We start from the raw sequence: 72,089 nt of genomic DNA, 5'->3' as shown, positions 1-72,089 counted from the left end.
CATTGTATACTTATATTTTGTTTCAGTATAATTTTTATTGTTTAAAGATTATTGTATGGTATTATTATATATGTATACATTTTTATTTTATAATAATTAACTAATTTAATTAACAATACAGGATTATATATATAATTATATTCTCAAATATTAGAGTTTAGATAAAAAAATTGTTAGAAATTTCTATTTATATATATATATATATATATAAACAGAAATTTTAAAAAAAAATGAGGGACAAAAGGCTACGCTTATATAGAGTAGCTATAGGTATACTATTTGCTACTTTTATAAAGTGATGCAGTAGCTCTGAAAAGTGTAGCCTATTCTTTAGAATTATGGTAACCATTAGTGCTGAAAAGCGTAGCCTTAGGTCCTGAACAGCATCACTTAAAAAGCGTACCCTATTCTCAAAGGCGAGAAGCGTAGCCTTTGCTACAGAAAAGCGTAGCCTTTGAGAATAGGCAACACTAGTATAGGCATCGCCTACAAAAGTGTCTCCGAAGCCTAAAAAGCGTAGCCTTTTCCTAAGGCATCATTTTTTTTTGGTTTTGGCTACACTTTTCAAGTGTACTTGAATGGGTGTTTTTCTTGTAGTGCGCGGAGGTGTCGTGGTGGTGGTTGTGGCTTGGAGGAGGAGAGGGGGGAGGGAAGGGGGTTCAGGGAGGGGTGGCGCGATAATAGGGTTCGCGTGATCTGAGGGGGTTTAAATTGGAATCCACGCGGCTGCGTGGTGCACGCGGTCGCGTGATGGGGGTGAAAACGGAGGTGACGCGATCGCGTGGGTCGCGCGATCGCATGAAGGGGGTAGAAGAGGGGATGACGCGATCGCGTGGGTCGCGCGATCGCGTCACTGGAATTTGTGCTAGACGCACAACTCCAGCGTCATTTCAGCGCAACTCTCTGTCTCCTCCTAGGGTGTTGTGTAATCCATGCGACGCGATCGCGTCGCTCACGCGGTCGCGTGGGATTGGTTTTGTGTATGTGACGCGATCGCATGGGGCATGCGATCGCGTGGGCCAATTTGTGCAAAATGCACAAGGGCCGCACGATTCCATCCTAACTTTCTGGACGTTGGATCTTGACGCCGATCTCCAGGGCACGCGGCCGCGTGAGTGACGCGGTCGCGTGGATAGTGTTTTCGCAATATGACGCGATCGCATGGGGCATGCGGTCGCGTCGTGCATCCCCTTTTTTATTTTTTTTATATGTAAGATAAATGCAGAATACAATGATTAATATGAATGCTATGCATGATTCCAGGTTCAATAAAGTAAAATGAAAAGAAAATAAAAATGAAAGCAATTAACGAGAATTAAATTGAAAAAGAAGCGACCATACCGTGGTGGGTTGTCTCCCACCTAGCACTTTTAGTTAGACTCCTTAAGTTGGACATTGGAGGAGTTTCCTGCTATGGCGGCTTATGTTTAAATTCGTCCAAAAATCTCCACCAGTGCTTGGAATGCCAGTAGCCTCCGGGGTCCCATACTAGGCATGTAAAGCTTCTGAGCAGCTTCAGACAAATTTTCAGGCTCCCGGGGTGACGAATGTCAGAATAGATTCCAGGATCCCAAGCTTTGCTATTAAATCCGCCTCCGTCTTGATCTATATGTTTCCATCCGGGTGGTTTAAAATGTAGAATCTCACCATGGTGACCAAACGTTCTCTGTGATCCATGCAATTGAGCATGATACCAATCCATGTACTTCGAGGTGAAGCGTGGAACCTTATTGAACCTTGTGCACCAACTCTGAGTACGAGCCATTTCCCTCTTACTCTTAAAGCCGCAAAGAGCTCTAAGCTGGCCATCTGTTTCAAGCAAACCATATTCAAGTGAATAAGTAAAGTTATAGGTTAAGGATTGTACCCACTTGAAGCTTGTATTAGGTGGTAATGCCCTTGGGATAGGTGTTTCCGGTGGTTCCGTAAGTTCTACTCCCTTGTGCTCTTCTGTGAATTCCTCCACTTCCTTGTAAGGCTCTACAATTGTATCTATGTCCTGGTCAAAGTCTTCTATGTCTTCCTCATCACTTGAGTCATAGATTGGAGGTTGAGAGAAATCTACCTCCGCATCGTCTTCATATTCACTTGGGGAAGATTCTTCGACCTCAGAGAATTCACTTGCGGATGCCAGTTCATTACTAAGATAATTTGACTTGTGACTATCATCATCAAGGGAATTTGTGTCCTGGGTTATCCCGTCTGATTCTTCATAAATAACTTGCCTTGGAGATTGTACAATATCCTCCTTAGCATCAACTGTAGCGTCCTTGATGGAGTTCTCCTCAGTTCTGGATTCCCATGGAGGTTCAGTGTCTCCTAGATCTTCAACCAACTCTTCTTCTTGAACAATGACAGCTTCTTCTACTTGTTCTAGTACGAATTCATTCTCTGTCTTGTCCACTGGAGTTTCTGGTATCTCCTTCATGCTACGCTCTTTGTTAGACTGTTCACATGGGGCTGTGGCTGATCCTTGTGTATTTGAGCACCTAGAAACCCATTGAATTACTGCTTGCTCCAGTTGTCGAATAGTTGTTTGAAGTTTATTTACTGTTTCCTTTAGGCGAACCTCTGCTTCTCGGGTTGCCGGACTTGGACATGATACATAGGAAAGTGGCGGTGATTGGGAGTGATTGGATTGGTACTGGGGTAAGGAATGATCATATGGTGGCGAATGGTGAAGAGAAGCTTGTGAGTGTGGTGGTTCGAGGTTATGTTGAAAGGATGGTTTGTATACACGGGGTGGGGCTTGTTGGTAGTTACAAGGTTGTCCACCATATCTTTCAGCTGGGTATGCACGGTAGAATAGTCTTTGTCCAGGATATTTCGGAGGGTGTTGCTGCCTAAAGGGTTGATTAGATCATCTTGGCTCCATCCATCCTTGATTGGTCTGACCTTGATGCATATTCCTGCTGTAACTTCTATTTCCTTCAACAAAGTTAGAACCAAACTCAAAGCGAAAGGGGTGAGAATTCATGGTAGCAAATGAAAAATAAAAAGAAAAAACAGAAATAAATAAACAAGTAAAAGAAAAATATTTACAATAACCAATAATAAGGCACACGTTAGCAGTTCCCTGGCAACGGCGCCATTTTTGATGAGAGAACTTTTGCGTGGTCTAGAAATTTGCGGAAAAATCCTCGTTGCAAGTATAGTTTCTAAACCTTCAAAAGTCCTTTCATACAAACGTTTTGGTTGTCACAAGTAACAAACCCCTTAAAAATTGTTAACCGAGTATTCAAATCTCGGGTCGTCTTCTCAAGGAACTGCAAGGAAGTATGTTCTTATTATTGGCTATAAAGGTTGTAATCGGGGTTTAGAAGGTGAGAAGCAAGTGATTTGAATGACAAGTAAAGTAAATGGCAATTAAAATAAATAAATACTGTAAAGCAACTTTTGGCAAGGTAAGAGAAATTAAAAGTCCAACTTAGTTATCTCTCTCAACAATAATGAAAGTTGAATCTAAATTCCACTTAGTTAACCTTTACTAAAATAAAGGAAAGTCAAGGGACTAATTAGTTTGACCTTCGAATCCTATTTATTTCCTAAGAAAAAGTTGGGATTATTGAAGTTCAGTTCAATTAGCAAGATAACGATTATCAATTATGTTGAGTTTAATAATGTTGAGTTACTGATTTCTTAACCAAGACCAAAAAGGGAAAAAGTAAAATTGCTGGAATAAAAATGTCCTTAGATGGGAAGCAATAATAACTTAAATTAAAGAGAACAATAATAAACTGAAATACCTCAATAATCACTAACTCAAATAATAATCTGTAACATGGAATAATTCATAAGCCAATTGGGCAACATCTGTAGATACGAATAAAAGCATTAAAGTAAAAGTAGCATAGAAACATAAATTAAAGTAAATACTAAACTTGGATCGAGTGTTACTCTTAAAAACTAAGAGGAGTCCTAAATCCTAATCCTAAGAGAGAGAGAGGAGAGAACCTCTCTCAAACTAAATCTAAATCATGGAAAGTGAAAATTGGCGAGCTCTCCCTTGAATGGATGCATTCCCCCACTTTATAGCCTCTAGTCTGTGTGTTCTATACTTGGATCTGGGCCAAAAGGGCAGAAATTGCTGGGGGCGTATTCTATAAATTCTGATACGTGGCCTCTGTCACGCGTCCGCGTGGGTCATGCGGTCGCGTCATCTGGAGTTTTCCTTGTGGCGCGGTCGTGTCGGTCACGCGTCCGCATCGAATGCGCTATGCTCAAGTCGCGCGGCCGCGTCAGTCATGCGGCTGCGTCGCTGCTTCTTCGCTCCTGGCACACGATCGCGTCGTCCATGCGATCGCGTGGATGCCAGTTTCTTCAAAACTCCGTTTCGCACTTTCCTTCCATTTTTGTACGTTTCCTTTTCCATCCTTTAAGTCATTCTGCCTTAGAAAATCTGAAACTACTCAACACACTAATCACGGCATCGAATGGAAATAAAGGTAATTAAAATAATTAATTTTAAAGCTTAGGAAACATATTTTTCACATACATCACATAATAAGGAAGGGAAAGTAAAACCATGCAATTAATATGAATAAGTGGGTGAAGGATTGAATAAATCATTCAAACTAAGCACAAAATAACTCATGAAATATGGGTTTATCACATATATGATTCCTTGAGAATGTGAATTAATTTGACTACATGTAAGTTTTATATACAAGTGAATAAAAATTAGAATTGCATGATTCATTTAGGTAGTTGCATTTAGAATAGATTGCATTGCATGAGATTCCACCACTTCAACCTTACCTTACTCTTTATCTTGGATTTAGCATGAGGACATGCTATTGTTTAAGTGTGGGAAGGTTGATAAACTCATATTTTATGATATATTTTGTGCCTAATTTAAGTGATTTATTCAATCCTTCACTCACTTATTCATGTTAATTGCATGGTTTTACTTTCCCTTCCTTATTATGTGATGTATGGGAAAAACATGTTTCCTATGCCTTAAAATTAATTATTTTAATTACCCTTTACTTCCATTCGATGCCGTGATTCGTGTGGTGAGTAGTTTCAGATCTTCTAAGGCAAGAATGACTTAAAGGATGGAAAGGGAACATACAACAATGGAAGGAAAGCACAAAACGGAGTTTTTGAAGAAATGGGCAGTGACGTGATCGCATGGACGACGCGACCGCATGCCAGCGCGAAATGGTAGTGACGCGATTGCGTGATTGACGCGATCGCGCTCCTTGAGCACAACGCATATGACGCGGACGCATGATTGAGGTGACCGCGTGGCAAGGAAAACTCCAATTGACGCGACCGTGTGACCCACACGGACGCGTGACAGAGGCCACGCACCAGAAATTACAGAAAACGCTCCCAGCGATTTCTGAAGCCCTTTTTGGCCCAAATACAAGTCTAGAAGGCACAGATCAAAGGTTATGAAGTGGGGGAAATGCATCTATTCAGAGAGTCTCCAATTAGTTATTTTTCATGAATTAGATGTAGTTTTGAGGGAGAGGTTCTCTCCTCTCTCTTTTAGGATTTAGAATTAGGATTTCTTTTGCTTTCAGAATTATCTCTTTTTATCAGGTTCAATAGTCCTTTTTATTTATCTTTTCAATTTAGTTTATGAATTCTTCTATGTTACAGATTATTCTTTGAATTAATGTTATTTGAGGTATTTCAGTTTATTATTGCTCTCTTTTATTTATGTTACTGTTGCTTCCAATCTGAAGAAATTTTTATTCCAGTAGATTTACTTTTTCCCTTTTTGGACTTGGTTAAGAAATCAGTAACTCAGGAGTTATCAAACTCAACATGATTGATAATTGTTATCTTTGCTAATTGAATTGAACTTCAATAATCCCAATCTTTCCTTAGGGATTAACTAGGATTTGAAGATCAAACTAATTAGCCACTTGACCTTCCCTTGCTCAAGTAAAGGCTAACTAAGTGGAAATAAGATTCAATTTTCATCATCATTGATAAGGATAACTAGGATAGGACTTCCAATTTCTCATACCTTGCCAAAAGTGTGTTTTACAGTTATTTATTTATTTTATAGTCTTTTACTTATTTTAATTGCAATTTAATTTACTTGTTCCTCATCTTCAAAATCCCAATTTACAATCTTCATAACCAATAATAAGAACATACTTCCCTGCAGTTCCTTGAGAAGACGACCCGAGGTTTGAATACTTCGGTTATCAATTTTTAAGGGGTTTGTTACTTGTGACAACCAAAACGTTTGTACGAAAGAATTTCTGTTGGTTTAGAAACTATATCTACAACGCGACTATTTTTATAAAATTCTTTACTGGCAAAAATCCTAACGTCAGGTACCTGCAAGAGACTCCAATGCTTAAGTTAACACGTGCTTTAGGCAGGTTTTTATGTAGAATCAGAATGTGTGTTATACCTGAGTTTTCCAGTGTATTTATAGGAGTGTAAAGTGACCTCCCTTGAGATAAGTTTTTTATCTTATCTTATCTTTGGGTGAGGCCACCTATCTTTTAGGCTAGCCGCCTTTAGAGTGGGCTGTATGCTTCTGTTTGGGCCTGCTTGGGCCTCTATAGAGATGTTGGCCGAGCTCTTTAAGGAGAGGTCCGTGACGACCAACTTAGCAAGAGGTCGGTCGCTTTGTCTCCGTCCGACCCAAACCGTATAGCTCGGTCCAAGGTATGAACAGTTCCCCTGCTTGAGCTTCGATCTTCCTTTGAGGTCGTGTTTCTTCAACTTCGACGTTTTTGAGGAAGTCGTGCTCGAGCATCTTGACTTCGGTCGATCTTGAGTAGTTTCTCCTTATGCGAGTCTAGTATCGCCTTTTTTAATGCGAGGCATTTTTTCAGCTTCTTTTTATTGCGGTGTGCCTTTGGTGTGCATTTTAATTTTCCTTGGGAACGCACAATTGTTTTTAAAGCTCTTTGATTAGGATTTTAACCCTTTTACCGTTTTGTTTTCTCTCTTTGCTTCAAAAAGAGAAGAATTTGAACTTAGCCCTTTTCTCCTACTCCCTTCTGTTCCGCTTTGTTCTTCGCCCTTGCCTCCAAACTGGCTTTTTTCGTGCATTTCTTTTGCTCAGCGAAGAGGAGCTTTTCTTCCTCAAGGTTGCTCCTTTCTTGGATTTTTGAAGCTTTGTTAGTGAAGATTGCTCGGGGCTTATTGCTTGTTTTATCTTCTTCCTTACGTTGGTATTTTACTTCATACCTTTTCTTCTTTTTACATGCTTTATTTGTCATCGTTCTCATCGCTTTTACCCTTGCATGCTTTCCCTTCGTACAAAGTTTTGATCTTTGTTGAACTTCTCTTGAAAAAGGTTGAAACTTTCTTGGTGATTCTTGTGTGCTCTTTGGTGCACGAAATTGTGATCGTCAACAATGGCGCCAAAGCCTTGGAGCTCTCAAACGTGAATCACACTTTGTCACAATTCCACACAACTAACCAGCAAGTGCACTGGGTCGTCCAAGTAATAAACCTTACGTGAGTAAGGGTCGATCCCATGGAGATTGTCGGCTTGAAGCAAGCTATGGTCATCTTGTAAATCTCAGTCAGGCAGATTCAGATGGTGATGAAGAATTGATAATTAAAAGATAAATAAAACATAAAATAAAGATAGAGATACTTATGTAATTCTTTGGTGGATTTCAGATAAGCGTATGAAGATGCTTTGTTCCCCTTGAACCTCTGCTTTCCTATTGCCTTCTTCCAATCATTCATACTCCTTTCCATGGCAAGCTGTAATTTGGGCATCACCGTTGTCAATGGCTACAATCCCGTCCTCTCAGTGAAAATGTTCAACGCACTCTATCACATCACGGCTAATCATCTGTCGGTTCTCGATCATGTCGGAATAGAATCCAGTGATTCTTTTACGTCTGTCACTAACGCCCAACACTCGCGAGTTTGAAGCTCGTCACAGTCATTCAATCCTTGAATCCTACTCGGAATACCACAGACAAGGTTTAGACTTTCCGGATTCTAAAGAATGGCCGCCAATGGATTCTAGCTTATACCACGAAGATTCTGATTAAGGAATCCAAGAGATACACACTCAATCGAAGGTAGAACGGAGGTGGTTGTCAGACACATGTTCATAGGTGAGAATGATGATGAGTGTCACGGATCATCACATTCATCAAGTTGAAGAACAAGTGATATCTTAGAGAAGAAGTAGGCGTGAATTGAATAGAAAAACAGTAGTAATTGCATTAATTCATGAGGAACAGCAGAGCTCCACACCTTAATCTATGGTGTGTAGAAACTCCACCATTGAGAATACATAAGAACAAGGTCCAGGCATGGCCATGAGGCCAGCCCTCAAACGTGAAAAGAACTATGAAAGTATATGAAAGGTCTGTCAAGTGTAATAGCAAAAGGTCCTATTTATAGAGAACTAGTAGCCTAGGGTTTACAGAAATCAGTAATTAATGCAGAAATCTTCTTCCGGGCCCACTTGGTGTGTGCTTGGGCTGAGCATTGAAGGTTCCATGTGTAGAGACTTTTCTTGGAGTTAAACGCCAGCTTTTGTGCCAGTTTGGGCGTTTAACTCCAGCTTTTGTGCCAGTTTTGAAGTTAAACGCTAGAATTCTTGAGCTGACTTGGAACGCCGGTTTGAGCCATCAAATCTCGAGCAAATTATGAACTATTATACATTGCTGGAAAGCCCAGGATGTCTAACTTCCAACTCAATTGAGAGCACGCCAATTGGGCTTCTGTAGCTCCAGAAAATCCACTTTGAGTGCAGGGAGGTCAGAATCCAACAGCATCTGCAGTCCTTTTTCAGCCTCTGAATCAGATTTTTGCTCAGGTCCCTCAATTTCAGCCAGAAAATACCTGAAATCACAGAAAAACACACAAACTCATAGTAAAGTCCATAAGAGTGATTTTTAAATAAAAACTAATAAAAACATAATAAAAACTAACTAAAATATACTAAAAACATACTAAAAACAATGCCAAAAAGCGTATAAATTATCTGCTCATCACAACACCAAACTTAAATTGTTGCTTGTCCCCAAGCAACTGAAAATCAAATAGGATAAAAAGAAGATAATATACAATGAATTCCAAAAACATCTATGAAGATCAGTATTAATTAGATGAGCGGGGCTTTTAGCTTTTTGCTTCTGAACAGTTTTGGCATCTTACTTTATTCCTTGAAGTTCAGAATGATTGGCATCTATAGGAACTCAGAATCCAGATAGTGTTATTGATTCTCCTAGTTAAGTATGTTGATTCTTGAACACAGCTACTTTATGAGTCTTGGCCGTTGCCCTAAGCACTTTGTTTTCCAGTATTACCGCTGGATACATAAATGCCACAGACACATAACTGGGTGAACCTTTTCAGATTGTGACTCAGCTTTGCTAGAGTCCCCAATTAGAGGTGTCCAGGGTTCTTAAGCACACTCTTCTTTTTGCTTTGGACCTCGACTTTAACCGCTCAGTCTCAAGTTTTCACTTGACACCTTCACGCCACAAGCACATGGTTAGGGACAGCTTGGTTTAGCCGCTTAGGCCAGGAATTTATTCCTGTGGGCCCTCCTATCCACTGATGCTCAAAGCCTTGGATCCTTTTTATCACCCTCGCCTTTGGTTTAAAGGGGTATTGGCTTTTTCTGCTTGCTCTTCTCTTTTTTTTTTCTGCAAGCTTTTCACTGCTTTTTCTTGCTTCAAGAATCAATTTTATGATTTTTCAGATCATCAGATAACATTTCTCCTTTTCCTTTCATTCTTTCAAGAGCCAACAATTTTAACATTCATAAACAATCAAATTCAAAAAATATGCACTGTTCAAGCATTCATTCAGAAAAACAATAGTATTGCCACCACATCAAAATAATTAAACTGTTTTAAAATGCAAAATTCATGTACTTCTTTTTCTTTTTCAATTAAAAACATTTTTCATTTAAGAAAGGTGATGGATTTATTTTCATAGCTTTAAGGCATAGACACTTAGACACTAATGATCATGTAATAAAGACACAAACATAGATAAACATAGAGCACAATTTTTGAAAAACAGAAAATAAAGAACAAGGAAATTAAAGAACGGGTCCACCTTGGTGATGGCGGCTTGTTCTTCCTCTTGAAGATCTTATGGAGTGCTTGAGCTCCTCAATGTCTCTTCCTTGCCTTTGTTGCTCCTCTCTCATGGTTCTTTGATCTTCTCTAATTTCATGGAGGAGGATGGAATGCTCTTGGTGCTCCACCCTTAGTTGTCCCATGTTGGAACTTAATTCTCCTAAGGAGGTGTTGATTTGCTCCCAATAGTTTTGTGGAGGAAGATGCATCCCTTGAGGCATCTCAGAGATTTTATGATGAGGAATTTCCTCACGCTCTTGATGAAGTTCTTTTGTTTTCTCCATCCTTTTCTTAGTGATGGGCTTGTCCTCATCAATGAGGATGTCTTCCTCTATGTCAATTCCAGCCGAATTGCAGAGGTGACAAATGAGATAAGGGAAGGCTAACATTGCCATAGTGGAGGACATGTCCGCCACCTTGTAGAGTTCTTGGGATATAACCTCATGAACTTCCACTTCCTCTCCAATCATGATGCTATGTATCATGATAGCCCAGTCTATAGTAGCTTCGGACCGGTTGCTAGTGGGAATGATTGAGCGTTGGATGAACTCCAACCATCCCCTAGCCACGGGCTTGAGGTCATTCCTTCTTAGTTGAATCGGCTTCCCTCTTGAATCTCTCTTCCATTGAGCGCCCTCTTCACATATGTCCATAAGGACTTGGTCCAACCTTTGATCAAAGTTGACCCTTCTAGTGTAGGGGTGTGCATCTCCTTGCATCATAGGCAAGTTGAATGCCAACCTTACATTTTCCGGACTAAAATCCAAGTATTTCCCTCGGACCATTGTAAGCCAATTCTTAGGGTCCGGGTTCACACTTTGGTCATGGTTCTTGGTGATCCATGCATTGGCATAGAACTCTTGAACCATTAAGATTCCGACTTGTTGAATGGGGTTGGTGAGAAATTCCCAACCTCTTCTTCGGATCTCATGTCGGATCTCCGGATACTCATTCTTTTTGAGTTTGAAAGGGACCTCGGGGATCACTTTCTTCTTGGCCACAACTTCATAGAAGTGGTCTTGATGCACCCATGAGAGAAATCTCTCCATCTCCCATGACTCGGAGGTGGAAGCTTTTGCCTTCCCTTTTCTCTTTCTAGAGGTTTCTCCGGCCTTTGGTGCCATAAATGGTTATGGAAAAACAAAAAGCTTTAGCTTTTACCACACCAAACTTAGAAGGTTGCTCGTCTTCGAGCAAAAGAAGAAAGAAGAGAGTAGAAGAAGAAGAAATAGAGGAGATGGAGTGGGCTTTGTGTTTCGGCCAAGGGGGAGAAGTGGTGTTTAGGTTGTGTGAAAATGAAGGAGTGAAGATGGGTTTATATAGGGGTGAGAGGGGTGTGTATGGTTCGGCTATAGAGGGTGAGTTTGGGAGGGAAAGTGGTTTGAATTTGAATGGTAAGGTAGGTGGGGTTTTATGAAGGATGGATGTGAGTGGTGAAGAGAATGGTGGGATTTGATAGGTGAGGGGTTTTTGGGGAAGAGGTATTGAGGTGATTGGTGAATGGATGAAGCAGAGAGAGAGTGGTGGGGTAAGTGGAGATCCTGTGGGGTCCACAGATCCTGAGGTGTCAAGGATATCTCATCCCTGCACCAAGTGGCGTGCAAAATGCCCCTTTCTGCCAATCCTGGCGTTAAACGCCAGGCTGCTGCCCATTTCTGGCGTTTAACACCAGCTTCTTGCCCATTCCTGGCGTTAAACGCCAGTCTGGTGCCCTTTTCTGGCGTTAAACGCCCAGAATGGTGCTAGACTGGGCGTTTAACGCTCATTCTGCTACCTTTACTGGCGTTTAAACGCCAGTAACTGTCTCCTCCAGGGTGCTCTATTTTTCATTCTATTTTTCACTTTGTTTTTTATTTTTCAATTGTTTTTCTGACTTCACAGGATCATCAACCTACAGAAAACATAAAATAACAATAGAAATTTAAAGTAAAAATTGGGTTGCCTCCCAACAAGCGCTTCTTTAATGTCAATAGCTTGACAGTGGCTCTCATGGAGCCTCACAGATGTTCAGAGCAATGTTGGAACCTCCCAACACCAAACTTAGAGTTTGAATGTTGGGGTTCAACACCAAACTTAAAGTTTGGTTGTGGCCTCCCAACACCAAACTTAGAGTTTGACTGTGGGGGCTCTGTTTGGCTCTGTATTGAAAGAAGCTCTTCGTGCTTCTTCTCCATGGTGACAGAGGGATATCCTTGAGTTTTAAACACAATGGAGTCTCCATTCACTTGAATGATCAATTCTCCTCTATCAACATCAATCACAGCTTTTGCTGTGGCTAGGAAGGGTCTGCCCAGGATGATAGATTCATCCTTACACTTCCCGGTCTCTAGGACTATGAAATCAGCAGGGATGTAATGGTCTTCAACCTTTATCAAGACATCCTCTACAAGTCCATAATCCTATTTCTTTGAATTGTCTGCCATCTCTAGTGAGATTCTTGTAGCTTATACCTCAATGATCCCTAGCTTCTCCATTACAGAGAGAGGCATAAGGTTTATGCTTGACCCTAGGTCACACAGAGCCTTCTCAAAGGTCATGGTGCCTATGGTACAAGGGATTGAGAACTTTCCAGGGTCCTGTCTCTTTTGAGGTAATCTCTGCCTAGTCAAGTCATCCAGTTCTTGGATGAGCAATGGAGGTTCATTCTCCCAAGTCTCATTACCAAATAACTTGGCATTTAGCTTCATGATTGCTCCAAGGTACTTAGTAACTTGCTCTTCAGTGACATCTTCATCCTCTTCAGAGGAAGAATACTCATCAGAGCTCATGAATGGCAGAAGTAGATTTAATGAATCTCTATGGTCTCAGTGTGAGCCTCAGATTCCCATGGTTCCTCATCAGGGAACTCCATAGAGGTCAGTGGGCGTCCATTGAGGTCTTCCTCAGTGGGAATCACTGCCTCTTCCTCCTCTACATGTTCGGCCATGTGAGATATGGTTATGGCCTTGCACTCTCTTTTTGGATTCTCTTCTGTATTGCTTGGGAGAGTGCTAGGAGGGAGTTCAGTAATTTTCTTACTCAGCTGACCCAATTGTGCCTCCAAATTTCTAATGGAGGACCTTGTTTCAGTTATGAAACTTTGAGTGATTTTGATTAGATCAGAGACAATGGTTGCTAAGTCAGACGGGTTCTGCTTAGAATTCTCTATCTGCTGCTGAGAAGATGATGGAAAAGGCTTACTATTGCTAAACCTGTTTCTTCCACCATTATTGTTGTTGAAACCTTGTTGAGGTCTCTGTTGATCCTTCCATGAGAGATTTGGATGATTTCTCCATGAAGGATTATAGGTGTTTACATAGGATTCTCCCATGTAATTTACCTCTTCCAATGCTGGGTTCTCAAGATCATAAGCTTCTTCTTCAGAGGAAGCTTCCTTAGTACTGCTTGTTGCTGCTTGCATTCCAGACAGACTCTGAGAAATCATATTGACTTGTTGGGTCAATATTTTATTCTGAGCCAATATGGCATTCAGAGTATCAATCTTAAGAACTCCTTTCTTCTGAGTTGACCCATTATCCACAAGATTCCTTTCAGAAGTGTACATGAATTGGTTATTTGCAACCATTTCAATGAGTTCTTGAGCTTCTGCAGGCATCTTCTTCAGATGAAGAGATCCTCCAGCAGAGTTATCCAATGACATCTTGGATAGTTCAGACAGACCATCATAGAAAATACCTATGATGCTCCATTCTGAAAGCATGTCAGAAGGGCACCTTCTGATCAATTGCTTGTATCTCTCCCAAGCTTCATAGAGGGACTCACCATCCTTCTGTCTAAAGGTTTGGACTTCCACTCTAAGCTTACTCAATTTTTGAGGTGGAAAGAACTTTGCCAAGAAGGCATTGACTAGCTTTTCCCAAGAGTTCAAGCTTTCCTTAGGTTGTGAATCCAACCATATTCTAGCTCTGTCTCTTACAGCAAAAGGAAAGAGCATAAGTCTGTAGACTTCAGGGTCAACCCCATTGGTCTTAACAGTGTCACAGATTTGCAAGAATTCAGCTAAGAACTGATGAGGATCTTCCAATGGAAGTCCATGAAACATATAATTCTGTTGCATTAGAGAAACTAATTGAGGCTTAAGCTCAAAGTTGTTTGCTCCAATGGCAGGGATTGAGATGCTTCTCCCATAGAAATCAGGAGTAGGTGCAGTAAAGTCACCAAGCACCTTCCTTGCATTGTTGGCATTGTTGTTGTTTTCGACTGCCATGGTTTCTTCTTCTTTGAAGAGTTCTGTTAGGCCCTCTAAAAAAAATTGTTCTTTAGCTTCTCTTAGCTTTCTCTTCAAGGTCCTTTCAGGTTCAGGATCAGCTTGAACAAGTATGCCTTTATCTTTGTTCCTGCTCATATGAAAGAGAAGAGAACAAGAAAGTAGGGAATCCTCTATGTCACAGTATAGAGATTCCTTGAAGTGTCAGAGGAAAAGAAGAATAGAAGGAGGAGGTGGAGAAGAGGGAATTCGAACTTATCAAGAGGGACAGAGTTCGAATTGCACCTTGATGAGGAGTCTTGGTCCTTTTAAATAGAAGGATATAAAAAGAGGGGAAGAATTTTTGAAAATAATTAAAAGATTTTAAAAAGAAATTTGAAAATTTGATTGAGATTTTCGAAAACTAAGATTGGGAAAGAAATAAAGTGATTTTTGAAAAAGATTTTGAAATTAGAATAAGATATGATTGAAAAAATTAATTTTGAAAAAGATGTGATTGAAAAGATATGTTTGAAAAGATATGATTGAAAATTAATTTAGAAAAAGAAAATTTTTAAAATTAAAGTTGATTACTTGACTATCAAGAAATTAAAAGATATGATTTTAAAATTTAAAGTTTGATCCTTTCTTAATAGGCAAGTAACAACTTGAAAGTTTTGAAGTAAATCTTTAATTGAAGCAAGGATTTTTGAAAATGGTAAAAATAAATATAAAATGGAAAGAAATTGATTTTGAAAGAGATATGATTTGAAAAAGATTTGATTTTAAAAAATTATGAAAACTTTAAAAAATGTGAATTAAAAACAAAATCTTCCCTCTAGTGTCATCCTGGCGTTAAACGCCCAGAATGGTGCCCATTCTGGCGTTTAACGTCCAAAACTCTACCTTTTTGGGCGTTAAACGCCCAGCCAGGTACACTGGCTGGCGTTTAAACGCCAGTTTTCCTTCTTCACTGGGCGTTTTGAACGCCCAGCTTTTTCTGTTTAATTCCTCTACTGAATGTTCTGAATCTTCAATTCTCTGTAATATTGACTTGAAAAGACACAATTTTGAAAATATTTTTGAATTTTTAATGATGAGAAATAACAAAAATGCAACTTAAGATCAAATAAACAATGCATGCAAGACACCAAACTTAAAAGTTTGTACACTAAGGACTATAACAATGTAAAAATGCATGTAAGAAACAACAAAACATACAAAATAAGAGGATTTGAAGATCAAAGCAATGAAATCATCAAGAACAACTTGAAGATCAATGAAGAACAATATGTATAAATTTTCAAAAATTAGAAGGATAAAGACATGCAATTGACACCAAACTTAAAAATTGATACTAGACTCAAACAAGAAACATAAAATATTTTTGATTCTTATGGTTTTATAAATTTTTTTTGTGATTTTCGAAAATTATATGGAAAAGAAAATAAAGAGAATCAAAACTTTTAATAAGAATTCCAGGAATCATGCAATGTTAGTCTAGAGCTTCAGTCTAAAAAGATTAGCCATGTTTGGCCAAGTTTCAGCAGGACATTACATTCAATAGCTAAATTGATGGGAATCAATCAGCTTTTGTGATGGTAAGAACATCATCTTGAAACTCTAGAATTCATTCTTAAAAATTCTGAAAAGTACCTAATCTAAGCAACAAGATGAACCGTCAGTTGTCCAAACTCGAACAATCCCCAGCAACAGCGCCAAAAACTTGGTGCACGAAATTGTGATCATCAACAATGGCGCCAAAGACTTGGAGCTCTAAAACGTGAATCACACTTTGTCACAATTCCGCACACCTAACCAGCAAGTGCACTAGGTCGTCCAAGTAATAAACCTTACGTGAGTAAGGGTCGATCCCACGGAGATTGTCGGCTTGAAGCAAGCTATGGTCATCTTGTAAATCTCAGTCAGGCGGATTCAGATGGTGATGAAGAATTGATAATTAAAAGATAAATAAAACATAAAATAAAGATAGAGATACTTATGTAATTCTTTGGTGGATTTCAGATAAGCGTATGAAGATGCTTTGTTCCCCTTGAACCTCTGCTTTCCTATTGCCTTCTTTCAATCATTCATACTCCTTTCCATGGCAAGCTATATGTTGGGCATCACCGTTGTCAATGGCTACAATCCCATTCTCTCAGTGAAAATGTTCAACGCACTCTGTCAAAGCACGGCTAATCATCTGTCGGTTCTCGATCATGTCGGAATAGAATCCAGTGATTCTTTTGCGTCTGTCACTAACGCCCAACACTCGCGAGTTTGAAGCTCGTCACAGTCATTCAATCCTTGAATCCTACTCGGAATACCACAGACAAGGTTTAGACTTTCCAGATTCTAAAGAATGGCCGCCAATGGATTCTAGCTTATACCACGAAGATTCTAATTAAGGAATCCAAGAGATACACACTCAATCGAAGGTAGAACGGAGGTGGTTGTCAGGCACACGTGCATAAGTGAGAATGATGATGAGTGTCACGGATCATCACATTCATCAAGTTGAAGAACAAGTGATATCTTAGAGAAGAAGTAGGCGTGAATTGAATAGAAAAACAGTAGTAATTGCATTAATTCATGAGGAACAGCAGAGCTCCACACCTTAATCTATGGTGTATAGAAACTCCACCGTTGAGAATACATAAGAACAAGGTCCAGGCTTGGCCGTGAGGCCAGCCCTCAAACGTGAAAAGAACTATGAAAGTATATGAAAGGTCTGTCATGTGTAATAGCAAAAGGTCTTATTTATAGAGAACTAGTAGCCTAGGGTTTACAGAAATCAGTAATTAATGCGGAAATCTTCTTCCGGGCCCACTTGGTGTGTGCTTGGGCTGAGCATTGAAGCTTCCATGTGTAGAGACTTTTCTTGGAGTTAAACGCCAGCTTTTGTGCCAGTTTGGGCGTTTAACTCCAGCTTTTGTGCCAGTTTTGGAGTTAAACGCCAGAATTCTTGAGCTGACTTAGAACGCCAGTTTGGGCCATCAAATATCGCGCAAAGTATAGACTATTATACATTGCTGGAAAGCCCAGGATGTCTACTTTCCAAAGCAATTGAGAGCGCGCCAAGTGGGCTTCTGTAGCTCCAGAAAATCCACTTTGAGTGCAGGGAGGTCAGAATCCAACAGCATCTGCAGTCCTTTTTCAGCCTCTGAATCAGATTTTTGCTCAGGTCCCTCAATTTCAGCCAGAAAATACCTGAAATCACAGAAAAACACACAAACTCATAGTAAAGTCCAGAAGAGTGATTTTTAAATAAAAACTAATAAAAACATAATAAAAACTAACTAAAATATACTAAGAACATACTAAAAACAATGCCAAAAAGCGTATAAATTATCCGCTCATCACTCCTGTTTTTTGATAGTTACAGTCTTTCTATCTTCGCTGTTTGTATGAAAAAGTGCTGTTGTATTTTCTTTTGTTTGAGAGGGTTAGGGCTCTGATTTTTTGCGTCGTTTCCTTTTCTGGGTTCTGCTCTGTTGTTGCCTCCAAAGGGTGCCCCTGGGCTTTTGGTGTTGATCCTCTGTTCTTTGTGAGTCCTGGGGTTCCCTTTTGCTACCATATCTGATACTCATTGATTATTTATTTGTCATTCTCTTACTGTCCGAGTTGTTTGGTAGTGACCTCTTTTCTTTTTTCTTACTATAGGTGTAGTTGCTATATGTCTACCTGTAGGAATATTGTCGAGATGTCCACCAGAATCCTTGCTGGCATGGCCGACTGGCTGGACTCTATAGTTCTGATGTGCATTACTGTGGCCGATCCGGAGTACTGTGAGAGGCTTAGGAGGTTCCATAGGATCTGTAGCAATAGGGACGATGAAAAGAATTATGAACTGTTATTGTCTGACCCTGAGGAGAGGGTTAGTTTCCCTTCATTAACTCAGGAAGAACGCCCCTTCTTCTATGCTTATGACTATTTCTTTAGTCAGTTGACTATCGCCATCCCTTTTACTGCTTTTGAGACCGACCTCTTATGGACTTGCAATATGGCCTCTTCCTAGCTTCATCCGAACTATTGGTGGCAAAAAGATATAGTAGCTCCCAAGTATTCTTGGGAGAGTTTAGATGAGGTAGAACAAACCTTTGTGGGTGTTCTAGAGGAGCACTAGGGGAAACCTCCTCATCTGGCCACAAAGAGATTTCTGGGGGATCCTTCTCTCCTTCGTGCCGAGCTAGGTAGTGTCTGACTTCTTTCTTTGCAGAAGTGGTTTTCTCTTGCAATTCATGATATTTTCCCTTTTCCCTACTGTGTAACTGTTTTTCTGGCTTCTTTTCAGAGATGGTGAAATCTTCAGATTCTATGAAGTCTTTTCGGAAGGTCAAGAAAGCGATGGCCTCCGAAAATCTGTCAAGTAAAAGATGTGATTGAAATTTATTTTGAAAAAGATTTGAAAAAGAATTTTAAAAAGATTTTATTTTTGAAAATTAAAGTTGATTACTTGACTAACAAGAAACAAAAATATTTGATTTTAAAATTTAAAGATTGAACCTTTCTTAAGAGGCAAGTAACAAACTTAAAATTTTTGAATTAATTGTTAGCATTAATTTCGAAAATATGATTTAGAAATAAGAAAAAGATTTTGAAAATCAATCATAAAGTTTTCAAAAATATGAAGGAAAAATTGAAAAAGATTTGATTTTTGAAAATGATTTGAAAAAGATAGAATTTTTAAATTGAAAATTTGATTTGACTCATAAGAAACAACTAAATTTTAAAAACTTTTGAAAAAGTCAACTTAAATCTTCGAAAATTTATGAGAGAAAAAGGGAAAGATATTTTTTTTATTTTTGAATTTTTAATGTAGAAAGAGAAACACATCAAAAAGACTCAATGTATGAAAATTTTGAATCAAAACACATGATGCATGCAAGAACACTATGAATGTCAAGATGAACACCAAGAACACTTTGAATGTCAAGATGAACACCAAGAACTTATTTTTGAAAAATTTTCAAGAAAAGAAAACATGCAAGCACCAAACTTAAAAATTTTTATTCTTTAGACACTAACAAATAAAAAATGCATATGAAAAACAAGAAAAGATACAAAACAAGAAATTTTTAAAGATCAAACAAGAAGACTTACCAAGAACAACTTGAAGATCATGAAGAATGCAATGCATGAATTTTCGAAAATGCAAGAAAAATAACAACATGCAATTTGACACCAAACTTAAAAATTGACACTAGACTCAAACAAGAAACATAAAATTTTTGGTTTTTATGATTTTATTAATTTTTTTTTTGGATTTTTCGAAAATTATTTTGAAAAAGAAAAATAAGGATTTCAAAATTTTTAATAGGAATTCCAGGAATCTTGCACTGTTAGTCTAAAGCTCTAGTACAGGAATTAGACATGGCTAGTAAGCCAGCCAAGCTTTCAGTGAAAGCTCCGGTCCAAAACACTAGACATGGCCAATGGCCAGCTAAGCTTCAGTAGATACAAATTAGACATACAACAGCTGATACTTCATCCAACTTCATATGCTGATAAGTGGAAGCCTCGGTCCAAATGAATTAGACATGGCTTTACAGCCAGCTAGGCTTCAACGTGCTTCATGAAACTCTAGAATTCATTCTTAAAAATTCTGAAGAAAAATGTGTTTTTGAAAATATATATTTTTTTTATTTTTTTTTTCGAAATTAAGAATAAAAAAACCTTAAAATTAAAATAAATTTACCTAATCTGAGCAACAAGATGAACCGTCAGTTGTCCAAACTCGAACAATCCCCGGCAACGGCGCCAAAAACTTGGTGTGCGAAATCGTGATCATTCCTTCCTTGGTAACGGCGCTAAAAACTCAATACGCACGTTCATGTTCTTAATTCTATTTCACAACTTCGTACAACAAGCCAGCAAGTGCACTGGGTCGTCCAAGTAATAAACCTTATGTGAGTAAGGGTTGATCCCACGGAGATTGTCGGCTTGAAGCAAGCTATGGTCACCTTGTAAATCTCAGTCAGGCGGATTCAACGGATTTTATGAATTGATAAGTAAAAGATAAATAAAATATAAAATAGGATAGTGGTACTTATGTAATTCATTGGTGAGAATTTCAGATAAGCGTATAGAGATGCTTTCGTCCCTCTGAATCTCTGCTTTCCTGCTGTCTTCATCCAATCCTTCCTACTCCTTTCCATGGCAAGCTGTATGTTAGGCATCACCGTTGTCAATGGCCACCTGTCCTCTCAGTGAAAATGGTCCAATGCACTGTCACTATATGGCTAATCATCTATCGATTCTCGATCATACTGGAATAGGATCCATTGATCCTTTTGCGTCTGTCACTACGCCCAGCACTCGCGAGTTTGATGCTCGTCACAGTCATTCAATCCCTGAATCCTACTCGGAATACCACAGACAAGGTTTAGACTTTCAGGATTCTCAAGAATGGCCGTCCATGAGTTCTAACTTATACCACGAAGATACTAATAACTCGGACTCGGTCCCCTGTATTAGATATCCAAGAGATATCCATTCAATATAAGGTAGAACAGAAGTGGTTGTCAGGCACGCGTTCATAAGTTGAGAATGATGACGACTGTCATGATCATCACATCCATCATATTGAAGTGCGAATGAATATCTTAGAAGCGGAATAAGTTGAATTGAATAGAAAAACAGTAGTACTTTGCATTAATCTTTGAGGAACAGCAGAGCTCCAGACCTTAATCTATGGTGTGTAGAAACTCTACCGTTGAAAATACACAAGTGATAAATGTTCAGGCATGGCCGAATGGCCAGCCCTCACAAAAGTCTAAGATCGCATAAAACTAATCAAAGATGATCCAAATATAGTAAAAAGTCCTATTTATACTAAACTAGTTACTAGGGTTTACAAGAATGAGTAAATGATGCAGAAATCTACTCCCGGGGCCCACTTGGTGTGTGCTTGGGCTGAGCATTGAGCTTTACACGTGTAGAGGTCTTTCTTGGAGTTGAATGTCAATTTGTAACCTGTTTCTAGCGTTTAACTCCACTTTGCAACCTGTTTCTGGCGTTTGACTCCAGAATGCAGCATAGAACTGGCGTTCAATGCCAGTTTACGTCGTCTATCCTTAATCAAAGTATAAACTATTTTATATTGTTGGAAAGCCCTGGATGTCTACTTTCCAACGCAATTGAGTGTGCACCATTTGGAGTTCTGTAGCTCCAGAAAATTCACTTTGAGTGCAGGGAGGTCAGAATCCAACAGCATCTGCAGTCCTTCTTCAACCTCTGAATCTGATTTTTGCTCAAGTCCCTCAATTTCAGCCAGAAAATACCTAAAATCACAGAAAAACATACAAACTCATAGTAAAGTCCAGAAATGTATTTTTTAATTAAAAAATAATAAAAATATAATGAAAATTGATTAAATCATACTAAAAACATACTAAAACAATGCCAAAAAGCATATAAATTATCCGCTCATGACAACACCAAACTTAAATTGTTGCTTGTCCCCAATCAACTCAAAATCCAATAGGATAAAAAGAAGAGAATATACTATAAATTCCAAAATATCAATGAAACTTAGCTCCAATCAGATGAGCGGGACTTGTAGCGTTTTGCCTCTTGAATAGTTTTGGCATCTCACTTTATCCATTGAAGTTCAGAATGATTGGCATCTATAGGAACTTAGAATTCAGATAGTGTTATTGATTATCCTAGTTCAATATGTTGATTCTTGAACACAGCTACTTTATGAGTCTTGGCCGTGGCCCTAAGCACTTTGTTTTCCAGTATTACCACCGGATACATAAATTCCACAGACACATAACTGGGTGAACCTTTTCAGATTGTGACTCAGCTTTGCTAAAGTCCCCAATTAGAGGTGTCCAGGGTTCTTAAGCACACTCTGTTTTTTGGCTTTGGACCTTGACTTTAACCGCTCAGTCTCAAGTTTTCACTTGACACTTTCACGCCACAAGCAAATGGTTAGGGACAGCTTGGTTTAGTCGCTTAGACTAGGATTTTATTCCTTTAGGCCCTCCTATCCACTGATGCTCAAAGCCTTGGATCCTTTTTTATTACCCTTGCCTTTTGGTTTTAAGGGCTACTGGCTTTTTGCTCTTGCCTTTTGGTTTTAAGAGCTTTTGGCTTTTTGTGCTTGCTTTTTCTTTTTTTTTTCTTTTTTTTCGCCATTTTTTTTGCAAGCTTTTATATTCACTGCTTTTTCTTGCTTCAAGAATCATTTTTATGATTTTTTAGATTATCAAATAACATTTCTCCTTTTTCCTTATTCTTCAAGAGCCAACATATTTATCATTCAGTAAACATCAACTTCAAAAGACATATGCACTGTTCAAGCATTCATTCAGAAAACAAAAAGTATTGTCACCACATCAAAATAATTAAACTAGTTTCAAGGATGAATTCGAAACCATGTACTTCTTGTTCTTTTGTAATTAAAACAGTTTTCATTTAAGAGAGGTGATGGATTCATATTCATAACTTTAAGGCATAGACACTTAGACACTAGTGATCATATAGTAAAGACACAAACATAAATAAAACATAAAGCTCAAAAATCGAAAAACAGGAAAATAAATAAACAAGGAGATTAAGGAATGAGTCCACCTTAGTGAAGGTGGCGTCTTCCTCTTCTTGAGGAACCAATGGTGCTTTTGAGCTCCTCTATGACTCTTCCTCACCTTTGTTGCTCCTCCCTCATAGCTCTTTGATCTTCTCTAATCTCATGAAGGATGATGGAGTGCTCTTGGTGTTCCAACCTTAGTTGTCCCATGTTGGAACTTAATTCTCCTAGGGAAGTGTTGATTTTCTCCCAATAGTTTTGTGGAGGAAGGTGCATCCCTTGAGGCATCTCAGGGATTTCATGGTGGGGAATTTCCTCATGCTTTTGTTGAGGTCCATGATCTCTTGTTTGCTCCATCTTTTTCTTAGTGATAGGCTTGTCCTCTTCAATGAGGATGTTTCTGGCCTTAGGTGCCATAAATGGTTATAGAAAAATAAAAAGCACTGCTTTTACCACACCAAACTTAGAAGGTTTGCTCATTCCCGAGCAAAGGAAGAAAGGAAGTAGTAGAAGAAGAAGAAAATGGAGAAGATGGAGGTGTGTGAATGGTTCAGCCACAGGGGGTTTAAGGTGGTTATGATGTGTGAAAAGGGAGGAGTGATGGTTTGAATTTTAGTGGGTGGGTGTAGGTGGGTGTATGATGGTTTTGGAGGGGAATTGGAGGTGATTGGTGAAGGGTATTTGGGGAAGAGGGTTATGAAAAGGTGTGAAAAGGAGAGACAAAGGTAGGTGGGGATCTTGTGGGGTCCACAGATCCTGTGGGATCCTGTGTGGTCCACAGATCCTGAGGGGATACTGTGGGATCCATAGATCAAGTGGGGTCAAGGACTTAACATCCCTGCCCCAATTAGGCGTGTAAAATGCCCTTGCTGTGCAATCCTGGCGTTTAACGCCAGACTGCTACCTATTTCTGGAGTTAAACGCCCAAATGTAGCTTGTTTCTGGCGTTTAACGCCAGGTAGATGCTTGTTTCTGGCGTTAAACGCCAGCTTGGTGCCTGTTTTTTGCGTTAAACGCCAGACAGATTCTTGTTTCTGGCATTTAAACGCCAGACTGCTCTCCTCCAGGGTGTGCTATTTTTAATGCTGGTTTTTTGTTTTGTTTTTAATTTTTCAGTAGTTTTTGTGAGTCCACATGATCATCAACCTAATAAAACACGAAATAACAAAAAGAAAATAAAATAGGTATGATTAAATAACATTGGGTTGCCTCCCAACAAGCGCTTCTTTAATGTCAATAGCTTGACAGTGAGCTTTCATGGAGCCTCACAGATAATCAGAGCAAGGTTGGAACCTCCCAACACCAAACTTAGAGTTTGAATGTGGGGGTTCAACACCAAACTTAGAGTTTGGTTGTGGCCTCCCAACACCAAACTTAGAGTTTGACTGTGGGGGCTTTAGTTAACTCTGCAGTGAGAGAAGCTTTTCATGCTTCCTCTCCATGGTTACAGAAGGAGATCCTTGAGTTTTAAACACAAGATTGTCCTCATTCAGTTGAAGGATCAATTCTCCTCTGTCCACATCAATCACAGCTCTTGCTGTGGCTAGGAAGGGTCTTCCAAGGATGATGGATTCATCCTCATCCTTCCCAGTGTCTAGGATTATGAAATCAGCAGGGATGTAAAGGCCTTCAACCTTTACTAACATGTCCTCTACTAGTCCATAAGCCTGTTTTCTTGAGTTGTCTGCCATCTCTAATGAGATTCTAGCAGCTTGCACCTCAAAGATCCCAAGTTTCTCCATTACAGAGAGTGGCATTAAGTTTATTCCTAACCCTAGGTCACACAGAGCTTTCTCAAAGTTCATGGTGCCTATGTTACAGGGAATTAGGAATTTACCAGGTTCCTGTTTCTTTTGAGGTAATTTCTGCCTATCCAATGCATTCAGTTCATTGGTGAGCAAGGGAGGTTCATCTTCCCAAGTCTCATTACCAAATAATTTGGCATTCAGCTTCATGATTACACCAATATACTTGGCAACTTGCTCTTCAGTAATGTCTTCATTCTCTTCAGAAGAAGAGTACTCATCAAAGCTCATGAAGGGCAGAAGAAGGTTTAAGGGAATCTCTATGGTCTCTAGGTGAGCCTCAGATTCCTTTAGGTCCTCATTGAGGAACTCCTTATTGATCACTGAGCGTCCCAGGAGGTCTTCCTCACTGGGATTCACGTCCTCTCCCTCCCTTGTAGGTTCGGCCATGATGGTTAAATCTATGGCCTTGCACTCTCTCTTTGGATTCTCTTCTGTCTTGCTTGGGAGAGTACTAGGAGGGATTTCAGTGACTCTTTTACTCAGCTGGCCCACTTGTGCCTCCAAATTTCTAATGGAGGATCTTGTTTCATTCATGAAACTCAAAGTGGCCTTAGATAGATCAGAGACTATATTTGCCAAGCTAGATGGATTCTACTCAGAATTCTCTGTCTGTTGCTGAGTGGATGATGGAAAAGGTTTACTATTGTTAAACCTGTTTCTTCCACCATTATTAAAGCCTTGTTGAGACTTTTGTTGATCCTTCCATGAGAAATTTGGATGATTTCTCCAAGAGGGATTATAGGTGTTTCCATAGGGTTCACCCATGTAATTTACCTCTGCTATTGCAGGGTTCTCAGGATCATAAGCTTCTTCTTCAGAAGAGGCCTCTTCAGTACTGTTGGATGATTCCTTCAATCCATTCAGACTCTGAGAAATCATATTGACTTACTGAGTCAATATTTTATTCTGAGCCAATATGGCATTTAGAGTATCAATTTCAAGAACTCCCTTCCTCATAGGCGTCCCATTATTCACAGGATTCCTTTCAGAAGTGTACATGAACTGGTTATTTGCAACCATGTCAATGAGTTCTTGAGCTTCTGCAGGTGTTTTCTTTAGATGAATGGATCCACCTGCAGAATGGTCCAGTGACATCTTTGATAACTCAGACAGACCATCATAGAATATATCCAGGATGGTCCATTCTGAAAGCATGTCAGTAGGACACTTTTTGGTCAGTTCCTTGAATCTCTCCCAAGCTTCATAGAGGGATTCACCTTCTTTCTATCTGAAGGTTTGAACATCCACTCTAAGCTTGCTAAGCTTTTGAGGAGGAAAGAACTTGGCTAAGAAAGCCGTGACCAGCTTATCCCAAGAGTTCAGGCTATCTTTAGGTTGAGAGTCCAACCATACTCTAGCTCTGTCTCTTACAGCAAACGGGAAAAGCATAAGCCTGTAGACCTGGGGATCAACCCCATTGGTCTTAACAGTATCACAGGTCTGCAAGAATTCAGTTAAGAACTGAAAAGGATCTTCGGATGGAAGTCCATGAAACTTGGAGTTCTGTTGCATCAGAGAAACTAATTGAGGTTTAAGCTCAAAATTGTTTGCTCCAATGGCAGGGATTGAGATGCTTCTTCCATGTAAATTGGAATTTGGTGCAGTAAAGTCACCAAGCATCTTCCTTGCATTGTTATTATTTTCGGCCATGTTTTCTTCTTTTTCAAAAATTTCTGTCAGATTTTCTCCAGAGAGTTGTGCTTTGGCTTCCCTTAGCTTCCTCTTCAGAGTCCTTTCAGGTTCAGGATCAGCTTCAACAAGAATGTTCTTATCCTTGTTCCTGCTCATATGAAAAAGAAGAAAACAAAAACGAAAATATGGAATCCTCTATGTCACAGTATAGAGATTCCTGTATGTGAGTAGAAGAAGATATGAATAGAAGATGGAGAATCCAAACACAAGGGTGAGGAGTAGGTTCAAATTCTTAGATGAAGAGGAGTGTTAGTAAATAAATAAATAATTAGAAGGAGGTGAGAGAGAAGAATTTTCGAAAATTAAATAAATTAAAATAAAAATATTTTTGTTCTTAATTTGAAATTAAAATAAAATTCAAAAATTAGAAAAGAAATAAAATTAAAATTAAAAATTAAAATAATTAGTTAATTAAAAAGGAACTTTGAAAAAGAGGAAGGTGATTTTCGAAAATTAGAGAGAGAGAATTAGTTAGGTAGTTTTGAAAAAGATATTATTTAAACAAAAAGTAAAGTGGTTAATTGAAAAAGATTTGAAAATCAAATTTGAAAAGATAAAAAGTTAGAAAAGATTTTGAAATTAAATTTTGAAAAATATGTGATTGAAATTTATTTTGCAAAATATTTGAAAAAGAATTTTAAAAAGATTTGATTTTTGAAAATTAAAGTTGATTACTTGACTAACAAGAAACAAAAATATTTGATTTTAAAATTTAAAGATTGAACCTTTCTTAAGAGGCAAGTAACAAACTTAAAATTTTTGAATTAATTGTTAGCATTAATTTCGAAAATATGATTTAGAAAGAAGAAAAAGATTTTGAATATCAATCATAAAGTTTTCGAAAATATGAAGGAAAAATTGAAAAAGATTTGATTTTTGAAAAAGATTTGAAAAAGATAGAATTTTTAAATTGAAAATTTGATTTGACTCATAAGAAACAACTAAATTTTAAAAAGTTTTGAAAAAGTCAACTCAAATCTTCGAAAATTTATGAGGGAAAAAGGGAAGGATATTTTTTTGATTTTTGGATTTTTAATGTAGAAAGAGAAACACATCAAAAAGACTCAATGCATGAAAATTTTGAATCAAAACACATGATGCATGCAAGAACACTATGAATGTCAAGATGAACACCAAGAACACTTTGAATGTCAAGATGAACACCAAGAACTTATTTTTGAAAAATTTTCAAGAAAAGAAAACATGCAAGACACCAAACTTAAAAATTTTTATTCTTTAGACACTAACAAATAAAAAATGCATATGAAAAACAAGAAAAGACACAAAACAAGAAATTTTTAAAAATCAAACAAGAAGACTTACCAAGAACAACTTGAAGATCATGAAGAATGCAAAGCATGAATTTTCAAAAATGCAAGAAAAATAACAACATGAAATTTGACACCAAACTTAAAAATTGACACTAGACTCAAACAAGAAACATAAAATTTTTGGTTTTTATGATTTTATTAATTTTTTTTTGGATTTTTCGAAAATTATTTTGAAAAAGAAAAATAAGGATTTCAAAAATTTTAATAGGAATTCCAGGAATCTTGCACTGTTAGTCTAAAGCTCCAGTCCAGGAATTAGACATGGCTAGTAAGCCAGCCAAGCTTTCAGTGAAAGCTCCGGTCCAAAACACTAGACATGGCCAATGGCCAGCTAAGCTTCAGCAGATACAAATTAGACATACAACAGCTGATACTTCATTCAACTTCATATGCTGATAAGTGGAAGCCTCGGTCCAAATGAATTAGACATGGCTTTACAGCCAGCCAGGCTTCAACGTGCTTCATGAAACTCTAGAATTCATTCTTAAAAATTCTGAAGAAAAATATGTTTTTGAAAAAATATATTTTTTTATTTTTTTTTCGAAATTAAGAATAAAAAAACCTTAAAATTAAAATAAATTTACCTAATCTGAGCAACAAGATGAACCGTCAGTTGTCCAAACTCGAACAATCCCCGGCAACGGCGTCAAAAACTTGGTGTGCGAAATCGTGATCATTCCTTCCTTGGTAACGGCGCTAAAAACTCAATACACACGTTCATGTTCTTAATTCTATTTCACAACTTCGTACAACAAGCCAGCAAGTGCACTGGGTCGTCCAAGTAATAAACGTTATGTGAGTAAGGGTTGATTCCACGGAGATTGTCGGCTTGAAGCAAGCTATGGTCACCTTGTAAATCTCAGTCAGGAGGATTCAACTGATTTCATAAATTGATAAGTAAAAGATAAATAAAATATAAAATAGGATAGTGGTACTTATGTAATTCATTGGTGAGAATTTTAGATAAGCGTATAGAGATGCTTTCGTCCCTCTGAACCTCTACTTTCCTACTGTCTTCATCCAATCCTTCCTAGTCCTTTCTATGGCAAGCTGTATGTCAGGCACCACCGTTGTCAATGGCCACCTGTCCTCTCAGTGAAAATGGTCTAATGCACTGTCACTGCATGGCTAATCATCTATCGGTTCTCGATAATACTGGAATAGGATCCATTGATCCTTTTTCGTCTGTCACTATGCCCAGCACTCGCAAGTTTGAAGCTTGTCACAGTCATTCAATCCCTGAATCCTACTCGGAATACCACAGACAAGGTTTAGACTTTCAGGATTCTCAAGAATGGCCGTCCATGGGTTCTAACTTATAACACGAAGATACTAAGTGCGAATGAATATCTTAGAAGCGGAATAAGTTGAATTGAATAGAAAAATAGTAGTACTCTGCATTAATCTTTGAGGAACAGCAGAGCTCCACACCTTAATCTATGGTGTGTAGAAACTCTACCATTGAAAATACACAAGTGATAAATGTTCAGGCATAGCCGAATGGCCCACCCTCACAAAAGTCTAAGATCGCATAAAACTGATCAAAGATGATCCAAAGATAGTAAAAAGTCCTATTTATACTAAAGTAGTTACTAGGGTTTACAGGAATGAGTAAATGATGCAGAAATCCACTCCCGGAGCCTGCTTGGTGTGTGCTTGGACTGAGCATTGAGCTTTACACGTGTAGAGGTCTTTCTTGGAGTTGAACGCCAGTTTGTAACCTGTTTTTGGCATTTAACTCCACTTTGCAACCTGTTTCTGGCGTTTGGCTCCAGAATCCAGCATGGAACTAGCGTTCAATGCCAGTTTACATCGTCTATTCTTAATTAAAGTATAAACTATTATATATTGCTGGAAAGCCCTGGATGTCTACTTTCCAACGCAATTGAGAGCGCGCCATTTGGAATTTTGTAGCTCCAGAAAATCTACTTTGAGTGCAGTGAGGTCAGAATCCAACAGCATCTGCAGTCCTTCTTCAACCTCTGAATCTGATTTTTGCTCAAGTCCCTCAATTTCAGCCAAAAAATACCTGAAATCACAGAAAAACACACAAACTCATAGTAAAGTCTAGAAATGTGATTTTTAATTAAAAACTAATAAAAATATAATTAAAATTAATTAAATCATACTAAAAACATACTAAAAACAATGCCAAAAAGCATACAAATTATCCGCTCATCGGACGCGCACGCGTCAGTCAACAAAATTTGAAGATCCACGCGTACGCGTACAGGACGCGTACGCGTGGGTGTGTTTGGTGCTCGTTTCAAAAGATAGCGCTACGTTCACTTACTCAGCGTTTTCGTGCACGATTCAAAGTTGGAGGCAAAGTTTTTGAATTGACGCTCACGCGCGCATGACCCGCACGCATCGATGGGTCACTAGGATGGTGCACGCGAACACGAAGCTGGCGCTGGAACCTGTATTGGAGATTTCGCTACCCACGCGTACGCGTAAAGGATGCGCACGCATAGGCAGTGCTCACTAACCCAACGTAGTGCTCATTAAGTTAATGCTACTGAGTACGCGTTCGCGTGATCATGGCGCGCGAACATGTTTGGGCTGAAGACTGATTGTGACGCGTACACGTCGATGGACAAAAAGCGAAAAAGGACGGGCACGCGTCGGGGACGCATACGCGTGGAAAGTGAACACTGCGCTCACTTAGAGAACGCAACGTTCCACTGGGAGCTGCAACAAATGGATATTTTGATCCACTTCTTCGAAGGCCACAAAGCCCACTCCAGGTACCTGAAGCAATAATCGGAAAGTATATAAATAGTTAGGAATTTGATTTCAGAAGGACCTTTTGTTATTTTCAATTTTTACTTTTCTTTTAGCCTCTTTCTTTTAGTTTTCATTATAGAGTTGAGAGTGGAGATCAAATCTGAAATTTTCCTTTCTGTTTTTGCTCTCTCTTTTCTGCAATTGTTACTTTCTGTTTTGGGTTTTCAACCAGAGATTGGAGAATTCTCTTGAATTTCTTCATCTTGTAGTTCTTTTTTATCTTTTTCCTTTGACAGGTTTATGAATTAAAGATCTGATCTTAGCTTTCTGTATGTTTTTCTTTCTTCTGCAATTTACACTTTTATGTTTTGTTAAGAGAGCAATTGAGATTTATTTTCCTTTCTGTTTCGTTAGTTTCCTGCAATTTTTCATTTCTGAATCCAGATTGGTCTATTTTCTAAGATTTGTCATCTGAGAGTTCTTTAGTTTACTGCAATTTACATTTTCCATTTCTTGTTTGAATCCCAGCACCCAAATCCCTTAACTCTTCATGCAATTTAAATTTCCTGGCAATTTAGATTCAGTAATTTACATTACCTGCACTTTAAGTTTTAGTCATTTACTTTTCTTGCAATTTAAGTTTTAGCTCTTTTACTTTCTTGCACTTTATGTTTCTACACTCTACTCCTTCTGCACTTTAAGATTCGGCCAATTTCAATTCTGCATATTATTTTCTTGCAATTTTACTTCTGTTAATCAAGTTTCACTCAAATCATCAAATATTTGCTTAACTAAGTTCATCATTATGCTAAAGTTGCTCAATCCATCACTCCCTGTGGGATCGACCTCACTCTTGTGAGTTATTACTACTTGATGCAACCCGGTAAACTTGCCGGTGAGTTTGTGTGGAATCGTTTTTCCCTCATCAAGTTTTTAGCACCGTTGCTGGGGAGTGATATAGATTGATAATGATTAAGTAGGTGATTATCTAGATTAAGCATTTTTCTTTATTTGTGTCATGTACACTAATTGTTTGAGTTTTTGTTTACGCTAACACTAACCTCTCTAGCAGTAGAGTGAATTGCTTTTGGTTTCTAGTTTTGTGTGTGTTTTATGCCAGAAGGAAGGTGAGGTGAATCCAATTCCTTTGATTTTGAGCCAAAGAGAACATTACTGAGAAGAAGAAGAGAAGCAAGAGGAAAGGGAATTGTTGAAGAAGAAGCATCAGAAGAAGAGGATCAAGAGATGGAGGACAACATCCGAAACCCACATGAGGAAGTGGCTAACAATAATGGCCCACCTCAAAGGAGAGTTTTAGCTTCCTACACCTTCCCCAATCCAAAGAACAATGGGAGCAGTATACTAACTCCAAATGTTAATGCAAACAACTTTGAATTGAAGCCTCAACTCATTACTCTGGTGTAGAATAATTGTTCCTATGGAGGAGGTTCACTTGAAGATCCAAACCAGCACCTATCCACCTGTCTGAGGATATGTGACACAGTGAAGACAAATGGTGTACATACAGACATCTATAAGTTGCTGCTATTCCCATTTTCATTAAGGGACAAAGCTGCCCAATGGTTGGAGGCATTTCCAAAAGAAAGCATCAACAATTGGGAGGATCTAGTGAGCAAATTTCTAGCTAATTTCTAGTTAAATTCTACCCACCTCAGATGACCATAAGATTGAAGATAGAGGTACAAAACTTCACCCAAATGGATGGAGAATCACTTTATAAGGCTTGGGAGAGATACAAAGACTTGATTAGGAAGTGTCCCCCAAAGATGTTTAATGAATGGGATAAACTTCAAAATTTCTATGAAGGATTGACACTGAGAGCTCAAGAGGCATTAGATTATTCTGCTGGAGGTTCAGTGCAACTCATGAAGACAGCTGAGGAAGGCCAAAATCTCATAGACACTGTGACAAATAATCAATACTTCTATGCTCATCAAAGGCAACGCCAACCAGCTCAAAGGAAGGGTGTATTGGAGCTGGAAGGTATGGATACTATTTTAGCTCAAAATAAAGTGATGTATCAACAAATCTAGCAGCAAATAGAATTGATGGCTAAGAGGATTGAGGGTCTTCAAATTGCAGCAGTGAGCACTCCAAATCAACCATCAGTTGGATGGGGGTAGAATGAGAAAAGCTATGAAGAGCAATAACCTGAGCAAGTCCAATACACGCACAACCAAGGAGTTGGACAAAATGAGTTCCATGGAGATACCTACAACTCATCCTGGAGGAACCACCCCAATTTGAGGTGGGGAGATAACTAAAACCAGCAGCCTTGGCAGAGAAGCTCAAACCAAGATAATTTCAGAAACACAAACCATAAAAACCATCAAAACACTAACCAAAACCAATACAGAAAACCACAAAATAATCAACCCCAACCCAACTACTATCCACCCAATAACCCATCCACTAACCAAAATAACCATCATCCATCATCAACATCTCATAATCAACCACAACCATCCCAAGAATCTCACAGGATCTCCAACTTGGAGATAATGATGGAAAAGATGATGAAACATCAAGAGCTAACAAGTAAAAACCATGAAGCTTCACTGCGGAATCTAGAGAGGCAAATTGGATAATTGTCCAAGCAAACAGTGGCTGAAAGAGCAACCAATGTATTACCAAGTGACATCATTCCCAATCCCAAAGAAGAATGCAAAGCAATCCAATTAAAGAGTGGAAGAACCTTGGTAAATGACAAAGAAACTAACAAGAGGCCAGCTGAGAATGACGAGGCCAGTAGCAAGGAAGAAGTGACACTTAAGGAGAAGGACCAAGAAAAGCTCAAGGAGAAAGAGGAACAACCACTAGTTTCAAAGAATAGAAAGCAAATCATGGAGGAGCAATCACAAGAACAGAGGAAAATGGTGAAGCCTTACATACTTTCTCTGCCATATCCTCAAAGATTTTAGAAACAGATTAAGGATCAACAATTTCCCAAGTTCCTAGAGGTTTTCAAGAAGCTGGAAATTAATATTCCTCTTGCTGAAGTATTGGAGCAGATGCCTTTGTATGCAAAATTCCTAAAGGAGCTTATCAACAAGAAGAGGAGCTGGAATGAAAGAGAGACAGTGATCTTGACACAAGAATGCAGTACAGTGATTCAAGAAGGCCTCCCACCAAAACTTAAAGACCTTGGGAGCTTCTTCTTGCCTTGTACCATTGGTAACATACTCATTGACAAGGCATTGTGTGATTTAGGATCCAGTATCAACCTGATGCCGTTGTCTATGATGAGAAGGCTATCTATAGAAGAAGTGAAGCCTACACAGATGTCATTGGAGCTATTGGATAGATCTCTGGTAATTCCCAAGGGGGTAATTGAAAATCTCTTGGTCAGAGTAGGGAAATTCATATTCCCAGCAGATTTTGTAATCCTGGACTTAGGAGAAGAGGGGAATGATTCTATTATATTGGGAAGACCTTTCCTGGCCACAGCAAGGGCTATCATTGATGTGGAACAAGGAGAGATGATTTTGAGGGTAAATGATTAGAAGATCACTCTAAATGTCTTCCAAGCAATACAACATACTGTTGAAGAGAAAAGCTGCATGAGGGTTGAAGAAGAAGAGCTACATTTGAAAGACAAACCCCATGAAGCACTTATCAGCTCATCTTCGAAGCAAAGGACAAACATTGGAGAAGAAAAAGAGGATAAGGAACATGTGAAGGCTAAGAAGAGAAGGCAAGAAGAGATTGAAGATTCGATCATTGGGAAGAAAAAAAGAGCAAGAAAAAGGTTCCAAAAGGGTGGAAGAACAAAAGGATACAAACTGAAGGATTCTCTAAAGGAGACAAAGTGCAACTGATATACCAACAGTTGGAGACAGGCCCACAAACTGATGATTATTACACTGTCAAAAAGATACTCTCACTGGAGTATGTGGAGATTGATCATCAACACACAGGAAGAAGGCTCACAGCGAGGGGGGATAAGCTGAGGCACCACAATCATCAGCCACCCTAACAAGGGACCAATGTCAAGCTAGTGACAATAAAATAGCGCTCCATGGGAGGCAGCACATGATTTAATATTCTTTCTTTTATTTTAATTTCAATAATTAATGATTCTTCTAGCACAAGTTTGAGCTCTCATGAGCAGAAGTGATAACTGCACACATTATTTTGAAGCATATGTCGATTCCTAAGTTTGGTGTACCTAAAGGCACTTTAAAATAGCTTTTCAAGCTAGCTGATCATATAACCATCCTAGGATATATACTCATTCATTCCATTGAAGTATATAGCCAAACACTAAATTTGGTGTCTACATATGCTAGGAATTTCAAGAAAATCGCTTTTGCTCAAAGCTTCAAATTCATGGATAGATAAACCATATATTGCACCAATTTATGAGTTTATTGTATTAAGGTAGAAAATAAAGTGTTCCTTATAATGAATATACTAATTATGATAGACATTCATTAGATTTCACATGAAGCACTTAGCAGAAAACAAGTTTGGTGTTCACCAAAATTTTGTTCAAATTCCTAAGGGACATAGTTGGTTTTTCATAAATAAGGAACATACAGCAAAATATTTTTTTTTTACTCTTCATTTGATAACCCCGACCGTATTGAATTTAAAATTTGTGCTCACTATTGCCTTGATTCACGTGGATAGGAATAATAAAATTTGAAGAAAGGACAAAACTCATGCATGCACGGTTGTCCCAAGGAGAAAAGCAAGTCACATGTGCATGTTTGGGAAGCACAACGCTACAGGAATCAGCACCTAGGAGGCTGAACCATGTGCCCAATAAAGGAGCAATCCTTGTCTTCATTCATCTTTACATGCAAGCCGTCCATTCCATGAATTTCCAAGAAAGGCATGCTCAATCCTCACCCTCCATTGCTACATAACCGAACCACCAATGCCTTTCTCCAACAATACCTTCCCGTGCTATAAATCAGTTAGTGGCACCTCCTAATCTATTTGTCTTTGTTTCATTCATACACCTTTCCTAAATACGTTACAACAGCCCTTTCTTACCCAAATACATCACACAATACCCAACTTCTTCTCCCCTCCATCTTAAACTGTGCCTCAACAAAATTTCATCCTTTATTCTCCCTTCCTCCCTTCCTAATTCATGGCTTCATCAAGTTCCAGAAGAAGAAAAGGAAAGGAACCACCTGAAACCGAACCACCAACCTATGATACTAAGAGATTTAAGTCTCAATTTCATGAATCAAGATATCATAGGCTAATGGAATCAAAAGAGGTCATTCCAGAGATGGGTTTCAGATTGAAAGATGGATTGTATCCCATCATGAGAAGAATAACTGTGGAGAGAAGATGGTAGCTTCTATGTGAACCTCTCGTAGACATAAGTGCAACCATGATAAGGGAGTTCTATGCAAATGTTGTGAGGTCAAGCAAGACTAGCCCTCCCTACAAGAGCTATGTTAGGGGGGTTGAGGTAGATTTCAGCCCACCATCCATCATGAGAGTCTTACAGATAAGAGTGATACTAGTGCACCAAATCGTGATTGTTCATTCCTTGGTAACGGCGCCAAAAACTTAATACGCACGTTCATAATCTTAGTTCTTTTTCACAACTTCGCATAACTAACCATCAAGTGCACTGGGTCGTCCAAGTAATAAACCTTACTTGAGTAAGGGTCGATCCCACGGAGATTGTCGGCTTGAAGCAAGCTATGGTCATCTTGCAAATCTCAGTCAGGCGGATTCAAATGGTTATAGTGAATTGATAGTTAAAATATAATTAAAATATAAAATGGGATAGAGATACTTATACAATTCATTGGTGAGAACTTCAGATAAGCGTATGGAGATGCTTTTGTTCCTTCTGAACCTCTGCTTTCCTACTGTCTTCATCCAATCATTCATACTCCTTTCCATGGCAAGTTGTATGTTGGGCATCACCGTTGTCAATGGCTACATCCCATCCTCTCAGTGAAAATGGTCCAAATGCGCTGTCACCGCATGGCTAATCATCTGTCGGTTCCCGATCATGTTGGAATAGGATCCAGTGATCCTTTTGCGTCTGTCACTACGCCCAACACTCGCGAGTTTGAAGCTCGTCACAGCCATCCCTTCCCAGATCCAACTCGGAATACCACAGACAAGGTTTAGACTTTCCAGATCTCAAGAATAGCCGCCAATAATTCTAGCCTATACCACAAAGACTCTGATCGTAAATCAGGAGGCTAAGAGATATGCATTCAAGCTTGCTTTCATGTAGAACGGACGTGTTTGTCAGGCACGTGTTCATAAGTGAGAATGGTGATGAGCGTCACATAATCATCACATTCATCATGTTCTTGTGTGCGAATGAATATCTTAGAGAAGAAATAGGCTTTATTTGAATAAAAAAACAATAGTACTTTGCATTAATTCATGAGGAACAGCAGAGCTCCACACCTTAATCTATGGGGTGTAGAAACTCTACCGTTGAAAATACATAAGAACAAGGTCTAGGCATGGCCGAATGGCCAGCCTCCCCAAATGGCATATGAATTCAAAAATAGGGAAAAAGACCGATCCCTGATCAAGGATGATCAAAAGATTTAAATACAATAGTAAAAAGTCCTATTTATACTAAACTAGTTACTTGGATTTACAGAGATAAGTGATTGATGCAGAAATCCACTTTCGGGCCCACTTGGTGTGTGCTTGGGCTGAGCATTGAGCTTGCATGTGTAGAGACTCTTTTTGGAGTTAAACGCCAGGTTGTAGCCTATTTCTGGCGTTTAACACTGCTTTGCATCTTGTTTCTGGCGTTTAACGCCAGAATAGGGCAGAAAGCTGGCGTTAAACGCCAGTTTGCATCATCTAAACTCGGGCAAAGTATGGACTATTATATATCGCTGGAAAGCCCTGGATGTCTACTTTCCAACGCAATTGAGAGCTTGCCAATTGGGTTTCTGTAGCTCCAGAAAATCCACTTTGAGTGTAGGGAGGTCAGAATCCAACAGTATCTGCAGTCCTTCTTCAGCCTCTGAATCAGATTTTTGCTCAAATCCCTCAATTTTAGCTAGAAATTACCTGAAATCATAGAAAAACACACAAACTCATAGTAAAGTCCAGAAATATAATTTTTATTTAAAAACTAATAAAAATATATTAAAAACTAACTAAATGATACTAAAAACTATGTAAAAACAATGCCAAAAAGCGTATAAATTATCCGCTCATCACAACACCAAACTTAAATTGTTGCTTGTTCCCAATCAACTGAAAATCAAATAGGATAAAAAGAAGAGAATATACTATAAATCCCAAAATATCAATGAAACTTAGCTCCAATTAAATGAGCGGGACTAGTAGCTTTTTGCCTCTGAACAATTTTAGCATCTCACTTTATCCTTTGAAGTTCAGAATGATTGGCATCTATAGGAATTTAGAATTTAGATAGTGTTATTGATTCTCCTAGTTTAGTATGTTGATTCTTGAACACAGCTACTTTATGATTCTTGGCCGTGGCCCTAAGTACTTTGTTTTCCAATATTACCACCGGATACATAAATGCCACAGACACATAATTGGGTGAACTTTTTCAGATTGTGACTCAGCTTTGCTAAAGTCCCCAATTAGAGGTGTCTAGGGTTCTTAAGCACACTCTGTTTTTGCTTTGGACCTTGACTTTAACCGCTCAGTCTCAAGCTTTTCACTTGACACCTTCACGCCACAAGCACATGGTTAGGGACAACTTGGTTTAGCCGCTTAGGCCAGGATTTTATTCCTTTGGGCCCTCCTATCCACTGATGCTCAAAGCCTTCGATCCCTTTTACCCTTGCCTTTTCTGCTTGCTTTTCTTTTTCTTTTTCTTTCTTTTTTTTTCGCCTTCTCTTTTTTTTTCCCGCAAGCTTTTCTCTATTCACTGCTTTTTCTTGCTTCAAGAATCATTTTCATGATTTTCAGATCATCAAATAACATTTCTCCTTTTTCATCATTCTTTCAAGAGCCAACAATTTTAACATTCATAAACAACAAATTCAAAAGACATATGCACTGTTCAAGCATTCATTCAGAAAACAATAAGTATTGTCACCACATCAAAATAATTAAACTAGTTTCAAGGATGAATTCGAAATCATGTACTTCCTGTTCTTTTGTGATTAAAAGCATTTTTCATCTAAGAGAGGTGATGGATTCATAGGACATTCATAGCTTTAAGACATAGACACTTAAACCCTAATGATCATATAGTAAAGACACAAACATAAATAAAACATAAGGCTCAAGAACCAAAAAATAGGAAAATAAGAACAAGGAGATTAAGGAACGGGTCCACCTTAGTGAGGGTGGCGTCTTCCTCTTCTTGAAGAACCAATGGTGCTCTTGAGCTCCTTGATGGTTTTTTTGTGGAAAAATGAATTTCCAAAACACCTAAAACTCACCGGCAAGTGTACCGGGTCGCATCAAATTGTAAAACTCACTTAGAGTGAGGTCGATCCCACAGGGATTGATGGATCAAGCAACTTTAGTGGGTGATTAGTTTAGTCAAGCTAACATGGAGCGAATTGTGTGAAATGTAGCCAACAGAAAGTAAATTGCAAGGAATTTAAAAGATGCAGAAAGTAAAATTGCAAGTAACTTAAAGAACAAGAAAGTAAAATAGCTGAAAGTTAAATTGCAAGAGATGTAAATTGCATTAAATATAAAGGGGAGTGGGTGTTGGAAATTAAAGAAAGCAATAGATCAAGCAACTGGAAATTTAAATTGCAGGAAAGTGTAAATGTGCAGGAAATTAAACCAAGCTAAATGTGAATAGAAATGTGAAATTGCAAAATGCAGGAGAGGAAATTGAAGAGGAATGAAACAGAAAGTAAAAATGCTTGAAGAATTAAAAACAGAAAATGACTGGTGCTAAATTGCAGATATTAAAAGAATGTTGAAGATCTTAGGGGTGGAAGAGACTAAAAAAAAAGTCTAGATCTCAAATCCTTCCTTGATCCAACAAGAACAATTGCAAAATGAAAATGAAAAAGTAAATTGCAGAAGAAGAACAAGAAAAATTACAGATAGAGAATGAAAACAGAATTCCTTCCACTCTGAATCCAAGATTTAAAACAAAAATGAAAATTAAAGAGAGAGTTCTCTAATCCTACTACTCCCTAGTGGAGCTAGCCTCTAATGCTCTCTAATGGAGCTCACCTTCTATGTTCTCTAATGGAGCTCCCTCTAGTGAAATGAAACTAATGCCTTTATATAGGCTTTTACAAAATGAAAATGAAAACAATATTTACAAAAATGAAATTCCTAATCTAACTTCTCTGTGTGCCTTTGAGTCATGTGGGCTTTGTTTGCTTTGGAGTGGAATTGGGTTGAAGATGGATCCAGATGGTTGCTCTTGGACTTGGGAAGAAATCCGTTTGCAATTTGGACTGTTGGTGCTTCACGTTTGAGTCAATGTTTGAGGCAAACATTGACTCAAACATCTTGGTGAAGGATTTATGTAGAACGGCCATTTTGCTGTCATTGGCGTTTGAGTCCAAGTTTGAGGCCCAACTTGGACGCAAACGTTGACACTTGTTGCACATCAAGTCTTGGGATGCTACTTTGTCCGCTTGTCAACGTTGCCAATTTCATGCCCACTATAGACTATTATATATGGTTGGAAAGCTATGAATGTCAGCTTTCTATCCCAATTGGAATCACCTCAATTGGACATCTACAACTCAAGTTATTCTCCTTTGAAGAGGACAGGGTCGCTGGCTTTGGTGTGCAACGTTTGAGGCGATGTTTGCCTCAAACGTGGTCGAAAATGCCAGATTCTGGAGGCTCAAATGCATTGTTCACCCCATACTATTATATATTATTGGAAAGCCCTGAATGTCTACTTTCCAATGCCATTGGGAGCGTATAGTTTGGAGCTTCACAGCTCGAGTTATACTCCATCGAAGGTGCAGAGGTCAGTTGGCCTCACTGCAGGTTGACACCATGTTCGTTTATGAACATTTCAGGGCAGTTTTTTCCCTCAATTTTAGTGTCCACCATGCAGTGCCATATATGCTTGGAAAGCTCTCGATTTCTACTTTCCATTGCGTTTTGAATCACCTCATTTGGAGCTCTGTAGCTCAAGTTATTCTTGTTGGAAGTATACCCCTTCAGGCTGTGAGGAGCAACGTTTGACCTCGAGTTTGAGGCAAACATTGGCGCAAACTTGGCATGCATCCAGGGTGAAATTGTGCTCTTCCTCATGTTTGAGTCCAAGTTTGAAGCAAACTTGAGCTCAAACGTGAGTTCCTTTCTTTGCCTTTTGCCATTCCCTTTTCTTCAACCTTCTTCCAAACCTCTTTCCACCTATCATCAATCAACAATTGCATCAAAGCTGTGCTATAATCATGAGAGTTCTTCTTCTTCTTGAAATTCAAGTGATTATGGTACAAAAACTCATGAAAATGCATCAATTTATCCATGGTTAATTGAATCTAAGGACAACATGAAATTCTACCCAAATGGCTTACTTATGGCTCAAGAAAGTGCATAAAACCTATTAAAAAAAACAAAGAAAAAGCATAGAAAAATATGACATGATGACATGTCATCACAACACCAAACTTAAACCTTGCTTCTCCCCAAGCAAGAAAAGAATAATGCAATAGAGATTGACAATCCAAGGTAAGAAGAATAGCAACTCAATGTTCATGGTAAGCTAGTTTTCTATGCATGCTACAATCAGAAAAGAAATGTAAATGATTGATGCTTCTATTTAGCTCATTTTATGAAATCTTTTCTTTATGTTTCTTCCTTGAAGCAAGCTTTTGATTTTTCTTGTTAGCTTCTCCTTTTGGGTGCTTTTCCCCACGAGTTAATAACAAAGCTACGATTCTAAATACTTTGTTTTCAAGTATTACCACTTGATACATAAGCACCACAAGCATATGAATTAGAGGACTTCATTAAGCTCATTTGTTTCTTTTCTTTACTCTCTAATCATTGATGCTCAGAACCTTGAGCTTTGAGGGAGTGCTTTTGCACTTGAACCTAGCCTTGACTTCTAAGTGTTTTGTTTTCAAGCATTTGGCTTGATACATAAACACCACAAGTACTTAACAATATAATTGTCATTGGTACTCAGAGCCTTCAGCTTTCTCATTCTTTCCCTTTTTCTTTTCTTGCTTTATTTTGCATTTGCTTCTTCAAGGTTTTCATGATTTTAAAATATTTCAAAAAATGTGCTAGATGAAAACTTCAATTAAATAAAATCTAATGTAATTAAGCAACAATCAAACATACTAGCTTTCCAATACTTTTATACACATGCTAAATTCTTCTTTAATTCCTTGTTTGTTTATGATCATGATACTTTATTAATTTTGAATTCACAAAACTCAAGTTGGTAATCATAATGACACAACACCATGTTGCAATTTAGAAATCAAACTATGCCTTTTCATACACATATGCATACAGAGAAGGTAAAGACAATCATACAGTTTATAGTGCTTAAAATAAATGAGAGGAAAAGGAACTTTACAACCTTGTAGTTCATCTTCTCTATTGTTGTCATTTTCCTCCCATTCTTCCCTTTCCCTTGCCAAACTCAGAATGCTTGCTCATCCTCAAGCAACAATTAGAACATTGGCTATGGAGCTAAGATGGATCATGAATGTCTTACATAATGAAATATTAGTAGCACATGTGTTTTAAGCAAGCAAAATTAAAGATAACAATCAAGGCACAAAAGACAGAGACATTGTGATTGCAAACTTAAGAAGTTGAGCATAATACATTGCATAAAAGATAAGTGGCACACCAAACTTAGTGTGACACTTTCACTTGGAATTAATGCAAGTATCCACTAAAGATTGTAAGCAAATTTTGTTGCATACAACACCAAACTTAGAATGCAGTCACATGTCCATTTTATTTGAATTAAATCTAAACAAAAGAAACTGTTATATGTTAAGTACAATCACCAAGCTAAGAATATGTCATGAATAAGGATCTCTTGGTGATGTATTAACAAAAACAGTTAATAAAAGAAAGCACTAAAAACAAGTAAATGAATAAAACAAAGAGAGAAACTAAATTATCCAACTAAGAAGAAAAATGACACTGCAAAGGGCATTATGATTATGCATACAAGTGGTGTTGCTGAATGAATTGCATAGAAAATAAGTAGCACACCAAACTTAGAATCTTGGTGTGTCTCTTTCATTTTTGATTTGATGCAATCATCTAAAAATATTGAAAACAATTTGTTGCAAGGCAACACCAAACTTAGAATGTAACTATATGCCAATTTATTGAATTTAAACAAAGCAAAGAAAGAAGTGTACCTACGGTCTACCTGTTCTTCACTTTCTTCCTCTTCTTCCAGTTTGTTAAGAGGAATGACTTTAAGGGGGGAGAAGATTCAGCTATTGCCCCTGTCTTGGTCTCTCCTTAGCAAGCTGTCTTTTGTTAATGACTTGATTGAACTTGCTTGTTGGATCAGGGAGAGGATTGCTTGTAGTTGACCTTCTCTTCTTCATGAATATTGTCCTTTGTAACTTGGTCACAATCCTCTTCTCGGTGCTTTTGTTAATTGCCTTCACTTCCTTTGAGTCCAAGTCTTGGTGGTTGTGTGATTGTTGGAGTGATTTCTTCATCAAGAGCTTTTTGCATTGGTGGTTCCATGAGCTTTTCCTCTTTGCACTTCTCTACTTCACTTGAGTGTGAATTCTCTTGAGTATCTTCCTCCATTTTTTCTTCATGATTTTCCATTAATTCCTTTGGGAGGGAATCTTTATGTTTCATTGTTACCTCAAGTAGCTTTTGTGATTGTAAAATCCTTGGCTCATGTCCCTCATCCTTTATTGCAATTTCACTTGCAATAGGGACCTTTTGTTCTTGTTTTTCCACTTCCTCACCCACAAATTAGTCTTCATCCTCACTATTTGATGGTTCTAAGTTCCCCCTTGTTTGCTCTAAGGGCCCATTCATCTTCTTGAGGATGATTTCTTTCCAGGATTGGGGTTGTGTGTATCTTTCCACGAGTTTTCTATGTATTTAAATGGCTTGAAGGTAATCCTCATCTGCTAGTTCAAGAGATGAAGGTTGAGAGAAATTTTGGTGACATGGATGTGTTGTGGTAAAGTTGTGTTGAGGGGTGTGGAATGAGTTGTGTGACTGATGGGATGACTTATATGGATTTTGGAGGAAACTTTGTGTTGAGGCATAATCAAGTGATGAAGAACTTTCAAATTAGAAACTGGGACGTGAGGGTGGATGCTCTTTCATTCCTTGGTGATACTCCCAGCCACCATTAGAATAATGACTTGAATCATTGTGTGGTGGTGGGAAGTATCCCATATGATTCTCTTGCTCATCTTGTGTCTCTGAAGCAAATCTCCATGAATTGGAATGCTCAGAATGTGTATTCTCTTGGTGATATCCCCAGCCATCATTAGAGATTGATGATGGTGGGTAATATCCCATAAAATTTTGTTTGACCATAAGATGAGTTGAACTCCATTTGTATTTTGTAAACATCAATGAAAATTGAAATTACTCATATCAGAGATGAGAATTTCTTAGTGAGGCAAAAATACAAACACCTTGGTTTCAAGAATAAAAACAAAAAAAATGCTTAATCTAGACTTCTCACCCACTTAATCATTGTTGATCTAAATCAATCCCCGGCAACGGCGCCAAAAAACTTGAGGGATTTTTTTTTGGAAAACAAATTCCAAACACCTAAAACTCATCGGCAAGTTTACCGGGTCGCATCAAGTAGTAAAACTCACTTAGAGTGAGGTCGATCCCACAGGGATTGATGGATCAAGCAACTTTAGTGGGTGATTAGTTTAGTCAAGCTAACATTGAGTGAATTGTGTGAAATGTAGCCAACAGAAAGTAAATTGCAAGGAATTTAAAAGATGCAGAAAATAAAATTGCAAGTAACTTAAAGAACAAGAAAGTAAAATAGCTGAAACTTAAATTGCAAGAGATGTATATTGCATTAAATGTAAAGGGGAGTGGGTGCTGGAAATTAAAGAAAGTAATAGATCAAGCAACTGGAAATTTAAATTGCAGGAAAGTGTAAATGTGCAGGAAATTAAACCAAGCTAAATGTGAATAGAAATGTGAAATTGCAAAATACAGGAGAGGAAATTGAAGAGGAATGAAACAGAAAGTAAAAATGCTTGAAGAATTAAAAACAGAAAATGACTGGTGCTAAATTACAGAAATTAAAAGAATGTTGAAGATCTTAGGGGTGGAAGACTCTAGAAAACAAGTCTAGATCTCAAATCCTACCTTGATCCAACAAGAACAATGGCAAAATGAAAATGGAAAAGTAAATTGCAGAAGAAGAACAAGAGAAATTGCAGATAGAGAATGAAAACAGAATTCCTTCCACTCTGAATCCAAGATTTAAAACAAAAATGAAAATTAAAGAGAGAGTTCTCTAATCCTACTACTCCCTAGTGGAGCTAGCCTCTAATGCTCTCTAATGGAGCTCGCCTTCTATGTTCTCTAATGGAGCTCCCTCTAGTGAAATGAAACTAATGCCTTTATATAGGCTTTTACAAAATGAAAATGAAAATAATATTTACAAAAATGAAATTTCTAATCTAACTTCTCTGTGTGCCTTTGAGTCATGTGGGCTTTGTTTGCTTTGGAGTGGAATTGGGTTGAAGATGGATCCGGATGGTTGCTCTTGGACTTGGGAAGAAATCCGTTTACAATTTGAAATGTTGGTGCTTCACGTTTGAGTCAACCTTTGAGGCAAACATTGACTCAAACGTCTTCGTGAAGGATTTATGCAGAACGGCCATTTTGCTGTCATTGGCGTTTGAGTCCAAGTTTGAGGCCCAACTTGGACGCAAACGTTGACACTTGTTGCACATCAAGTCTTGGGATGCTATTTTGTCCGCTTGTCAACGTTGCTAATTTTATGTCCACTATAGACTATTATATATGATTGGAAAGCTCTGAATGTGAGCTTTCTAACCCAATTGGAATCACCTCAATTGGACATCTACAACTCAAGTTATGCTCCTTTGAATAGGACAGGGTCGCTGGCTTTGGTGTGCAACGTTTGAGGCGACGTTTGCCTCAAACGTGGTCGAAAATGCCAGATTCTGGAAGCCCAAATGCATTGTTTACCCCATACTATTATATATTGTTGGAAAGCCCTGAATGTCTACTTTTTAATGCCATTGGGAGTGCATAGTTTGGAGCTTCACAGCTCGAGTTATACTCCATCGAAGGTGCAGAGGTCAGTTGGCCTCACTGCAGGTTGACACCATGATTGTTTATGCACATTTCAGGGCAGTTTTCTCCCTCAATTTTAGTGTCCACTATGCAGTGCCATATATGCTTAGAAATCTCTCGATTCCTACTTTCCATTGCTTTTTGAATCACCTCATTTGGAGCTCTATAACTCAAGTTATTCTTGTTGGAAGTATACCCCTTCAGGCTGTGAGGAGCAACGTTTGACCTCGAGTTTGAGGCAAACGTTGGCGCAAACTTGGCATGCATCCAGGGTGAAATTGTGCTCTTCTTCATGTTTGAGTCCAAGTTTGAGGCAAACTTGAGCTCAAACGTGAGTTCCTTTCTTTGCTTTTTGCCATTCCCTTTTCTTCAACCTTCTTCCAAACCTCTTTCCACCTATCATCAATCAACAATTGCATCAAAGCTGTGCTATAATCATGAGAGTTCTTCTTCTTCTTGAAATTCAAGTGATTATGGTACAAAAACTCATAAAAATGCATCAATTTATCCATGGTTGATTGAATCTAAGGACAACATGAAATTCTACCCAAATGGCTTACTTATGGCTCAAGAAAGTGCATAAAACCTATTAAAAAAACAAAGAAAAAGCATAGAAAAAAATGACATGATGACATGTCATCACTCCTCTATATCTCTTTCTTGTCTTTGTTGCTCCTCCCTCATAGCTCTTTGATCTTCTCTAATCTCATGGAGAATGATGGAGTGTTCTTGGTGTTCCATCCTTAGCTGTCCCATGTTGGAACTTAATTCTCCTAGGGAGGTGTTGATTTGCTCCCAATAGTTTTGTGAAGGGAAGTGCATCCCTTGAGGCATCTCAGGGATTTCATGTTGAGGAATTTTCTCATGCTCTTGTTGAGGTCCATGATCTCTTGTTTGCTCCATCCTTCTCTTAGTGATGGGCCTGTCCTCATCAATAAGGATATCTCCCTCTATGTCAATTCCAGCCGAATTACAGAGGTGGCAAATGAGGTGAGGAAAAGCTAACCTTGCCAAAGTGGAGGACTTGTCAGCCACCTTGTAGAGTTCTTGAGGTATAATCTCATGAACTTCCACTTCCTCCCCAATCATGATACTATGGATCATGATGGCCCGATCTACAGTAACTTCAGACCTGTTGCTAGTAGGAATAATTGAGCGTTGGATGAACTCCAACCATCCTCTAGCTACAGGCTTAAGGTCTGGTCGTCTCAATTGAACCGGTTTGCCTCTTGAGTCAACTTTCCATTGAGCTCCTTCCACACATATGTCCATGAGGACTTGGTCCAACCTTTGATCAAAGTTAACCCTTCTAGTGTAGGGGTGTGCATTTTCTTGCATCATTGGCAAGTTGAATGCCAACCTTACATTTTTCGGACTGAAATCTAAGTATTTCCCCCGAACCATTGTAAGCCAGTTCTTTGGGCTTGGGTTCATACTTTGATCATGGTTCCTAGTGATCCATGCGTTTGCATAGAACTCTTGAACCATTAAGATTCCGACTTGTTGAATAGGATTAGAGAGAACTTCCCATCCTCTTCTTCTAATCTCTTGTCGGATCTCCGGATACTCGCTCTTTTTGAGCTTAAAAGGGACCTCAAGGATCACCTTCTTCTTGGCCACAACTTCATAGAAGTGGTCTTGATGGACCTTTGAGATGAATCTTTCCATCTTCCATGACTCAGAGGTGGAAGCAATTGCCTTCCCTTTCCTCTTTCTTGAGGTTTCTCTGGCCTTAGGTGCCATTGATGGTTATGGAAAAATAAAAAGCAATGCTTTTACCACACCAAACTTAAAAGGTTTGCTCGTCCCCGAGTAAAAGAAGAAATAAAGTAATAGAAGAAGAAGAAAATGGAGGAGATGGAGGGAGAAGGTATATTCGGCCAAGGTGGAGAAGTGGTGGATGTAATGTGTGAAAGTGGAGTAGTGTTGAGGGGTTTATATAAGGGTGGGGGGGAGGGTAGGTTTCGGCCATTTAGGGTTGGGTTTGGGAGGGAAAAAATTTTGAATTTTGGAGGTAGGTGGGGTTTATGGGGAAGAGGTGTGGAGGTGATTGGTGAAGGATATTTGGGGAAGAGTGTTATGAAAAGGTGTGAAGAGGAGAGAAGAAGAGGTGGGGTAGGTGGGGATCCTGTGGGTCCACAGATCCTGAGGGGTCAAGGACTTAGCATCCCTGCTCCAAGTAGGCGTGCAAAATGCCCTTAGAATGCATGTCTGGCGTTAAACGCCAGCTTGCTGCTTGTTTCTGGCGTTTAACGCCAGCTTGATGCTTCTTTCTGGCGTTAAACGCCAGTTTAATGCTTCTTATTGGCGTTTAAATGCCAGTTTGATGCTTCTTACTGGTGTTTAAATGCCAGTAAGCTCTTCCTCCAGGGTGAGCTGTTTTTAATGCTGTTTTTCATTCTATTTTTGATTTTTCAGTAGTTTTTGTGACTTCACATGATCATCAACCTAAAGAAAACATAAAATAGCAATGGAAAATAAATAGATATAATTAAATAACATTGGATTGCCACCCAACAAGTACTTTTTTAATGTCAATAGCTTGACAGTGAGCTCTCATGGAGCTTCACAGATAATCAGAGCAAGGTTGGAGCCTCTTAACACCAAACTTAGAGTTTGGTTGTGGCCTCTCAACACCAAACATAGAGTTTGGTTGTGGCTTCCCAACACCAAACTTAGAGTTTGAATGTGGGGGTTTTGTTTGACTCTGTATTGAGAGAAGCTTCTCATGCTTCCTCTCCATGGTTACAGAAGGAGAACCTTGAGTCTTAAATACAAGGTAGTCCTCATTCAACTGAAGGACCAACTCTCCTCTGTCTACATCAATCACAGCTTTTGCTGTGGCTAGGAAGGGTCTGCCAAGGATGATGGATTCATCCTTATCCTTCCCAGTGTCTAGGATTATAAAATCAGCAGGGATGTAAAGGCCTTCAACCTTCACTAGCACGTCCTCTACTAGTCCCTAAGCCTGTTTCATGGATTTGTCTGCCATCTCTAGTGAGATTCTTGCAGCTTGTACCTCAAAAATTCCTAATTTCTCCATTACAGATAGGGGCATGAGGTTTATCCATGACCCCAGGTCACATAGAGCCTTCTTAAAGGTTATGGTGCCTATGGTACAAGGTATGAAGAACTTTCAGGGATCCGGTTTCTTCTGAAGTAAAGTTTACCTCATTACTGCACTCAGTTCATTGGTGAGCAAGGGGGGTTCATCCTCCCAAGTCTCATTACTAAATAAATTGGCATTCAACTTCATGATTGCTCCTAGATACTTAGCAACTTGCTCTGCAATAGTGTCTTCATCCTCTTCAGAGGAAGAGTATTCATCAGAGCTCATGCATGGCAGAAGAAAGTTCAATAGAATCTCTATGGTCTCTGTATGAGCCTCAGATTCCTTTGGTTCCTCAAATGGGAATTCCTTTCTATTCAGAGGACGTCCCAAGAGGTCTTCCTCCCTGGGATTCACGTCCTCTTCCTCCTCTGGGCATTCGGCCACACCAAGTAAGGTTATGGCCTTGCACTCTCTCTTGGGATTTTCTTCTGTATTGCTTGGGAGAGTACTGGGAGGAGTTTCAGTAATCTTCTTACTCAGCTGACCCACATGTGCCTCCAAATTTCTAATGGAGGACCTTGTTTCATTCATGAAACTTAGTGTGGTTTTGGATAGATCAGAGACTATGGTTGTCAGGCCAGAATGGCTCTGTTCAGAATTCTCTGTCTGTTGCTGAGAAGATGATGGAAAAGACTTGCTATTACTAAACCTATTTCTTCCACCATTATTATTGAAGCCTTGTTGAGGCTTCTGTTGATCCTTCCATGAGAGATTAGGATGATTTCTCCATGAAGGATTATAGGTGTTTCCATAGGGTTCTCCCATATAATTTACCTCTGCTATTGCAGGGTTCTCAGTATCATAAGCTTCTTCTTCAGAAGATGCCTCTTTAGTACTGTTGGATGCAGCTTGCAATCCATTCAGACTCTGAGAAATCATATTGACTTGCTAAGTCAATATTTTGTTCTGAGCCAATATGGCATTCAGAGTATCAATTTCAAGAACTCCCTTCTTCTGAGGCGTCCTATTGTTCACAGGATTCCTCTCAGAGGTGTACATGAACTGGTTGTTTGCAACCATTTTAATGAGTTCCTGAGCTTCTGCAGGGATTTTCACGTGAAGAGATCCTCCTGCAGAATAGTCCAATGACATTTTTGACAACTCAGACAGACCATCATAGAATATACTTATGATGCTCCATTCTGGAAGCATGTCAGTAGGACACTTTTTGATCAGTTGCTTATATCTTTCCCAAGCTTCATAGAGGGACTCTCTTTCCTTCTGTCTGAAGGTTTAGATTTCCACTCTAAGCTTGCTCATCTTTTGAGAAGGAAAGAATTTGGCCAGGAAAGCACTGACCAGCTTATCCCAAGAGTTCAGGCTATCCATAGGTTGTGAATCCAACCATATTCTAGCTCTGTCTGTTACAGCAAAAGGGAAAAGCATAAGCCTGTAGACCTCGGGATCAACTCCATTGGTCTTGATAATGTCATAGATTTACAAGAATTCAGCTTAAAACTGATGAGGATCTTCCATTGGAAGTCCATAAAACTTGCAATTCTGCTGCATTAGAGAAACCAATTGAGGCTTAAGCTCAAAATTGTTTGCTCCAATTGCAGGAAGTGAGATGCTTCTTCCATGGAAGCTAGAAGAAGGTGCAATAAAGTCACCAAGCATCTTCCTTGCATCTCCACCATTGTTATTATTTTCGGCCATGTCTCCTTCTTTTTCAAAAATTTCTGTCAGATTTTCTCTAGAGAGTTGTGCTTTAGCTTTCTCTTCAGAGTCCTTTCAGGTTCAGGGTCAGCTTCAACAAGAATGTTCTTATCCTTGTTCCTGCTCATATGAAAAAGAAGAGAACAGAAAAGAAAATATGGAATCCTCTATGTCACAATATAGAGATTCCTTTATGTGAGTAGAAGAAGGAGAAGATAAGAATTCGAACACAGAGGAGAAGAATGGGTTCGAATTTTTGAATGGAAGAGGGGTGTTAGTAGATAATTAAATAAATAGAAAAAGATGAGAGGGGAAAGAATTCGAAAATTAAATAAAATAAATAAAAAAAAATTTGTTTTTATTTTGACTATTAGTTATAATTTGAAATTTAAAAAGAAAAATAAAATAAAATTAAATTAGAATTTAAAACAAATAGTTAATTAAAAAGGAATTTTGAAAAAGTGGGGAAGAGTTTTCGAAAATTAGAGAGGAAAAATTAGTTAGGTGGTTTTGAAAAAGATATGATTGAAATAGAAAATTTTTTAAAAAAAATTCAAGTAGCTAATTGAAAAAGATTTGAAAATCAAATTTGAAAAGATAAGAAGTTAGAAAAGATTTTGAAAAAGATTTGAAAAGGAGATTAAAAAGATTTGATTTTGAAAATTAAAGTTGATTACTTGACTAACAAGAAACCAAAAAATAAGATTCTAAAATTTAAAGATGGAACCTTTCTTAATAGACAAGTAACAAACTTTAAAATTTTTGAATCAATCACATTAATTGTTAGTAAAGATTTTGAAATTATAAAATGAAATTAAAAAAAAAAAGATTTTGAAAATCATTTTAAAAAGTTTTCGAAGATATGAAAAAAATGAGAAAGATTTGATTTTTGAAAAGGTTTGAAAAAGATAGAATTTTTAAATTAAAAATTTGACTTGACTAATAAGAAACAACTAGATTTTAAAAATTTTGAAAAAGTCAACTCAAATATTCAAATTTTATGAGAAGAATAAAGGAAAGATATTTTTTTTATTTTTGAATTTTTAATGAAGAACGAGAAAAACACCAAATTGGAACAAAACATAAAAATTATGAATCAAAACAACTAATGCATGCAAGAACACTTTAAATGTCAAGACGAACACCAAGAACACTTTGAAGATTAAGATGAACATTGATGAGCGGATAATTTATACGCTTTTTGGCATTGTTTTTAGTATGTTTTTAGTAGAATCTAGTTACTTTTAGGGATGTTTTTATTAGTTTTTATGTTAAATTCACATTTTTGGACTTTACTATGAGTTTGTGTGTTTTTCTGTGATTTCAGGTATTTTCTGTCTGAAATTGAGGGACTTGAGCAAAAATCAGATTCAGAGGTTGAAGAAGGATTGCTGATGCTGTTGGATTCTGACCTCCCTGCACTCAAAGTGGATTTTTTGGAGCTACAGAACTTAAAATGGCGCGCTTCCAATTGCGTTGGAAAGTAGACATCCAGGGCTTTCCAAATATGTATAATAGTGCATACTTTGAACGGGTTTAGCTGACGTAAAAGGGCGTTGAACGCCAGTTCTACGCTGCTGTCTTGAGTTAAACTCCAAAAACAAGTCACAGACCAGAGTTGAATGCCAGAAATACGTTACAACCTGGCGTTCAACTCCAGAAAGAGCCTCTGCACGTGTAACATTCAAGCTCAGCCCAAGCACACACCAAGTGGGCCCCGGAAGTGGATTTATGCATCAATTACTTACTTCTGTAAACCCTAGTAACTAGTTTATTATAAATAGGACTTTTTACTAATATATTAGACATCTTTTGATCATTTTTAGATCTCTAGACCTCCACGGGAGGCTGGCCACTCGGCCATGCTTACCCTATATTCACTTATGTATTTTCAACGGTAGAGTTTCTGCATTCCATAGATTAAGGTGTGGAGCTCTGCTGTTCCTCAAAGATTAATGCAAAGTACTACTGTTTTTCTATTCAATTCAACTTATTCCGCTTCTAAGATATTCATTCGCACTTCAACCTGAATGTGATGAACGTGACAATCATCATCATTCCTTATGAACGCGTGCTTGACAACCACTTCCGTTCTACTTTAGATTGAATGATTATCTCTTGGATCTCTTAATCAGAATCTTCGTGGTGTAAGCTAGATTGATGGCGGCATTCATGAGAGTCCGGAAAGTCTAAACCTTGTCTGTGGTATTTTGAGTAGGACTCTGGGATTGAATGACTGTGACGAGCTTCAAACTCGCGAGTACTGCACGTAGTGACAGACGCAAAAGGAGGGTGAATCCTATTCCAGTCTGTCCTTACATAAAGCCAGCCATAGAAAGGAGTAAGATTGATTGGATGAAGACAGCAGGAAAGCTGAGGTTTAGAGGGACGAAAGCATCTCCATGCATTTATCTGAAACTCTCACCAAGGATTTACATAAGTATTTCTATCCCTATTTTATTATTTATTTTCGAAAACTCCATAACCATTCTATATCCGCCTGACTGAGATTTACAAGATGACCATAGCTTGCTTCATACCAACAATCTCCGTGGGATCGACCCTTACTCGCGTAAGGTTTATTACTTGGACGACCCAGTGCACTTGCTGGTTAGTTGTGCGAAGTTGTGATAAAAAGTTGAGATTACAATTGAGCGTACCATGTTGATGGCGCCATTGATGATCACAATTTCGTGCACCAAGTTTTTGGCGTCGTTGCCGAGGATTGTTCGAGTTTGGACAACTGACGGTTTATCTTGTTGCTCATATTAGGTAATTTTCCTTTTGTTTTATTTTCAAAAATTTTTTTCAAAAATCTTTCAAAAATTTCTCCTTCGTTTTCGAAAAAAAAAATTGTTTTCAAAAATATAATTTTTTTCTGAATTTTTAAGAATGAATTCTAGAGTCTCATGAAGCATCTTAAAGCATGCTGGCTATAAAACCATGTCTAAATTCTTTTGGACAGAGGTTTTGGCTTAAAATTGAATGAATTACTCGCATATTCATGCTAGAGCTTGACTAGCTATTAAGCCATGTCTAACCCTCAGATTGGAGCTTTAGATTAAGATTGTAAGATTCCTGGAATTCATATTAAAAATTTTGGAATCCTTATTTTCCTTTTCAAAATGATTTTCGAAAAAACTAAAAGAAAATACAAAAAAAAATCATAAAATCATAAAAATCAAAAAAATATTTTTGTGTTTCTTGTTTGAGTCATGTGTCATGTTATAAGTTTGGTGTCAATTGCATGTTTTAAAAATTTGCATAAAATTTTCGAAAAACTCATGCATTCATATTGTTCTTCATGATCTTCAAGTTGTTCTTGGTAAGTCTTCTTGTTTGATCTTGATGTTTTCTTGTTTTGTGTTGTATGGTGTTTTTCATATGCATTCTTGAATTCTTAGTGCCTAAGCATTAAAGATTTCTAAGTTTGGTGTCTTGTATGTTTTCTTTGCATTAAAAATTTTTCAAAAATATGTTCTTGATGTTCATCATGATCTTCATAGTGTTCTTGGTGTTCATCTTGACATTCATAGCATTCTTGCATGCATTCATTGTTTTGATCTAAAATTTCCATGCATTGAGCATTTTTAGTGTTTTTCTCTCTCATCATGAAAATTCAAACAAAATCAAAAAAATATCTTCCCCTTTTTCTCTCTTAAAATTTCCAAAATTAGATTTGACTTTTTCAAAAATTTTTAAAATCTAGTTGTTTTTATGAGTCAAATCAAATTTTCAATTTAAAAATCTTATCTTTTTCAAAATCTTTTTCAAAAATCAAATTCTTTTCAATTTTCTTAGTTATTTTCGAAAATTTTAAAAATATTTTTCAAAAATATTTTTCTTATCTTTATCTCCTAATTTTCGAAAATAACATCATCAATTAATGTTTTGATTAAAAAATTTCAAGTTTGTTACTTGCTTGTTAAGAAAGATTCAAACTTTAAGTTCTAGAATCATATTTTGTGATTTCTTGTGAATCAAGTCATTAATTGTGATTTTAAAAATCAAATCCTTTTCAAAACTAATTTCAATCATATCTTTTCAAAAATATCTTTCTATCTTATCTTTTTCAAAATCATATCTTTTTCAAAAAAATTTGATTTTAAAATATCTTTTCTAACTTCTTATCTTCTTATCTTTTCAAAATTGATTTTCAAATTTGTTTCAACTAACTAACTAACTTTTTGTTTGTTTCTTATCTTTTTCAAAACCACCTAACTAACTCTCTTTCTCTAATTTTCGAAAATATCTTCCCCCTTTTTCAAAATTTCTTTTTAATTAACTAATTATTTTAATTTTTTATTTTAATTTTCGAAAATTACTAACCTTTTTCAAAAACTATTTTCGAAAATTACTAACTCTTTTTCAAAAATTATTTTTGAAAATTCTCCTTCTTTCTCATCTCCTTGTATTTATTTATTCATCTACTAACACTTCATCTCACCCAAATTCGAACTCCCTCTTCCATCTGTGTTCGAATTTTTTTCTTCTTCTTTTCTTCTACTCACACAGGGACCTCTATACTGTGGTAAAAAGGACCCCTATTATTATTATTTTTCTGTCCCTCTTTTTCATATGAGCAGGAGCAAAGACAAGAATATTCTTGTTGAAGCAGATCCAGAACCTGAAAGGACTTTGAAAAGGAAACTAAGAGAAGCTAAAATACAACAGTCCAGAGACAACCTTTCAGAAATTTTCGAACAGGAAGAGGAGATGGCAGCCGAAAATAATAATAATGTAAGGAGGATGCTTGGTGACTTTACTGCACCTAATTCCAATTTACATGGAAGAAGCATCTCCATTCCTGCCATTGGAGCAAACAATTTTGAGCTTAAACCTCAATTAGTTTCTCTGATGCAGCAGAACTGCAAGTTTCATGGACTTCCATCTGAAGATCCCTTTCAGTTCTTAACTGAATTCTTACAGATATGTGATACTGTTAAGACTAATGGAGTAGATCCTGAAGTCTACAGGCTCATGCTTTTCCCTTTTGCTGTAAGAGACAGAGCTAGAATATGGTTGGACTCTCAACCTAAGGATAACCTGAACTCTTGGGATAAGCTGGTCAAGGCTTTCTTAGCCAAGTTCTTTCCTCCTCAAAAGCTGAGTAAGCTTAGAGTGGATGTTCAGACCTTCAGACAGAAAGAAGGTGAATCCCTCTATGAAGCTTGGGAGAGATACAAAGGACTGACCAAAAAGTGTCCTTCTGACATGCTTTCAGAATGGACCATCCTGGACATATTCTATGATGGTCTGTCTGAATTAGCTAAAATGTCATTGGATACCTCATCATATGGATTCATTCACCTAAAGAAAACGCCTGCAGAAGCTCAAGAACTCATTGACATGGTTGCTAATAACCAGTTCATGTACACTTCTGAGAGGAATCTTGTGAGTAATGGGACGCCTATGAAGAAGGGAGTTCTTGAAATTGATACTCTGAATGCCATATTGGCTCAGAATAAAATATTGACTCAGCAAGTCAATATGATTTCTCAGAGTCTGAATGGAATGCAAGCTGCATCCAACAGTACTCAAGAGGCATCTTCTGAAGAAGAAGCTCATGATCCTGAAAACCCTGCAATAGCAGAGATAAATTATATGGGTGAACCTTATGGAAACACCTATAACCCATCATGGAGAAATCATCCAAATTTCTCATGGAAGGATCAAAAGCCTCAACAAGGCTTTAATAATGGTGGAAGAAATAGGTTTAATAATAGTAAACCTTTTCCATCATCCACTCAGCAACAGACAGAGAACTCTGAACAAAATACCTCTAATTTAGCAAAACTAGTCTCTGATCTATCTAAGGCCACTGTGAGTTTCATGAATGAAACAAGGTCATCCATTAGAAATTTGGAGGCACAAGTGGGCCAGCTGAGTAAAAAGATCACTGAAATCCCTCCTAGTACTCTCCCAAGCAATACAGAAGAGAATCCAAAAGGAGAGTTTAAGGCCATTGAATTAATCACCATGGCCGAACCTGTAAGGGAGGGAGAGGACGTAAATCCCAAGGAGGAAGACCTCCTGGGACGTCCAGTGATCAATAAGGAGCTTCCCTTTGAGGAACCAAAGGAATCTGAGACTTATCTAGAGACCATAGAGATTCCATTAAACCTCCTTATGCCATTCATGAGCTCTGATGAGTATTCCTCCTCTGAAGAGAATGAGGCTGTTATTAAAGAGCAAGTTACCAAGTACCTTGGTGCAATCACGAAGCTGAATGCCAAATTATTTGGTATTGAGACTTGGGAAGATGAACCTCCCTTGTTCACTAATGAACTGAGTGATCTGGATCAACTGAGATTGCCTCAGAAGAAATAGGATCCTGGAAAGTTCATAATACCTTGTACCATAGGCACCATGATCTTTGAAAAGGCTCTGTGTGACCTTGGTTCAGGGATAAACCTCATGCCCCTCTCTGTAATAGAGAAACTGGGAATCTTTGGGGTGCAAGCTACTAAAATCTCATTAGAGATGGCAGACAATTCAAGAAAACAGGCTTATGGACAAGTAGAGGATGTGTTAGTAAAGGTTGAAGGCCTTTACATCCCTGCTGATTTCATAGTCCTAGACACTGGAAAGGATGAGGATGAATTTATCATCCTTGGAAGACCCTTCCTAGCCACAGCAAGAGCTGTGATTGATGTGGACAGAGGAGAATTGATCCTTCAATCAAATGAGGACAACCTTGTGTTTAAAACTCAAGGACCTCTCTCTGTACCCATGGAGAGGAAGCATAGTAAGCTTCTCTCATTGCAGAGTCAACCAGAGCCCCCACAGTCAAACTCTAAGTTTGGTGTTGGGAGGCCACAACCAAACTCTAAGTTTGGTGTTGAACTCCCATACGCAAACTCTAAGTTTGATGTTGGAGAGTCTCAACAATGCTCTGAACACCTATGAGGCTCCATGAGAGCCCACTGTCAAGCTATTGACATTAAAGAAGCGCTTGTTGGGAGGCAACCCAATTTTTATCTAATTTCTATTTTTATTGTTTTTCATGTTTTATTAGGTTCATGATCATGTGGAGTCACAAAATAAATATAAAAATTGAAAACGGAATCAAAAACAGCAGAAGAAAAATCACACCCTGGAGGAAGACCTTACTGGCGTTTAAACGCCAGTAAGAAGCATCTAGCTGGCATTCAACGCCAGAACAGAGCATGGTTCTGGCGCTTAACGCCCAAAATGGGCAGCATCTGGGCGTTTGAAGACCAGAATTGCACCCTGGAGAAGAGCTGGCGCTGAACGCCCAGAACAAGCATGGTTCTGGCGTTCAACGCCAGAAATGGGCAACAAATGGGCGTTCAACGCCCAGAACAAGCACCAATCTGGCGCTGAACGCCTAGAGTTGTGTGCAAGGGCATTTTGCATGCCTAATTTGGTGCAAGGTTGTAAATCCTTGAACACCTCAGGATCTGTGGACCCCACAGGATCCCCACCTACCTCTACTCACTTCTTCTCACCCCACTTTCACACAATCCCATAAACACTCTTCCCCAAAACTCTTCACCAATCACCTCAATCTCTCTTCCCTATCACCACTTCACCACTCACATCCATCCACTCTTCCCCATAAACCTACCTCATAAACTCCACCTACCTTCAAAATTCAAAATCAATTTCCCACCCAAAACCCACCCTTATGGCCGAACCTTACCCCCCTCCCTTCCCTATATATAGCCCTCCATTATTCCTCATTTTCACACAACACAACCCTCTCTTCCCCTTCTTGGCCAAAACACATCTCTCTCCTTCTCCTCTATTTCTTCTTCTTCTTCGTCTCTTCTTTCTTCTCTTGCTCAAGGGCGAGCAATATTCTAAGTTTGGTGTGGTAAAAGCATAAGCTTTTTGTTTTTCCATTACCATTGATGGCACCTAAGACTGGAGAATCCTCTAGAAAAGGGAAAGGGAAGACAAAAGCTTCCACCTCCGAGTCATGGGAGATGGAAAGATTCATCTCCAAAGCTTATCAAGACCACTTCTATGATGTTGTGGCCAAGAAGAAGGTGATCCCTGAGGTCCCTTTCAAGCTCAAGAAGAATGAGTATCCGGAGATCCGACATGAAATCCAAAGAAGAGGTTGGGAAGTTCTAACAAAACCCATCTAACAAGTCGGCATCCTAATGGTTCAAGAGTTCTATGGCAATGCATGGATCACTAGGAACCATGATCAAAGTAAGAACCCGGACCCAAAGAATTATCTCACCATGGTTCGGGGGAAATACTTAGATTTTAGTCCGGAAAATGTGAGGTTGGCGTTTAACTTGCATATGATGCAAGGAGATGCACGCCCCTACACTAGAAGGGTCAACTTTAATCAAAGGTTGGACCAAGTCCTCATGGACATATGTGTGGAAGGAGCTCAATGGAAGATTGACTCCAAAGGCAAGCCAGTTCAACTAAGAAGACTGGACCTCAAGCCTGCAGCTAGAGGATGGTTAGAGTTCATACAACGCTCCATCATCCCCACTAGCAACCGATCCGAAGTTACTGTGGATCGGGCCATCATGATTCATAGCATCATGATTGGAGAGGAAGTAGAAGTTCATGAAGTCATCTCCCTTGAACTCTACAAAATAGCCGAAAAGTCATCCCCCATGGCAAGGCTAGCTTTTCCTCATCTTATTTGCCATCTATGTTACTCAGCTGGAGCTTTCATAGAAGGAGACATTCCCATTGAGGAAGAGAAGCCCATCACTAAGAAAAGGATGGAGCAAGCAAGAGAGCCCATTCATGGAGCTCAAGAGGCGCATGAAGCTCATCACCATGAGATCCCGGAGATGCCTCAAATGCATTTCCCTCCACAAAACTATTGGGAACAAATCAACACCTCCCTAGGAGAATTAAGTTCCAACATGGGACAACTAAGGGTGGAACATCAAGAGCACTCCATCATCCTTCATGAAATTAGAGAAGATCAAAAAGCAATGAGGGAGGAGCAACAAAGACAAGGAAGAGACATAGAAGAGCTCAAGGACATCATTGGTTCCTCAAGAAGGAAACGCCACCATTACTAAGGTGGACTCATTCCTTGTTCTTACATTCTCTGTTTTTCATTTTCTATGTTAAGTGCTTATCTATGTTTGTGTCTTATTACATGATCATTAGTAGTTAGTAACTATGTCTTAAAGTTATGAATGTCCTATGAATCCATCACCTCTCTTAAATGAAAACCGTTTTAATTCAAAAGAACAAGAAGCACATGAGTTTCGAATTTATCCTTGAACTTAGTTTAATTATATTGATGTGGTGACAATGCTTCTTATTTTCTGAATGAATGCTTGAACAGTGCATATATCTTTTGAAGTTGTTGTTTAAGAATGTTAAATATGTTGGCTCTTGAAAGAATGATGATAAGGATACATGTTATTTGATAATTTGAAAAATCATAAAAATGATTCTTGAAGCAAGAAAAAGCAGCAAAGAACAAAGCTTGCAAAAAAAAAAAAAAATAGGCGAAAAAAATATAGAAAGAAAAAGAAAAAACAAGCAGAAAAACCAAAAGCTCTTAAAACCAAGAGGCAAGAGCAAAAAGCCAATAACCCTTAAAACCAAAAGGCAAGGGCAAATAAAAAGGATCCCAAGGCTTTGAGCATCAGTGGATAGGAGGGCCTAAAGGAATAAAATCCTGGTCTAAGCGGCTAAACCAAGCTGTCCCTAACCATGTGCTTGTGGCGTGTAGGTGTCAAGTGAAAACTTGAGACTGAGCGGTTAAAGTCAAGGTCCAAAGCAAAAAAAAAAAATGAGTGTGCTTAAGAACCCTGGACACCTCTAATTGGGGACTTTAGCAAAGCTGAGTCACAATCTGAAAATGTTCACCCAATTATGTGTCTGTGGCATTTATGTATCCGGTGGTAATACTGGAAAACAAAGTGCTTAGGGCCACGGCCAAGACTCATAAAATAGCTGTGTTCAAGAATCATCATACTGAACTAGGAGAATCAATAACACTATCTGAACTCTGAGTTCCTATAGATGCCAATCATTCTGAACTTCAATGGATAAAGTGAGATGCCAAAACTATTCAAGAGGCAAAAAGCTACAAGTCCCGCTCATTTAATTGGAGCTATGTTTTATTGATAGTTTGGAATTTATAGTATATTCTCTTCTTTTTATCCTATTTTATTTTCAGTTGCTTGGGGACAAGCAACAATTTAAGTTTGGTGTTGTGATGAGCGGATAATTTATACGCTTTTTGGCATTGTTTTTAGTATGTTTTTAGTAGAATCTAGTTACTTTTAGGGATGTTTTTATTAGTTTTTATGTTAAATTCACATTTCTAGACTTTACTATGAGTTTGTGTGTTTTTCTGTGATTTCAGGTATTTTCTGGCTGAAATTGAGGGACTTGAGCAAAAATCAGATTCAGAGGTTGAAGAAGGACTGCTGATGCTGTTGGATTCTGACCTCCCTGCACTTAAAGTGGATTTTTTGGAGCTACAGAAATTAAAATAGCGCGCTTCCAATTGTGTTAGAAAGTAGACATCCAGGGCTTTCCAACAATGTATAATAGTGCATAGTTTGAACGAGTTTAGATGACGTAAAAGGGTGTTGAACGCCAGTTCTACGCTGCTGTCTGGAGTTAAACTCTAGAAACAAGTCACAGACCAGAGTTGAACGCCAGAAATACGTTTCAACCTGGCGTTCAACTCCAGAAAGAGCCTCTGCACGTGTAACATTCAAGCTCAGCCCAAGCACACACCAAGTGGGCCCCAGAAGTGAATTTATGCATCAATTACTTACTTCTGTAAACCCTAGTAACTAGTTTATTATAAATAGGACTTTTTACTATTGTGTTAGACATCTTTTGATCATTTTTAGATCTCTAGACCTCCATGGGAGGCTGGCTACTCGGCCATGCTTACCCTATATTCACTTATGTATTTTCAACGGTAGAGTTTCTGCACTCCATAGATTAAGGTGTGGAGCTCTGCTGTTCCTCAAAGATTAATGCAAAGTACTACTGTTTTTCTATTCAATTCAACTTATTCCGCTTCTAAGATATTCATTCGCACTTCAACCTGAATGTGATGAACGTGACAATCATCATCATTCCCTATGAACGCGTGCCTGACAACCACTTCCGTTCTACTTTAGATTGAAGGATTATCTCTTGGATCTCTTAATCAGAATCTTCGTGGTGTAAGCTAGATTGATGGCGGCAATCATGAGAGTCCGAAAAGTCTAAACCTTGTATGTGGTATTCCGAGTAGGACTCTAGGATTGAATGACTGTGACGAGCTTCAAACTCGTAAGTATTGGGCGTAGTGACAGATGCAAAAGGAGGGTGAATCCTATTCCAGTATGATCGAGAACCTTAGATGATTAGCCGTGCTGTGACAGAGCATTTGGACCATTTTCACAAGAGGATAGGATACAGCCAGTGGCAAGGGTGACGCCTCCAGACGATTAGCCATGCAGTGATAGCGCATCGGACCATTTTCCAGAGAGGATTAAAAGTAGCCATTGACAACGGTGATGTCCTTACATAAAGCCAGCCATAGAAAGGAGTAAGACTGATTGGATGAAGACAGCAGGAAAGCTGAGGTTTAGAGGGACGAAAGCATCTCCATGCATTTATTTGAAACTCTCACCAAGGATTTACATAAGTATTTCTATCCCTATTTTATTATTTATTTTCGAAAACTCCATAACCATTCTATATCCGCCTGACTGAGATTTACAAGATGACCGTAGCTTGCTTCATACCAACAATCTCCGTTGGATCGACCCTTACTCGCGTAAGGTTTATTACTTGGACGACCCAGTGCACTTGCTGGTTAGTTGTGCGAAGTTGTGATAAAAAGTTGAGATTACAATTGAGCGTACCATGTTGATGGCGCCATTGATGATCACAATTTCGTGCACCAAACATCAAGACTTATTTTTGAAAATTTTTAAGAAAAGAAAAACATGCAAGACACCAAACTTAGAAATTTTCAATAATTAGACACTAACAAATTGAAAATGCATATGAAAAACAAGAAAAGACACAAAACAAGAAAATGCAAAGATCAAACAAAGAAGATCATCAAGAACAACTTGAAGATCACGAAGGACATTATGCATGAATTTTTTCAAAAATTTTTTAAGAAAAATAAAAGAATGCAATTGACACCAAACTTAAAAATTAACACTAGACTCAAACAAGAAACATCAAATTTTTGGTTTTTTATGATTTTATTATAATTTTTTTGTATTTTTTTCGAAAATTATTTTGAAAAAGAAAATAAGGATTTCAAAATTTCTAATGAGAATTCCAGGAATCATGCAATGTTAGTCTAAAGCTCCAGTCCAGAAATTAGACATGGCTTACTAGCCAGCCATGCTTTCAGTGAAAGCTCCGGTCCAAAACACTAGACATGGCCAATGGCCAGCCAAACTTTAGCAGATCATTACATACAAAAGCTAAATTGCTTAGAAAGACAAAGAAGCTCTTCTCTAATGATACTTGAAACCTCGCTCCAAAGGATTAGACATAGCTTAACAGCCAGCCAGGATTCAGCATATCACCATGAAACTCTAGAATTCATTCTTAAAAATTCTGAAGCCATAGGATAATTTATTTATTTTTTTTTGAAAATTTTTCGAAAATAAAAATAATAAAAACAAAAACTTAAAATTAAAATAAAATTACCTAATCTGAGCAACAAGATGAATCGTCAGTTGTCCAAACTCGAACAATCCCCGGCAACGGCGACAAAAACTTAATACGCACGTTCATAATCTTAGTTCTTTTTCACAACTTCGCACAACTAACCATCAAGTGCACTGGGTCGTCCAAGTAATAAACCTTACGTGAGTAAGGGTCGATCCCACGGAGATTGTCGGCTTGAAGCAAGCTATGGTCATCTTGCAAATCTCAGTCAGGCGAATTCAAATGGTTATGGTGAATTGATAGTTAAAATATAATTAAAATATAAAATGGGATAGAGATACTTATGCAATTCATTGGTGAGAACTTCAGATAAGCGTATGGAGATGCTTTTGTTCCTTCTGAACCTCTGCTTTCCTACTGTCTTCATCCAATCATTCAAACTCCTTTCCATGGCAAGCTGTATGTTGGGCATCACCGTTGTCAATGGCTACATCCCATCCTCTCAGTGAAAATGGTCCAAATGCGCTGTCACCGCATGGCTAATCATCTGTCGGTTCTCGATCATGTTGGAATAGGATCCAGTGATCCTTTTGCGTCTGTCACTACGCCCAACACTCGCGAGTTTGAAGCTCGTCACAGCCATCCCTTCCCAGATCCTACTCGGAATACCACAGACAAGGTTTAGATTTTCCGAATCTCAAGAATGGCCGCCGATAGTTCTAGCCTATACCACGAAGACTCTGATCGTAAATCAGGAGGCTAAGAGATATGCATTCAAGCTTGCTTTCATGTAGAACAGACGTGTTTGTTAGGCACATGTTCATAAGTGAGAATGGTGATGAGCGTCACATAATCATCACATTCATCATGTTCTTGTGTGCGAATGAATATCTTAGAGAAGAAATAGGCTTGAGTTGAATAGAAAAACAATAGTACTTTGCATTAATTCATGAGGAACAGCAGAGCTCTACACTTTACTCTATGGTGTGTAGAAACTCTACCGTTGAAAATACATAAGAACAAGGTCTAGGCATGGCCGAATGGCCAGCCACCCCAAATGGCATATGAATTTGAAAATAGGGAAAAAGACCGATCCCTGATCAAGGATGGTCAAAATATTTAAATACAATAGTAAAAAGTCATATTTATACTAAACTAGTTACTAGGGTTTACTAAGATAAGTGATTGATGCAGAAATCTACTTCCGGGCCCACTTGGTGTGTGCTTGGGCTGAGCATTGAGCTTTCATGTGTAGAGACTCTTCTGGAGTTAAACGCCAGGTTGTAGCCTGATGCCAAGGCATCTTAGGCTAGTTTCACTAGCCTTTTTCTTTTATTTTTAGTTGTTTTATGCATTTTCTTGAGCCTTAAGTAATCATTTTGGGCCAAATAGTCATGCTTGTCTTAAATCATTCAACATGAAGATTTTGATGCAAATTCCATGAGTTTTTAGTTATATTCCTTGAATGCTATGAATGGAAGATTTCTCATGAAATTTTGCAAGACTTTGATGCATTTGTTTGGATGATTTCAGGGAAGAAGAGGCTAACCAAGGAAGCAACAAAATCAATAAAGGAAGCTTGAATATCACATGTGGAGTTTAAGTTCCAGTTTAAGCCTAAACTGGAGCTTAAACGCCAGAATCATGAAGGCTAAGAAATGCTGGAATTGAAGTTTAACCTCCAGTTTGACCTCAAACTGGAGGTTAAACGCCAGAATGAAAAGTCTCACCAAAGAAGCATTCCACGTTTAACCTCCAGTTTGACCTCAAACTGGAGGTTAAACGCCAGAATGACAATGCCACTCAGGAAGGAGTTCCACGTTTAACCTCCAGTTTGACCTCAAACTGGAGGTTAAACGTGTTCGACACCTCCAGGGCTACCATTCTAAGCTTCCACGTTTAACCTCCAGTTTGACCTCAAACTGGAGGTTAAACGTGTTCGACCTCCAGGGCTACCTTTTCCATTTCCACGTTTAAGCTTCAGTTTAACCTTAAACTGAAGCTTAAACGTGCTATATGGAACAGCTTGACCATGCCTTCTTCAAACATAAATAACTTGAGCTACAAAACTCCAAATGAGGTGATTCAAAATGCATTGGAAAGAAGACATCTAGAGCTTTCCAAGCATATATGGCATGCATGGTGGATACTAAAAATTGAGGGAGAAAACAGCCCCGTAATGTGCATAGAAGAGCATAGTACCAACATGCAATCAGGCCAGCTGACCTCTTTACCTTCCATGGAGTATAACTCGAGTTGTAGAGATCCAATTGAGGTGCTTCCAGTTGCGTTAGAAAGCTGACATCCATAGCTTTCCAACGAGGTATAATAGTCTATATTTGGCATCAAATTGGCAAGGTTGACAAGAGAACAAAGTGACGACTCAAGAAAGGGGGTGCAACATTTGAGTGTAGTTTAATGGATCATTATCCTTTTTGGATCAATTATGTCACTCAGCCCTTCAAGCAAGCAAGGCCCATCAACAACACCAAATCAAGGCCACAAGAATCATCTAGAATAGTTTATTTTCATTTGATTGTAATTTGCTTTGAATTTCATTTTCATTTTGTAATTTAGGGAGCCTATTTAAAGGCCTTAGTTTCTACATTTGACACACACGGGGGGGATTGAAGGGGAATCCAGCCCCTGATGGGGACCTTAGACTTTACTTTCACTTTTAGCTAGTTTTCCTTTTCTTTGTAATTGAATTCAGAGCTATGATTCACTAAACCCCCTTTCATTGGGTTAGGGAGCTCTATTGTAATTCAATGAATCAATAATAGTTTATCTTCTTCTTCAATCTTTTCTCTTGAATTTTGTTAGAAAGCTTCTCGATCTAATTCCATTGAGTAGTTGTCTTGGGAAAGAAACTACTCATACTTGGAATCCTTCGGAGCCTTGGGAAAGGAATGGAGGATTCATGCTAGAGAAGCTTTCTCACAGTGGATTGGATTGGGGTTTGGATGGATATTGTGACATGTAATCCTACCAAATTGTGGTTCATGAAATTGTGTGGTATAATCAGTGATCAAGCATCATCTCTTCTTATGAACATTTAAACCAAGGGATTGGGAATTTGTTTGTTTTTAGAGAGCATTGGTGAGCCAAGGAATTGGGATCCAATCATATAAGATTGCCAAGCAAAATTCAATGAACGCATTGGTTGAGGAAGAGATAAACATGTTTTGATTCGGAGATCTCAATATCTCCTATAACCCAATGAATTCCCCAATTCTGATTTCCACTTTCTCTTTACATCCTGCAATTAAATTCATGCAATCACCCCCATTCCCTTTAATTTCAGCAATTTAGTTTCTGCTCTTTAATTCATGCAATTTAAGATTCCGCCATTTTAATTTCTTGTCATTTACTTTTCCCGCCAACTTTACATTCCGCAATTTCTCATCTCAATCTTGATTCCGCTCAACTAGAACACACTTCTAATCCGAATTGCTCACTCAACCAATCCTTGTGGGATTCGACCTCACTCTATTGTGAGTTTTTACTTGACGATAACCGGTGCACTTGCCGGAAGGAATTTTGCCGATCGTGCAATTTCCTAAATCGTAGCATAACTAGTTTATGTGCATCAAGTTTATGGCGCCGTTGCCGGGGATTGGTTTTCGATTGACAATTCTCAAATTGGAAGCTAACTAGATTGAGCAATTTTCTCTTGCTTTGTTAATTCTGTTCTAGATACTTGTTGAATTTTAATTTCTGCACTTGGTTACATGCTTTCCTTCTTTATGCCTTTAAATTCATGCAACTAACTCACTGACTCACTAACTGTTTGAATTAATTCCTCAATTGAGCTAACCATACTCTTCCATTAACCAAGAGTATTTCACTTGTTTGTGTTTGAGCTGTGTTCTTGTATGACAGGTAGGAGAGGAGAGACATCAACTCCTCCATATACCGAACCAGAGAGGACCCTTCATAGACTTAGAAGGGAAGCAAGAGGGAAGAGAGTAGTGGGAGAAGAGGAATCTGAAGGAGAATCTGAGGACAATTTTGAGGAAGCTTTAGATCTCAACATGGATAGAGAAGTTCACAACCATGAGAGAGCTGATGGAAACGATGCCATCCCTGAGAGGAGGGTTCTTAGTTCATACATAAACCCAACCTCTGGGAATTGTGGTAGTAGCATCCAGAAACCACCCATTCAGGCCAACAATTTTGAGCTCAAGCCACAGCTAATATCACTTGTGGAAAATCATTGTTCCTTTGGAGGAAGTGCTAATGAAGACCCAAACCAACATCTCACAAAATTCCTGAGAATTTGTGACACTGTGAAGTCCAATGGAGTCCAGGAAGATGCCTATAAACTGCTTTTGTTCCCATTTTCACTTAGGGACAAGGCAGCTAAGTGGCTGGAATCATTCCCAAGGGGGAGTCTAACAACATGGGATGAGGTGGAAAGCAAGTTTCTGGCACGTTTCTACCCTCCACAAAAGGTCAATAGGCTTCGATCTGAGGTTCAGACTTTTAGACAACAAGATGGTGAAACTCTCTACGAGGCATGGGAGAGATTCAAGGACTTGACAAGGAAATGCCCACCAAACATGTTCCATGATTGGGTGCAACTGCACATCTTCTATGATGGGCTCTCTTATGAATCAAGGAAGGCTGTAGACCATTCATCAGGAGGTTCATTGAACAGAAAAAAGACTGTGGAAGAAGCCATTGAAGTGATCGAGACAGTGGCTGAGAATGAGTACTACTATGCATCAGAAAGGCACAACACTAAGGGAGTCATGGAGCTGAACCATGTTGATACAATTCTAGCCCAAAACAAGGTGTTTGCCAAGCAACTAGCAGAGCTTACCAGGCAATTAGAAACAAAGCAAGTGGCTGCAATACACACACAAGATCAAGAGGAAGTAGGCATTGAAGGAGGTGATTGGGATGAGGCTAACTATGTGGGAAACCAACAAAGGCAATCATATGATCCACATTCCAACACTTACAACCCAGGCTGGAGAAACCACCCAAACTTTGGGTGGGGAAACCAACAAACCCAACCACAAAACCACAAACCTTACAACCACAACCAACAAAACAATTCCACATACCAAAACTCCAACCAAAGATCATACCAAGCCACACAAAACACTTACCCCCAATCATCATATCATGGCCAAAATAATCAACATACCCAACCTAATCCGAACCAACAATTTCAAGATCAATTAAACCGGATAGAAGGAATTATGGCAACCATGAGTCAAGACATCATTGAACTGAAGAGCTTCAGGGATGATGTGAGAACTACCTTAAGAAACCATGGTGAAAAACTCAAAAGGATGGAATCTCAAGTAGGAGAGCTATCTCAACAGGCACCCAAATCAACTGCAGTGTTCCCTAGTGACACAGAAAAGAATCCTAAAGGGGAACAAAAGAGAGTAAGATGGGAAGAATGCAAAGCTATCACCATAATGAAGGAAGTCTCAGAAGAAGAAGGAATCAGGCCCTCAGAGCAGGAACCAGAAATCTTGAAGGAAGGTGTGGAAGAAGTTAAGCAAGAAGGTGGAACTGAGCAAGCCAAGGAACTGCAAAAAGGCATGATGGAAGTATACCAACCAAAAGCACCATTTCCTGAGAGGTTAGGAGGAGGTGAAAAAAGGAAAACCTATTCAAGGTTTCTAGAGACATTTAACTCTCTTCATGTCAATATTCCCTTTCTTGAGATTCTTCATCAAATGCCCACACACATCAAGTATTTAAAGGAATTGTTAAGCAAGAAAAGAGTTTTGAAGGGAGGACAAACGGTAACAATGAACAAAGAATGCAGTGCTCTCATCAAGAAGGACACACTCTCTAAGAAAACGGACCCAGGAAGTTTTCATATCCCTTGCATCATAGGGGAAACAAAAATTGACAGAGGATTCTGTGATCTAGGAGCTAGCATAAACGTGATGCCTCTAACTCTTATGAAGAGGCTACAACTGAATGAGGTGAGATCCACTGATGTAATCATACAACTGGCTGACAAAACTCAGAAGCAAGCTAAAGGGGTAGTTGAAAATGTGCTGGTGAAAGTGGGGGATTATTATTTCCCCACAGACTTTGTCATTATGGACATGGAGGAAAGCTACTTACACCCTATCATTCTGGGCAGACCATTTCTAGCCACTACTAGAGCGCTCATAGATGTAGAACAAGGAGAGCTAATTCTGAGAATACATGATGAACAGCTCATTTTCAAAGTCTTCAAACCTGCATCTGAGCCTGAACCAGAACCTGAAAAGCCTAAAGATGACAGTAGCCATCCGTGTTTGGAGGAAAGTAATCCAGCAGCTGAGACTCTAAAACAGTCATTGGAAGGCAAACAAGAGTTGCAAGAGTTAGAGCAACAAGAATCAGTGGAAACAGATCAGAAGGATCCTCCAGACATAAAGGTCAATGAAGAAATCCTCAAGAGAAAGGGAAGAGTGATAGGGAGATTGCCAAGAGGATGGAGAAACAAGAAAATTCCCACTGAAGGTTTTTCTCCGGGAGATAACGTGATATCAAGTCATTATCTGCCAATCCCACCTGGCCTCAAAACCATTCCTTCCCAGCTCCCTCAAGTGTTCACAATCAGGAAAGTTCTTTCTATGGAACATTTAGAGGTCATGAATGAATCAAGTGGGGACGTTTTCATAGTGAGAGGAGATGACGTCAAGCACTACAATCCACCCTAACAAGGGACAACCGTCAAGCTAGTGACGTTAAAGAAGCGCTTCATGGGAGGCAACCCATGTTTTTAGTATCCTTAATCTTTAGTGCTTTGCTTTACATCTAATAAAGCATGGTTTCTTATGCATGAACTTGAATCCTCAGGACAACTATTGATTAAGTGCACTAAACCTTGCATGTAAATTACAATTGGTCTCTAAGTTTGGTGTGCCTGATGGCACTCCCAAATCTTACTCAAATTGAATTCCATCTTTCATTCAAGGTGCACAACCAAACATTAAGTTTGGTGTTCTTTTTTAACACAGTTTATGAAAAGCAAGAAGTTCCTCTGGATTTCAAAATTCATGACAAGTATACCATTCACATGTTTTAATACTTTGGTTTCAATTACTTAGGGTAGTAACTTTGTTTAGAATCAAAGAGCCAAGGTGACTATGATTTATTAGAATTATGCACACTCATTAAGGACAACCAATATGGATTTCATGTCATCAGGAGACTTAACCAAACACTAAGTTTGGTGTCCAAATAATAAGTGTGCATACATGTAGAAGTCACGGCTATAAGCTCATAAAGACAAGCATTGATTTACATGTGCAAATACTATTCATAATTCACATGGACCGAAAAATGATAGCAAATTTGTTTGTTTGTGCAGGTACAAAAGAAAAGACAAAAATGGAGGAAAAAGACAAAGGGAGGTACGTGCTTGGTCAAAAAGAGGCAGGAAGCAAGAAGAAGCAGGATCCCAAGAATTAAGAAGAACCAAGCAATAAATAAGAGGTGGTCTCGTTCCTTAATAATCAAATGATAATTGGTGAATTGTCTTTATGAACGTGTTTTCATCATAAGTCATTTAAGTGTTATGTGGAGTTTTTTTTCTATGAGTCGTTTTTTTTTAGTATGTGTGTTTGTTAATTGCTTTGAATAAAGTGAATGCCTAGATGTTTGGATATAACTTCACCTTCTTAAACATGTGCGTGCCATGCTTGTTCTGTTTCCAAAAATAAAAGAAAAGTTTGAACAAAAGTAACTTGGCTAAATTAGTGACAAATCAAGTAGAATTAAGTGGTGGTATGCATGCTTGATTGTTTAGTCAGATCACTAAAATTAGAGTGTAGAATTATCATTTTTTATGTAGAAAGTGAAAATTGTCTATGGATCTTGATGAATAAATGTCTTTGGCCATGAAAAAGAAAGAAAAAGAAGAAGAAAAAGCCACTGAAAAAGGGCAACCAAAAAGCAAAAAAATTGAGAAAATAAGCTAGGCACCAATGGTTTGAACTTCTGAGACAAATGCCTGTGGTGTTTATGTATTAAGGATATGCTTGGATGAATAGGTTCTGAGGAGTGTTTCAACACTTGGTAACTTGGGTTAACTAACCCGGGATTATCAACCAAAAGTCCATTATCAAGAGCAACCTAAATACAAAACATTTAGTCACACAAAGAGGTGCTGGGCACCAATGTCTCAAGAAGAAATGTGAACTAAAATGCCTGTAGTGGATATGTGTAGTGCACTGATAAGAAAAAGAAAATGCCAAAGGCTTGTGCAACACATGACACTGAGCAACAAGGAGCAAATAAGCTCAAAGGAAAAGAAAAACAAAGAAAAGAAACTTGCCAAGGATATGTGAATAACAAGAGGCCATAGCAGTGTTTTAGTGGGAACATAAAAAGTGACATTCTTACCTAAGAAACAATAAAGTGATGCTGCAACAACTTTCTGCATGAACACCCCATTAATCAATGTCAATTACTTACTGATATGGCTAATGAATTTACTTTCTGTTTCATTCTTTCTTCTCAATAATTCAGAACTTGCTTGGGGACAAGCAAGGATTAAGTTTGGTGTTGTGATGCCAAGGCATCTTAGGCTAGTTTCACTAGCCTTTTTCTTTTATTTTTAGTTGTTTTATGCATTTTCTTGAGCCTTAAGTAATCATTTTGGGCCAAATAGTCATGCTTGTCTTAAATCATTCAACATGAAGATTTTGATGCAAATTCCATGAGTTTTTAGTTATATTCCTTGAATGCTATGAATGGAAGATTTCTCATGAAATTTTGCAAGACTTTGATGCATTTGTTCGGATGATTTCAGGGAAGAAGAGGCTAACCAAGGAAGCAACAAAATCAATAAAGGAAGCTTGAATATCACATGTGGAGTTTAAGTTCCAGTTTAAGCCTAAACTGGAGCTTAAACGCCAGAATCATGAAGGCTAAGAAATGTTGGAATTGAAGTTTAACCTCCAGTTTGAGGTCAAACTGGAGGTTAAACGCCAGAATGAAAAGTCTCACCAAAGAAGCATTCCACGTTTAACCTCCAGTTTGACCTCAAACTGGAGGTTAAACGCCAGAATGACAATGCCACTCAGGAAGGAGTTCCACGTTTAACCTCCAGTTTGACCTCAAACTGGAGGTTAAACGTGTTCGACACCTCCAGGGCTACCATTCTAAGCTTCCACGTTTAACCTCCAGTTTGACCTCAAACTGGAGGTTAAACGTGTTCG

At 38.4% G+C, this 72,089-nt stretch overlaps 5 non-coding genes across 5 annotated transcripts; 3 read left to right on the top strand and 2 right to left on the bottom strand.

Moving 5' to 3' along the window:
• Positions 1-13,737: 13,737 nt before the first annotated feature.
• Positions 13,738-13,845, top strand: LOC148545832 (small nucleolar RNA R71). The gene has a single exon (XR_015902053.1). It is a non-coding gene; the product is annotated as a small nucleolar RNA R71 (small nucleolar RNA).
• An 11,877-nt stretch (positions 13,846-25,722) lies between these two features.
• On the top strand, positions 25,723-25,830 carry LOC148545831 (small nucleolar RNA R71). The gene has a single exon (XR_015901259.1). It is a non-coding gene; the product is annotated as a small nucleolar RNA R71 (small nucleolar RNA).
• Positions 25,831-49,785: 23,955 nt separating this feature from the next.
• Positions 49,786-49,893, top strand: LOC148545830 (small nucleolar RNA R71). The gene has a single exon (XR_015901390.1). It is a non-coding gene; the product is annotated as a small nucleolar RNA R71 (small nucleolar RNA).
• A 5,514-nt stretch (positions 49,894-55,407) lies between these two features.
• Positions 55,408-55,515, bottom strand: LOC148545829 (small nucleolar RNA R71). The gene has a single exon (XR_015902064.1). It is a non-coding gene; the product is annotated as a small nucleolar RNA R71 (small nucleolar RNA).
• An 11,846-nt stretch (positions 55,516-67,361) lies between these two features.
• On the bottom strand, positions 67,362-67,465 carry LOC148545828 (small nucleolar RNA R71). The gene has a single exon (XR_015901822.1). It is a non-coding gene; the product is annotated as a small nucleolar RNA R71 (small nucleolar RNA).
• Between the last annotated feature and the right edge of the window lie 4,624 nt (positions 67,466-72,089).

Source organism: Arachis ipaensis, chromosome B9 (genome assembly GCF_059453495.1).
Source record: "Arachis ipaensis isolate K30076 ecotype BB chromosome B9, ASM5945349v1, whole genome shotgun sequence".
NCBI lineage: Eukaryota > Viridiplantae > Streptophyta > Magnoliopsida > Fabales > Fabaceae > Arachis > Arachis ipaensis.
Note: the sequence above shows the minus strand (reverse complement) of the source record. Positions and strands in the feature narration are given on the sequence as shown.